Raw genomic sequence first — 72,089 nt, forward strand, 5'->3', positions numbered from 1 at the left:
TATGTAGGTGTGGATAGGTTTAGGAAAATGTGTATTTTGATTCCATGTAAAAATAAAGTTACAACTCAACAAACTACTTAGTTATTCTTTCGAAATGTTTAGGTGCATTTTGGATTGCCCACATCCATTGTTGGTGATCGAGAGTCTCACTTTATTGGGAATTTTTGGTCAATCTTATGAGGATTCATGGACACCAAATTGAAAAAGAGTACAGGTTTTCATCCACAAACGGATGGTCAAAGAGAAGTGGTGAACAAAAAAATGATACATCTTCTTTGTTTATTACAGCAAGCATCCTAACTTGTGGGATGAACATTTTCACTATATTCAACATGCTTACAACCGAGCCAGGCACTCTTCAACTCAAACTTCGCCATTTGAGGCATGCTTGGGATACGCGCCTAAATCCCCTTTGGATTTTATTTTGGCAAAGATGTTGCTATTGAAGGTCATAGCAACATAGACAAAGAAAGAAATTTCATTGAACAAATCCAATTAGTACACCAAAAGGTTCGAGAAAAACTTGCGAAAATCCAAGGCAAGTACAAAGAAAGGCACAATAAGCATCGTCAAGATCACAAGTTCCAAGTTGGTCATGGATTTTGGCTTCACATTAATAAAGAGAGGCTCCAAGAAGAAGTTAAAAATCTGAAACCAATCTGATATGGTCCATTCAAAATTTTGGAAAAGATTGGTAACAATGCCTTCAGGTTGGATTTGCCTTCGTATATTAAAATTTATGTTGTTGTTAATGTTGAGAATTTAAGGTTGTATGAGCCTCCTTTTGTTGAAGATAAAGGAGAGATTATTCAAATTCCATCTATTGAAGTATTTTCTCATGAATTCCTTGATGAGCTTTAGCAAGACACTATACTTGACAGAAGAACAAGGACATCAAAAAGGGGAAGTATCGATTATCTTCGAGTCGGGCTCAAGGGTACAAATACTTTAAAAACCAAATGGATGGAGGTTGGAAAGGTGAGGGAACTGTACCCTCACCTACTGGACAATTGAAAGTGATCCTGTTGGGGTCCAAAAGGCTTCCAGTGGGGAGGAGTGATCAGTGCTCAAAATTAGGCTCAAAACGCAAAGTGTCAAAATTTCCATAAAGTTAGCTTTAGATTGAAGATCTCGTCATCTAATAATTCTAGCAGTCACATCACACTTGTTCATTGAATACTTGATATCATCATGGTCAGTATGTGTTGGGCCTCAAAAATTTCATCCACTTTCACCTTAATTTCCATCATTTTACCTTCATTCCGTAACTCTGTAACTACATAACCCTACATTAAGTAACCACTTTCATGATCATATGGGTTTAGCATTATATTTTCGAAAGTCATTTATTTTAATTATTTTAAGTGAATTTGTGATTAAATATTATAAAATTAACATGTTTTCATATATACATGAAAGTGGGATCTGTTTTGTGATATTGTAAGCCTACTTGGAGCTTCCAGAAGGGTCCTACTTGGCCTCCTAACTACAAATTTAAATTTCAAGTTCCAACTCATGAAGATTTGTGGAGTAATTATAGAATATGAGGATCGCTATATATGCATATTCAAAGGAGAAGAATCATGGATGAGAGGATTTTGAGAGGATATGTATCTCACATTTTTACGAGATTGGTAGTAACCACATGAGATAAATGTAGATTTAGGAGAGATTTGAGCGATCTGCATTTATTGATCAGTCATCCTTAGTTTTTGTATAAATAGGGGTGCATCCTTCGAAAGAAACATATCTCTCTATATATCTATATATCTATGTATTCTATTCTTCCAATCAACAAAATAGTTTAGTCCAAGATTCTCCAGCATATTATTACTTTGAAGATGTGATGGTAGTTTGGTGTGCTTGCTGAGGAATGGAGGGCCCCCACCAACCATAGTTTGCAAATCTTTGTACATTGGTAACATAATATAGTTTTGTTATTTTATTTCTTTTCATGCAAGTGTGCTTTCAATTATGCAAATGTGAGTGTGATTTCCTTTCAATAAGAGTGCTTTCAAATCCATAAGTGGTGTGACTTTCATCTATGAAAGTGTGATTTTAGTTTCTATATGCTTGTTTTGGATTGGATTGGATTAGATTTATTTAATTTCTTAGTTTTAATTGCATTTATATTAATCTAATATGAAATATAACCACCTAGTACATATAGTGCAGGTATACATCGTCGCTTTACGAAATCCCAGGTTGACAAATTAAATGACAGGGATTTAACTAACCATTAAATCACCCAACAATATGCACAAAGTTTTTATAACCATTGATGTAGTGTCTGAATGTATTCAAGGACACTAGGCATAAATCAGTCCAAGGGTTATCTTCAAACTCCTTCACCAGCTCATCAAGAGGCATGGTGTTGGGCGGATGGTTCTAGAGGATTTGTTCAATGAGGCCATGTTCATCAGGTTTCCCCCCTCCTATAATAACATCTAGGGTACAAATTGGATAGGATGTGGTATGACATACTTCATCCTCCTCCTCCTCTTCCAACCACAAGGGTAAGTCATGCTCTAGGGATGGTTGAGGAGGAGGTTACAAGGCCAACTGTTTGGACAAATGCCCATTCTTAATGGTCATGTTCCTAGTTCTACTATTTATGTAAGAATCAACAATGGTTAGCCATGGTCTTCCAAGGATGAGAGGATAACCATGGAATTCGGTCTTAGGTTGGAGAACTAAGAAGTCAGCAAGAAGGAGTTGTTGTGGACCTGTCTGGAAGTTGCAATATTGTTGTGGTCTTTCTTAAGGATCCTTGGAGATTTAGTTTGAGCATGGTCTCCTTAGTCATCACATTGATGGTAGCCCCAAGATCAATCAAGGTGTGAGGGACAATGATGCCATCAATGTGCACATCTACCACACGACTTCCAGGGTTTACATACTTTGGGAAAATCACTCTCCTCGGAATTATGTCAGAAAACTGACCAATGGCATTAATGGTAGGGGTGTCTTTCTTTCTACTCTTGGGATCTTTGAAGCATTTCTCCTTGATTAGCTTGTTGTAGATGGGGACATCCTTGATGGCTTGGAGTAGTGGGATCCTAACAAACAAGTTTTTCAGTTCTCCTAGAAGTTTAGTCTCTTTTGGGGTGTGCTGAGTGGGATAGATCAATATTTCAAGAAAAATAGGTGGATTGGCTTAAGGATCACTGTCTTCATTTTCCTTTTCAATATCCTCATGTGGAGATGGAGGTTAGTTATCTAGGAGCACTATTCCAGACCCGAGGTTGATTTATTGAATTTCCACAGCATATGAAGGGTAAGATGTCTCTCCACTATAAACCTATTGTGCTTGCTTGTTATTCGGGTTCAGATTTGGTTGAGCAGGAATTTGAGGTTGCTTGGGTGTAGCAAGATGAATTAGTTGTTGTTGAGATGAAGGTGGAGGCAGTAAAGCAGCAGGTTGGTTGAATTGAGACCTACAACCTTGTGATGGGGTATTCCACTGAGGATGTGGAGAAGCATATGGCTGAAATGGTTGATTGGAAGGTTGGGGAGGAGACTGAGGTAAAAAAGAAAAAAGAGAAAGTGTGGACCATGAAGGGTGAGTAGGATAACACCAAGGGGGAAGGAGGGCATTCTGATTGCAATTGTAATAGGAATATGATGCACCTTGCATGCCCTACTAGTATGGTCGAGGTCCTTGAGGCCTCCTTTGATTAATATAACCGAGTTGTTCAGCCCCACCTTCAGCCCTTTGCTATATAACCTTTAATCTAGGCAGATAATGACACTTATATGTGGAATGGTTTTCCTCACAGACTGAGCAGACCTTTGTAACATTTAGTAGACATTACTTTATGGGGTGCCTCCTAGTGCATTTACGGCAAAAGATAGCTAAGCATCTCTCTGCTTCCTCTTGTTTCCTCTTGATCTGCATAGTGTCCATTTCCAGAGCAAAGTTATGCAACATTTCACTTTTAAAGTCCTCCAACATGTTTCCAATTTTACTCTTGATAGATGTGTTGGAGGAAGAGGAACTCGCCAAAGCATGACTAACCCTATCCTTCTTTCTAGCAGCCCTGGAATGGTTTTTGAATATTGTCTTGATACCATTATAGGGTATTTGATAAATATCCCCTCTAGACAACATGTTTAGCGTTTCCAATATGTCCTCCTTAATTCCTATAAGAAGGACTAACTTGAGTCATTTAGGATCAAGGGTGCATTTGGCCCTTTTTTAACTGAGTTGGAACCTTTCCTCATAATCCTCCAGGGATTCAACAAGTTCTAGGGTCATTCTAAACATTTCCTCTTTGGTGTGTTTGGACCTACAATAGTTCGTGTACTTGTTATTAAAGGATTGTTTCATTTAAGCCCAGGTAGTGATGTTATCCCCAGGTAGACCCATGAACTAGTGAAAGGATACATCCTTGAGGGTGGATGGGAACAACTTGAACCTTTGGTCATGAGAGGTATAATCATAAGTTCTACAAATGAAAACAAACTCAAAAAAGAAGGTATGAGGGTCCTCTGAGGTTAAGCCATGGAAGTGAGGAAGGGCAAAGGGACTTATATTATTCATCCTAGTATCCCCATTAGTGTCTCTAATGGGAAAAGCACCCCCATTTCTGTTTTCAACTTCATTTTTGTTTTCATCCATGGTGTAAGTGTGTGGAATGGCATCTTCTTCTTCTTCCCTAATAGGCTCTTCAAAGATTTCAGGTTGTTCTCCTAAGGAGTCTTCTAACTCTCCTGCAGTCAGAGAGGGAAGCTGATAGTCACCGAAGAAGAGGGAAGGTTGATTGTTTGATGGTGTGGGGGTATTTGGAAATAATTTCCCTAAAGTGTCTCTACTCCTACGAGGCATGAAAGAAAAATGTTTTTCCTTTTTATGAGTTTTTTTCAAAACCAAATGAAAGACGGAAAGGAAATCAAGAGTAACATCTATTCAGAAAATGAAAAATAGAAACAAAAAGAAGAAATTACATCTACTAGAAACTTACTCGGCAATGACACCAAAAGGTGATGAGCCTCAGTATTGTAGCAAGACTACTACAACTCTTAGGGCTACCAGCTTTACTTTATCAACTTGGGGTTTCGTACAAACTTGGAGGTGATAGTGCTATATACCCAATAGATGCATCATCATCTACTCATGTCACTTCTCAACTGGGGCACTTGACCATTAGGGTTCCAAACCATTCCTCTATTGAACTAAAGGGAGTTTGACTGCTAACAATGGAATGTAAAGCTATTTCTAGTCCAAAGAAGGTAAATTCTTATAAAACCAAGAAATGAAAGTTACGAACTTGTAAATGCTATGAAATGACACCAATCACTTGCAGAAAGGAAATTATGCTAATATTGTACTTGATCACCTAGCTATCAGGGTTTCTTGAAAATGGAATATTATTATATCATTTCATAATTCAAACATGGATGCATTAACTATCTCATTCGCACTTGCAGAATAGATAAAGTTCTAATTACTAAACTTAGAAATAAAAGAGCTAATGCTATTTAATCGTGCAAGAAGGAAAGGAGTGAAAGGACTAGTCTAGGTGGCACTTTTGGTTATGGAGCCCAAGTTGAGGGGTTAAATTACACCTAAACTAGGCTATACTATCATTTTTAGGTCAAAATAGGGTCAAAATAGGTTGCTACAGGATCTCCTGAATTGCTACAGGAAGTTGGCTGAGAGGTTTTGGAGGACAAGAATGGTGGAATGAAGTGTTGGAAAGGTGCATGACAATGTTGGAAGGTGTGGGGAAGGTGAACTTCACCCAAGGCCAAGCCTAACATGCCAAGAAGGTTGGATTTTCCTAAGCCGGTTTGCTCACGGTGGTTGGAAAACAAAGGTTCAGAATATGGGCTGGCATGCCTCAAGAGAAGGTGGAGAAGACCTAGGTGGACTTGGTTGGAGGATTCCCTTCCTCCAGATCAATAATCCCTACAATAAAACCTGTCTCTCTTTGCATTTACAAATTATTTCATGTCAACATGGAAAATATGAGTTGAATTTAGAAAATTTGATCTAATTGTTCTTAAGGACTAGATCTGTGAAATGGACTACCTTCTAAGCTACAACAACCTCAAGAATAAGAATAAAAACTGCAAATATTTCCAAGGAATCATAAACATATATCTAGCTAAGAATGAGACTTAACCTAGCCAATGAATAAAAGACAAACTTTGTTTTTGGGTTGTTAGAGTGGGGTCCCCTAATCATGGTCCCATAAGGAATATGAGATAGAGGTCACTGTAACAATCTTTCCTGGTATATTTTCCTTCACTAGACTACAATAATACTCTACTCTTTAAGATAATGAAAGCATGGATAAGCAACAACTTAATCAACCTTATAAGCTAAACAGAAACATAAATAAATTTAGCAGTTAATCAACATTCTAAGCTAATAATACAGATACAAAAGAGAGGAACTTCTACTGCTAGGGTTGGGCCCTAACCCAAGAGCTTCAGTCCTCCAAGTCAACTTAGTGATGGATCAAAACAGAATTTCTCATTATCATAAAAATTTCAAATACATCATAACAATAGCAGTCAAATCTACTTCAACTTAATGGACTCTTGGATACAATGAAAATTTGAATCCTAATGAGTCCCTTAGCTTTCTTATTTATAAAAAACTGGAGCTACCAAAAACTCCCTAACTCGAGAATAAATTTTCCTTGACTATCACTAACTTGGTTGTCAATGAACTCAGCTTGCTTGGCTGCCAGTGACAACGAGCTGATGAGATAGAAGGGGGCAATCTTCAAATGATTTGAGGAGTTAAGGAGGGAGATCACTTCCTAGAATCTCTCTTGCTTCCCTACTCCGAGTCCTTGCATTCAAGTCATCTCAAAACTACTCCAATTTTCTACATTTAACACACATTAAGCCATATGACATAGTAAGTCACTTTTACTCTTCTCACTAAGCAAAATATAACAAAATATATAAATAAGTGTGAGAAAATACAGTTTAATAAGTTGGAGAGTTGCATTGTGACCCATATAGTTCACCTATTCATGAGCATCATCAACTTTATCTACATTCGTCCATGGTATCAAGGGTAATATAACATATATCTTGTTATCCCCATGTTCGTGAAGATTTTATGTTCAACGTCTTGATACAGAAGACCCCATGGAGATTTTATAGAAAATGTAGGTTATGTGTTTTATTCACTATCACATGAACATGATGCCTCAATTAAAAAATATATATATTTGGATTTCCAAATGGCTTTGGATGGGTTCTCACTCATGGGGATTTTACTTTTGTAGGGCCTTCCCCTCCTCTGAAACCTTTCCATGAAATGATCACCATCAATTTGACTCTTTTGATGTGAACAACTGGACTCATTCAAACCTTTTCCTCTAAAATTTTGTGAAGAGTCACAATACGCACAAGTAGATTGGATAGATGTAGGTATTAGGGCCATGGAACACGATACCCCTCTCTCAATAACCCTACTAAAAAGTTGGTGGAACCCTTATTAAATTGGAACCATACTTTGGATATCTAGAATCACATGATTTGATGTATTGCTTAATTTTAAACACGAGGAAGAATATTATAAAATTTATATGATGTTGCAACATTATAAAATTTAATTGACTTTGTCACATTTCTGGTTTCCCTTAAGGGAAGTTTTAGTTACTCGGTACATGCCTTAAAGTATGGATTTCACTAGTTTCAATCCCATTTCATTTCCTATGTGAGCATCACCCAATGCAATGAGTGCTAATTGAACTATTCAAACAATGAGAAATTAGTTAATTGCAACTAATATTTATGATTACAGGTCATAATGACTTACCCTTTGTAGATAATCTCATAAATGACATTTCATAAAATTAAATTATTGAAATCCCTCGATGTTGAAATAAAAGAGTGAAGTGAACTAACTCAGTAGTTCATAGGGCAAAATACTTGCGAAGATTTTTGAAAATGGGATAGATACATAAGTGGGATTGATTATAGGGAAAGCTACATAGCTAAGCTATGTTGAGCTAGATCAGTGTTGGAATAGGTGACCTCTCAATAAGTTTTAAATATCAACGATAAAGCTTGAGAAGTGTCAATTGATGCTATGTGATTCATTTTCTCATTTAAAGTTATTGGTAATTGTTCAGTATTCTTAGCTAATTTTATTGTCGAAGCTCCCATTGTGATGTATGCCAAATATTAAAAATTGAGATAGGTAATCCTCATGCCTAGACTTAAAAGAACATGCCTTAGTTCCATGTTTGAATAAGCCAAAATTGGACTTCCAAGCACATAAACATGGCCATATTTGTAAATTTTTTGCTACTCACATTCTCCACATGGGGCCAATGAACTTTTCCATATGTAACATTGGATCATATCAAAAACCCCTTAAAACAACTTCTCAACTGTCAAACAAAAAAGAGAGCATTGTCTAGTGTAAATTTATATACAAAACATGTAAAAAAAAAACTAAAAATGTGTGAATCCTTGGTTTCTAATATTCCAATTGTTATATCTCTTGCATATGAAGGATAAATGATGTTCCATAAGAAGTAGTGCATAGAAAACACAAAGGGTTTTTTGAGGACTAGTTGCATGATACTTTTCGATGCCTTTTTTATGTACTCTATAAAGCATAATGTAAAAAATTTCATCTTGGGGAGACCTTTTTAATGTTATGGTTTTGAACATTTGGAGGTCAAAATTAAATTATGTCAACTCCATGATGCTCCATGATCCTTAAAATATATCTAGGCTAACGCCTACCTTCAAATATGTCGTTCTTTTTTCTATTTATTTGCTAGCTTGTTCACGACTTGTGAGACTAACATTTGGCTAAGAAACCATGAGTTGACTCGAACCCACCAACATGCAAAATGATCTTGGGCCGTTGATCTGCCTCGCAAGATCCAATGGTTGAAGAATATATCAGATGGAAAAGAAGCCCTGAGAATACCCGCCCGATGAGGGCGATATTCTCTCTCCTACTAGAGCCACGTATTGCATGTTGAGTGGCATCGGGTTCAAATCTTTGAAACCACTTTCCGGAGTTGAGAGCTTTCGATAAGCCAAAAACCACCATGAGGGCGGTATTGAAACTAAAGGTAGTAATGAGGAAGGTTTCGAGTCCACTGAGGAAGCAAAATCTCTGGCTTGGACCCATCATTCTGCAATTTGAATCTCCACCCTTGACCCTCTTCCGTTTCATACAACGGATGAGAGGAGCGATTCCCACCATTCAAGCATCCAAAAACTTGTAGACCAACCCTGTCGGTTCGCTATATCCATTGCCAACTATTATATACCTATGGTGGGGTGCTGCTGTTCCTTCTGACTGGAGACTCTTCACCCCCTCTTCCCGCTGAGTAAAACTGAGTTGATCTGAGTTAGGAGAAAGTTTTCAAAGAATCCTTAATCTATAGATCATCTCCCACCCAAGAACTCTGTGTCTGAGCTGTTCTGGACTAATAAAGCTAACAAAGGCCTGTGTGCCATTTTCAAAATTACTTCTGGAAAACCCCTTCATGTTGATTGTGTATCTACAAACCCAACCTCTGCTACTGCTAACCTTCTCTATTCTGATGTATCTCTCGATCCTCATTCACCTGGTTAAGACAGTGTTCCCTCAATCTACCCCGAGGAACCTCTTGCCATCTGTACTTATTATTGTTTTTGGTGTAGAGTGCACCTTTGTTGGCAAGTATGTCTGCCAATTTATTGGTCGTCCTACGCACATGTGTGAAGCTTAAGGTTCTCATGTTTTGCAGGAAGAGATGGATTCTTTGATAAACCTACAGAAACCTCCAGTGTCTCGAGACCTCTTCTGGAGCTGAACTAGAATAGATTCTCTTGACCGAATTGATGATCAGCTCATAATCTACTTCAATTATGATATTCTGAAGATTATTGTACTTCAAGATTTCTAACATTGCTGTAATGCCATTAGCTCCACCATATTGTCTGTGGCTCTTCCCAGATTGAAATGAAAATTGTATTGTATGCAACCCTTATCATCCCTTATTACACCACCATGACTAGCCATACCTGGATTTCCTTTTAAGGCCCCATCTATGTTACATTTCATAAATCCCTGAGGGGGAGGATGCCAGAAATCTTTATCAGTGACCAGTTGCTTTACCACCCTGTTCTTGCCCTAAGGAGTAAGCCCCTGCATACCCAACTAAAGAAGTACTACACATCAGCATTTGAAGGGAGAGTTGTAGGGAGTGTTTGCATTAAAGTTCCAACCGTCTCCTTGAGCTGTCTTAAAATTTGTTCCATGATGTTCTGGGAGGAATTTATTTTATTTTTGAAAACTCTATTGTTGCGTTCTTTCCATACGTCCCATATTAGGAAGCTTGGAGTTAAATCCTAAGCTTTGTTTATCGTTTCATAATCAGAGAAGTTCCTCCTCCAGTTGCTTAGGGTATTGGTAATGCTTCCTCTGTCCCTGTCTGTTTGTCTGAATATTAAGGAAATACTATCCCACAACATGGAGTTAGATATGCGAGTGTTGAGAAGGTGCTCCATTGTTCCCTCTTATGATTCACATAGCTAGCATCTGGATGGGCCCACAATGACCCTTTTCCGGATATTCTCCCATGTCATAATTTTCTTATGATGTACCAGCCACATGAACAATTTGGTTTTCATCCATCCTTGGTTCTTTCAGAGATTCTTCCATACCCAATCCGGTTTTGTGGAATCAAGCTCAAGGGCTATGCATTTTGCCTCTTTTAGGTTAAAGGTGCCTTCATTGTTATCTCCCCATCTGAGTTGATTAGGATCAGCTGATATCAGTATCTTTCTTTGATCCAAAATGGCCATTAGAGCATCAGCCTTTGCTTTCAAGGGGTTATCATACCTGTAATCCATTTTCTTCCAGGTTCTCCATTTTCCTTTCCTGTTTGTCTGATCCCAAAAATCATTTACCCAGAGTAACCCTTTGTTATTAGTATCATTTTTGAGATCCATAAAGTCCTCTCTTAACAGCTTTGGTTCCTGTTGCCATTTATCCTCCCAAAACCATGCCATGTCTCCTGCTCTAATCTCCCAGAAGCTATTATTTTGAACTATGTCTCTATTATTCCAAGCTTTATTCCAGATGTGGGAGCCTTTTATGATGCCAGACATTCTTATGTGGTCCTTGTTTTGCCAATTTCTTGCATATTTCTGGTTCCAAATTTGAGCCCAAGGAGCATCTGAATCTTTTATCCATATCCGCTATAATTTTGCCCCCAAAACTTTATTTAGCACTTCAAGATCATCCAGTCCTAAGCCTCCGTGGTTTTTAGGTTTACAAATCTTTTCCCAAGCAACCAAGGCCAATTTCTTCTTTTCTTCTCCTTTACCCCAAAGGAAATCTCTTTGGATATTTCTCCATTGTTGCATAACTCCTTTTGGAGCTCGAAGGGCTGAAAACATGAAGATGGGGATTGTTTGCAGGACAGCTTTTGTAAGCACCAATCGGCCTGCCAAGTTCAAAGATCTATTAGTCCATATTCGCGTCTTGTCCTGCAGCTAATTAAATCACAGACTCCAAAACAGTCTTGTTCAGAGGTTTGTCTGTGAGCGGTACACCTATATATTTGGAAGGTAGCATTTCTCTTTGAAAGCCTAGAATTCTGGAGATATTTTGTTGAATAGCAATATTAGTATTGAAAAAGAAAATCTTTGATTTGGAGAGACTCACCTTTGTGCTTGCCGCCATAGTGAAGTCACTTAGGATTTGTTTGTAAGCAAGTGATTCTTTGACTGTGGGAATGCCCTGTAGTATGGTATCATCTACAACTTGCTGATGGGTAAAAGTCTGCTCGTTCTCGGAAAGTTTGAGACCCTGGATCTTACCTGCTTCTTTAGCGGACTTTATGGCTCAACCTAGTCCTTCCATCATAAGAATAAAGAGAAAGGGGGATAGAGGATCTCCCTACCTGAGGGCTCTTGAAGGTTTAAAGGTCTTAGATGGAGAACCATTTACTAGATTTGAAAAAGTAGAGGAAGTCACCAGGGCCATTACCCATCTTACCCAGTTGTGGTCAAATCCAAAAGCTAGCAAGACCTTCTTGATGTAGGTCCAATTTAACTTATCATACTCCTTTTCTAGGTCCAATCACATAATAATTCCTGCCTACCTTTTACACACCAATGAGTGAACCACCTCATGCACTTGAATGATATTATTGAGAATTTGTCTACCCTCCACATATCCCGTCTGCTCCACCGAAACCAGAGTAGGAAGAATGGGTTTGAGTCTGTTGGCAATAATTTTGGATACTATCTTATACACCACATTGCGTAAAGCTATAGGTCTAAATCTGTCTGGTGTCATAGCATTGTCCTATTTAGGAATCAAGGAGATGAAGGATGCATTGAGCGCTTTCAATACCGTTCTATTCTTCCTGGAGTCCTCCACCACATTTAGAATATCTTGCTTGACAATACTCTAGCATGCTTTAAAGAAATCTACATTGAAGCCATCTGGGCCTGGCACTTTTCCATTCTGCATTTCTTTAATGACCTCACTAACCTCATCTTCATTCACCAGCCTATTAAGACTATAATTATCTTCTCTTGTTACTAGCATAGGGATGTGCTTTGTGAAGTCCCTGATGGATTGTGATCGGTCGAAGAGAGGTTCCTCTACTATGCTTTGAAAATGCCGAACCAGCACAGTTTCTATTTCTTTATGGGTATTGAGATGATGGCCTCTGGAGTCCTTGATCGTGGAGATTCTGTTGTGAGACCTGTGTTCCATTGTAGATCTGTGGAAAAACCTTGTGTTTCTTTCCCCTTCTTTTAGCCATTGTACTCTTGATTTTTGTCTCCAAAATATTTCCTCTTGTTTGCATAAGTCCTCCCAATCTTGTTGATGCTTGTTGGCTTGTTCATTTCTATCCCCATCAAAGCCATCTGTGATAAGGGTTTGATTAATTTCCTGCATTTTTCTTTCAACAACTTTTTTCACTTCAAAAATATTACCAAACTCATTCTTATTCCAATCTTTGAGCCTGAGTTTGATATGCTTCAATATTTTGTGTAATAGAAACATCCTCATTCCCTGGATCTGCAGATCTTCTTTCCACCATTTTCCAATGTTGCTAATAAATTCTGGATGGGTGAGCCAAATGTTTTCAAACCTAAAACATCTGTTCTTTGGGGTTCCAATGCCGGTCGCCTCAAATTGAACAGGCCAATGGTCCGAGCCACCAAAGGGGAGAATTCTCACTGTCATATCAAGGCCTGTGAGCATGAGGTCTTTTGAGATAATGAATCTATCTAACTTTGAGGCTACTTGAGCCTCTCCTCTTTTGTTGATCCAGGTAAAGAGGCCATTATTTGTAACTATGTCAACCAGCTTCATGTTGTCTATAAAATTCTGAAATGCTATAGAGTCTCTGCTTAGTGTTCTGGTCCCACCTTTTTTTTCTGACAGGGATTTGATCATGTTAAAGTCCCTGCCCAGAATCCATGGCATTCCTAAATGTCTAACTCTTAAATCCTCTAGAGAAGTAAGTAGTCTGAGTTTTTCATCAGGTCTCTGAGGGCCATAAACATTTGTGATTAAATAAGTCTCCCTGTCTCCCGCAGGCTGAATAACCACTGATAAATAATTCCTAGATGCTTTAGCATCCACTATGCCAATCTTTTGAGGGTTCCCAAGTGTTAGAATCCCTCCTACTATTTTGTCTGCTTTGACTTCTAGAAAATCATATCTCTTGAGCCATTTACTGTGTATTTCTCTTATTTTCTGAATTGAACATTTAGTTTCCTGGATGAAAATCATATCTGGAGTTTCTTGTTTCATTCTATTGTTAAGATTCCTTTGCTTCCTTTTACTCCCTATACCTCTAATATTCCAAGATGTGAGCTTCATTAAGAAAGATTTGTAAGGGAGTAGCTGGTTAGATCTTTCATCTTACCTGAATCTATTATCAGTTTTCCACATTCTATCAGTAACTCATTTTATTTCTTTCTACCCCTTTTCCTTCCTGGGTTTCTGGGAGTGAGGCCTGAGGTGGTTTTCAAGGTTTTCACCCCTTTGTTGTCTTGTCTTTCGAGGTTTCTTTTCTCTCTCATTCCTTTAGCTTGAGTTCTCCACAGAAACAACTGCTTCACTCTATTAAACTCATCTTGAGGTAATGAATCCATACCTTCCATGGTCCCCTGTTTCAGGAATCTTTCCAGATCTACATGTTCTCTTTCGAGAATATCCTGCAGTTCATGATCCTCCGTTTCCACCTCACTCAGGGTCATTTCTTGGTCCATTTCAAGTTCCATGTTGCTCAACATAGTCTCATTTTGCTGGTTATTGTCCTGTGTCTTCTCCCTATTTTCTTCCTTTTCCTTCTCCCCTGGGTTGTCCTCTATGGCCTGATTTGCCTTTGTTACCTCTTCCTCTTCTTCTAGTATCTTGTACCTGTTCTGACTTGCCTGTTTTTCCTCGGTGTGGTTTTTCTTTTGCAACCTTTTCCCTCCTTTACCTCTATTTCCCACTTTATGAAAGCTTTTAGTTTCTTTCCCTATTGTAACTTTACTTCTGCTCTCTGTATTGTTGAGAGGGCAGTCTCTGAATAGATGCCCATGTTCATGGCATTTGCGACATCTAAAAGGAACATGTTCATAATCCACTGTTTGCACCCATTCTTCATCAAAAACTTCCAGGATCACCTCATCCGGTAGAGCTCCAGAGAGATCCATCTCCACACATATACAGGCAAATGAGTTGTACTTTCCCCTTCTCGTTGCCTCATATATTTTAACAAAACGCCCTAATTTATTTCCTATTGCTGATAAAGATTCTGGTTGCCAGTAATCTAGAGGTAAGGAGTAGAGCCTTACCCAAAGCAGGACCGAGGTGAAGGTCTCATGCTCCGGGACAAAATTCGTCATCCAAGGCCGCATATAGAGGCCTGCAACTACATAGAAGTAGGGCCCTCCTTCAAACACCTTGTCTTTATCCTCGATGTTATTAAAGGCTACAGTAAAGAAAGCCTTTGACCCTAGATGTAGGTCTATATCCCCTTTCAGTTTCCAGTGATATTTAATCCACGCCTATAGTGCCTTCTCTGTGGGCCATAACCCCATGAATTTACAATGATGGCATAAGTACTCATGTGATCCTTATGCACCTGCATTGCTAGATCACTTAACACCACTCTAGGTGTGACAACGGTCTTAGACTTACATGGACCATTTTATTTTTTGTTTTTTGCTTGCTGTTTTTTGTTTCTTCTTCTTTATCTTTTTTTTTCCATCTCCCTCCCTCTTATTATTCTGCTTCTGTGTATCGTCGTTGTCTCATTTCCCTCCTCTTGATAGACCTTTCTCAACCTCCAGCATTTTCTTGCCTCGGCTGGAGATTGCCTGACTGTAGGAGGGAGTTGAGCTCCCCCCTTTACGCCCCTCCATGGTGTTTAATGCTTGATTAATTTTGTAAACTGTAGCTCTTACCAGTAGTCGTTTGTTCCTTTCCTCTGCTTTGATTAATGTCAAATGCTTATAAAATGATTTAAAATCAATGGATTAGGTTATTTTCATTTTAAGGGTCATGTTAGTTGTTTATTATTATAATTTCTTTCTCTTTTTCCAAATAACTATTAATTAAAAAATAATATATTAAAATTAAAATAAGATTTGATTATTCGTTATGAGAAAAAAAAAATCACTGTAAATCACATGATAAATCATTTGTCCACGCGTTTCGAACCAACCATTTTGATTATTCTTATTACATTTAATTTATTGTATAACCAATTTAATTGTTTTTTCTTTTTATAACTAATTCACACAAGTAATTCCTTGTAATTTATATATTTTTCCTTTTGGTTCAATTGTTGTTTTATTACTTCTTCCTTAGGTTAAACTAAGGTCATGTTAGTTAAATATTATCATATAATATGTTTATTATTTAATTCAGTTAAAAATAAATAAATAAATAATAATAATAATAATAATAATAATAAATTAATTAGTATTTTGTTTTTTTTCTCGTCGAGTCAAAATTAGTTGTTTTTAGCCATTTTCCCCTAGGTGGGTGTTTTTAGCCGTTTTCGTGATGACGTTACAATGTCTTGACTCCTTATTTAACCTACTCCTATGATCTGATTTTTTATCTGGTCCTGATAATGAACCACAATGATTGGTTCGAAACACCTCAGCTTAAATCTACAATATGATTTCTTCTGAAATTATTTTCAAATGAAAATATAAATCAAGAAAATTTAAATTTGAAAACAATTGGTCATCATGATATATCTGTTTGTTCGTGCGTTCGAAATATCGAGTTATTTATTTTCATAGAGGGGCAAGAGTGTACATGTAGTTTACACATGACGAAGTTAACTATAATTAGTAATTCCTTTTATAGCCTTGGTAAATTATATTTTAAGAAATATGGAGAAGAGTGGAAATTTGGATTTTTCTTTTTGGTTAATATTTACTAAAATAATTTAAAATAACCTTTTTTTAACATTATGTATTAAGAAATAATTAAGTTATATTTTGAAATAATTTTTCCATAAAAGACCTAGGAATCCTTTCCCCACAACAATGCTATCAAAATTAATTTTAGATTTAAACTTTAATATGCAAAGTCAATGACAATTAAAGATCTATCAACAATGTCATCAACACTATTTTTAAATTTAAAAATATATATGTTAAAGTTAATGACAATTGTGGTCGAGATGTTGTATCAGTTGGTTCCTAAGGATTACTGAATTATTATGGCGTTGTTGGGGGAATTCCCTCGATCGTTAAAAGTAATTGGTAAGTATTTGGTATTGTACAAAATATTTTTACTAAATATTACGTTTTTTTATGATAAATATAGATTCAATACTATTATATTTTTTTAAAACATTTAAAATTTTGAAATTTGACGATTGTAATCTGAATTTACAAAATTCTCTGAATTTTTTTATCAAAATATTACTAAAATTTCTATCATTTTTAAAAAGAAAAATAATATAGTTAAACTATGACAATTATTATTATTTTCAAGCCAGAACGACAAACCCTCAGTGTACATGTAGTTTAAATATGACGGCTTATGCCATTAACAATCCTTTCTATAGCCGACATTATGTTGGATAAATTATATTTTAATAAATATGGAGGCGAAATTTGGATTTTCCTTTTTTATAAGGATTAAAATATACTAAAACTCGGATTTTAAAAATAATATATTAATTCAAATCCTTCCCATTTATTTGTATATTTAATTATTTTTTTAATTCAAAATCAATAAATTATTAATATAACAAATATTTTAAAAATTAAATTAAATATAAATATAAAATTAACACTATAAATTATTTTTGTGGATAAGTAATAAGTTAACAAACTATTATGTATTTAGTTTTATTGTAAATTATTTTTATTAATTTATTATATTACTTATTATTATAATATAAAATATAAAATTATTATTTTTATAAATTTGAACACGGTATAAAGTAGATTTGTAAGTGTAATGTAAGTATGTAAATAATTATAAAAGTCAAAAATAACTATGCATATTCACTTCAATTTTTTCATTGATGTTATGAACTTGTGAATAGGCTTTGTTACAATGGATTTGGGCTAATACCATGGCTTATCAATACCACATCCCAAAAAATCATAACCTATTTCACAATCAAAATATTTTATAAGAATATGACAAGATTCTTAACCAGATTCACCCCCACTTTACCATGGATATTATTAACTTGTAAATAGACTTTGTTAGAATACCATGGGCAAATACCATGACTTATCAATACCACATGCTCAAAAGCCATAACTTATTTGACAATTAAAATATTTTATTTTAATTTAAATTTATAACAAGCTAATAGGAAAAGGGTTAAAAAGACTTATGAGATATATTTAAATTCTCTATCTTCAATACTATTAAAAATATTCCCATAGAAATTAAATTAAGGTTTTAATAAAATAAAAAAATGAGAATATTTTTATATTTAAAGACATGAAATTTATATAATACAAATGGTATTAGTAAGAACCAACATAGATCCATCTTAACTAAATATCCAAACCATGGCAACAAGCAAATGAAGGGAAGAGAGGGGGAGGGAGAGAGAGGAAGGGATATAGTGACAAAGTTGGAGGGCAGAGACAGAGACAGAGGCAAAGTGTGTGTGTGTGTGGTGGGGGGGAGAGAGAGCGGAGGGGAGAAAGAGAAGAAGAGGGGGGAAGAGAGGGAGGAAAGAACAAATACATAGGGAGATAGAGGTGGAGAGAGAGAGGCAGTGAAAGGGAGAGATGGAGAGATAGAGGGAGAGAGGAGAGGAGGGAAGAGAGAGAAGAGGTGGGGAGAGAGATAGGGAGAGAAGGGAAAGAGAGAGAGAGAGGGAGGCACAAATATGGAGAAGAGAGAGAGAGAGAGAGAGAGAGATGGAGGGGTTAGAGAAAGAGCTAGGTGGGAGATAAAGAGAAAGAAAGGACTGAAGAGAGAGAAGGAGAGAGATGGAGTTGGAGGGGGAGAGAGAGGGAAGGAAGAAGAAAGAAATAGAGGGAGAATGTTAGAGAGAGAGGGGGAGTGACAAGAGCCGGATGGAGAAAGAGAGGAAGAGAGGAAGAGGGAGGGGGAGAGTGGGAATAAGAAAAAGACACATAAATACAAGTATAGATATTATATAGTATTATATAACTAGCTTAGATCCATATTAGCCTGGATCTATCAAGCTCCCAGAGAGATGAAATATCTAGAGGTGCATGAAATATCTAGAGGTGCAAACATTTCCTCAAGTTTTGCACTCAAAAAAGAGGTTTCCACCTCGAGAGATTGGATCCCTTTGGGTCAAGATGGATCTAGGCTAGTGTAAAAATAGTCAAAGTTAATTTAACTTACCATATACATATAAAGTAAATTTTACTTTCAAACTATATGGGAACGACACACCCTTTCAACCGGAGCTCCAATGAGCTTTGAAGATTTTTTTTTTGAGTTTCGTCATTCCTTAGGGTTGAGGAATACAAAGCCTGTAGAGAATTATGTTGAACTGCCCACAAAACATGAGCCTATGTTGAAACCTTTGCAGGAATAAAGGCCAAAGACATCCTTAACACGTAAATGCTTAATTGAGAAACTGGAGCACCTCTACCTAAGGGCAATATCTGGGATGTCATGCTGATAAGTATTTCTTTTGTTGTTTATGTATATACATTACAGAAAATTGTTTGTGCATATTGTATGTGGCAATCAATGCTTAAACATTAGAGTTGCTTTGTTTTTCCTCTTAAAAATGAAACTAGAGAAACATATGTAAAATTGTTCCTTTGTATTTTTAAGCCAAATTGTTTCAAAGACTATTCATGTGTAGAAAAGAGAATTAATAATGAACTTCACATTTTATATATATTAAAAAGAAAGATCCAAAAAAAACACCCACCAAATATATTTTTATATAAAAAATATTATATATTTATTTAAATTAATTTGAATATTTAAATATTTTGATTGTTATATAAATAATAATTTTTTATTTTTTATTTTTATTTTAATTTTAATTTTTTTATTTTTTTATATAATATTACTGTTTTGATTAACCAATTTCCCATACATTTTAGAAAATCTCTAACCCTTCCCCACACTCTTATCTAAATTCCCAAAATTCTCACTTGCCAAAAACTCATTCAACATATATATATTTCACTGATCACCGTGCTACTAGCTACTTCTACCTTATCATATTTCCGTCTAGCATGTCTTTGTTTTTGTGTATAACAATATTACTAAGGGGGTCAGAGCTGCTCTTACTTATTCATGTGTAGACTTTGAAGGAGCTGTGGTAGCGATTTTAATCGTTATTCAGACATTAATTTAAAAGGAAAAGCAGAGAAATTGTATTTGAAGTAATTTTTTTACTGAATCCTTCCTTGAAGACTGCAAGTGATATTTGTATTTAATTCGGAACACGTTAATCTCCAGCACGGTCGCCCAGTAAATAAAACAATTCGTTACTTGAATTTCATTATCTTGTTTTTGTTGACTCAGCATCGTGTCTAATAAATCAAGCGCAGGAGACGTATGAGTGGCTGTCAAGAAAACGTTGCAGAGATATCAAGAAGTATTATTAATTGACAAATAATATTAAAAATGGAAGGTTACACATCACAAGTATTAAATGGAAAGTCACACATCACATGTATTTGAAAATCTCGAAAGGATCGTCACGCAATCTCTCTAAGGCTTGACTCGTTCAGTTCAGAGTTAATTGAGATTCGTCCATTATCACAGTGAAGAAGGGTTGACTTGTTCAGTTCAGAGCTAAATGAGATTCGTCCATTATCACAGTGAAGAAATTAGATCTTTCAAGTTTCATATTAAATTTATATTAATCACATATGACATTCAACAATCTCTGGTAGTGTGAATAGAAAAGTAACTGAAATAAAATAAGAGTTTCTTTTGTAAAATAACGGAGGTAAAAGGAGCGTATTTAACAGTGTCTGCAGGTGAGAGTGGAAAGTAACGGAGGTAAAATTGAGAATGTGTGCATCGATCCCACGTACATAGTTGATTCTTGGCTCTGTCACTCAGTCATTAGACTCCTATAAATAGGATATCAATACATCCTGTAAGCTGTCTGAGCTTACTGAGCTTCCCCTGTTGAAGGTATTGTTTATGGTGGAAGGCTTTTCCTGTGGATCTGTTTCTGACTACAATGTTAATGATTTTTAATAACGCATGGTGTGCAGTCTTGAAGGATTCAAGAAATTGGAGTTGCGTGAAAGAATGGCCGGCTCAGATAATGGGGTAGGTAATGGTATCGTGTCTGTGAAATTCACCAAACTTTTCATCGATGGAGAATTTGTGGATGCAATTTCAGGTATTTATATGTTATCATGAAATATTTTGAGTTTTGCTGGGTTATTTTTTCAATACAAACTTGCTAATCTAAACTCTAAGTAGACCAATTTTTTTAAATAATATAAATTTTTGTTTAACTTTAAAAAATTATGGAAAATTTCTTGATAATAATAAATCTATTTCCACTATAAAAATGATTTAAACACTCCCACAGTTAAATTTCTTGAAAAAAATAACAATCCTAACTAAATATTTTGAATTTTTGCTGTTTTTTTTTTTTTTCGATACAGATATAAACTGTGTATCCGAAGGAAACATGATTATTTAACTATGTATAATTTAAAACATGTTTAACAACTGTGTCAAAACTTAAATGCTAAAATATTCGGAGTTTGGCATATCTGTGGATTAATGGGTGCAAGGATGAGGCGACATTTCTGTCGATTAATGCGTGCAAGGTGTTGGTGGTGCAGGGAAGACTTTTGAAACTTTGGATCCTCGAACAGGAGATTTGATAACACGTGTAAGGAGGATGTGGATTTGGCTGTGAAGGCCGCCCGGGAGGCTTTTGATAATGGACCTTGGCCTCGAATGTCTGGCTATGTAATATCAGTTTTTAGACCCTTGTGCATACATAGATTCCCTTGTGATTTGGATCTGATCAAGAATTTCCTTTTGTGTGTAGGAAAGGGGTCGGTTTCTGAACAAGCACGCAGATTTGGTAGAGCAGCATATAGATGAACTAGCTGCTCTTGAAACCCTAGATAATGGAAAACCACTGACCCTTGCTCGTGTAGTCGATTTGCCGGGGTGTATCGAGACTCTCAGATACTATGCAGGTACTGAACAATCAATACTCCATGATACCTGTGCTTAAAATAGCTCCAATTAAGGAATTTTGAGTCTTATGTTGGAATCCAGAGGCACAACAAACAAAATAAACACACAGCAGAATATCAAGCACATAAACACAAGAGTTTAACGTGGTTCACTCAACCAATCTGGGCTACGTCCACCAAACATAGGCATCAGGAATTTATTAATCAAATTGGAGATTACATAATGAAAACCACATAAAACTCTCACCCTCTCAGCAAACCATCCGAATGGTTGCCTGTTATATAGCATAGAAAATCTAACAGGCTCATTAACTCCCTCACATCAAATATAGGAGGCATTAACTCCCTCCCAACAACCTGGAGTTAATCTAGGATCTGAATTCTATTGTTGTCATCAGCTGAGATTTTTCCTATTTTGCTACAAACAGAAAATCTCAACAATCTCCACCTTGACAACAATTCGCCTGATGCCCTGTTATTATTATTTTATCTTTTCTGCAAGCCAAGAGAAGCCAAACACCAGCGTAGCTTCTCCAACAAAACTGGTTTCGTGAACATGTCTGCACAGTTCTCCTTTGTATGCACCTTTTCAAGAGAAACTCCCCTTTCAGTGATAACCTGTCTTACAAAATGATATTTGATTGGAATATGCTTTGATTTGCTATGATAAGCCGGATTCTTAGCCAAATGTATTGCACTTTGACTATCACAAAGTAACCTGATGTTGTCCTGTAACCTACCAAACTCACCAAGCAAACCTTTCAACCAAACTGCCTCTTTGCAAGCATGAGAAGCAGCAATGTATTCTGCTTCAGTAGTGGACAAAGCAACAATATTCTGTAGCTTTGACATCCAGCTGATAGCTCCACCTGCAAGAGTAAAGACGTACCCTGAAGTTGACCTTCTCTTATCCAAATCACCTGCAAAATCGGAATCAACATATCCGCAAACAAATTCACTACTCTTATTGTAAGAAATACAATAACTACTTGTGCCTCTCAAATACCGAAGCACCCATTTCACTGCTTACCAGTGTTCTTTACCCGGATTTGCCATGTACCTGCTGACAACCCCAACTGCATGTGAAATATCTGGTCGAGTACAAACCATCGCATACATTAAACATCCTACTACATTGGCATATGGAATTCGAGACATATAATCCTTTTCTTCATCTGTATTAGGACATAAACTCGAAGAAAGCTTAAAATGGGAAGCTAAAGGGACTGAAACAGGCTTCACATTATTCATACCAAACCTCAAAGGTATTTTCTCAACATACTTCTGTTGTGATAGCCACAACTTACCATTACTCCTGTCTCTGGAAATCTCCATGCCCAAAATCTGTCTTGCCGCTCCTAGATCTTTCATATCAAACGTCCTTGCCATCTGAGTCTTCAACCTGTTGATTTCTTCAATGCTTTTGCTTGCTAAAAGCATATCATCAACATATAACACTAAGATAATGAACATGCCATTATTTAACTGCTTAAAGTAAACACAATGATCATATTCACTTCTTACATATTTTTGACTCAACATGAAAGAATCAAACTTCTTATACCACTGCCGAGGCGACTGCTTCAGGCCATATAATGACTTCTTGAGCCTGCAGACAAATTTCTCATTGCAATGGTGAACAAACCCTTCCGGTTGTTCCATATATATTTCCTCATCTAAGTCACCATGTAGAAATGCAGTCTTAACATCTAACTGCTGCAACTCTAAATCAAACAAAGCCACTAATGCTAACACAATTCTAATTGAAACAATTTTAACCACTGGTGAAAATATCTCATGAAAGTCTAAGCCAGCTTTCTGAGAAAACCCTTTTGCAACTAGTCGTGCTTTGTACCTATATTCCGTATCATTCACACCCCGTTTCAGCTTGAAAACCCATTTACACCCCACAATTTTCCTGCCTTTCGGAAGCTCAACCAGATCCCATGTACCATTCTTACTTAAGGCCATCATTTCGTCCTTCATGGCTGCTTTCCACTTGTCACTATTTGAACCTTTTACAGCTTCCTGATAACACAAAGGTTCATCATCATTAGCGATCAAAGCAACTGAAGTAACATGATCATCATACCTTCTTGGAGGACGTTTGATCCTTGTAGACCTCCTTAAGAATGTTTCTGGTGCTTCCACAATTGGCTGTCTATCATCTGTAGGAACTTCTTCATGATCGCCATCTGAGACCTGTTCATGACCTCCATCTGAACCCTGTTCAAAATCTAATTCTGAAACCTGTTCATGACTAGAATCTGTACTATGGTCGTTATGACTATCATTAGAAATGCTGTCAAACTGAATATGCTGGAAATCAGATACATCATCCTGTTTCAATCTACTATTTACATCTAACTGTACAAGAGAGGATTCATCAAACTTTACATCTCTGTTGATGATGATTTTGCGGGTAGTAGGACCCACAATCTATATCCCTTTGTTCCATCACCATACCCAAGAAAGACATACCTTTTCGATTTCGGATCTAATTTAGTTCGCTGATGTTTAGGCACTAGAGCATATGCATCACAACCAAACACTCTGAGTTTAGAATAGTCACAAGGGTGTCCTTTCCATACCTCTTGCGGAATCTTGCAGCCTATTGCCGTTGATGGAGATCGGTTTATCACATAACAAGCTGTTGCCACTGCTTCCATCCACAACTCCTTTTGCAACCCGGCGTTACTCAGCATACACCTTGCTCTCTCTAGAAGAGTCCTGTTCATGTGTTCAGCAACTCCATTCTGCTGAGGAGTATAAACCGTTGTCTTATGTCTTTCAATCCCTGCATCCTTGCAATAGCTATCAAACTCCTTGGAAGTAAACTCACCACCATTGTCAGTTCTTAAACACTTTATTGTTCTACCAGTGCTGTTTTCTACCAATGCTCTAAACTGCTTGAAAACTGTAAAAACATAAGACTTCTTTTTCAACATGTAGACCCATACTTTCCGAGAAAAGTCATCAATGAATGATACAAAATAAGACGAACCACCATATGACGTTGTAGGGGTTGGACCCCAAACATCTGAATGGATATAATCAAGTATGCCTTTACTAGTATGTTTGCCTGTTTTAAACTTTTGTTTACTTTGTTTACCAAACAGACAATGTTTACAGAAATCCAATTTTCCAGATCTTAGATTAGGAAGTAACTTTCGGTCAGCCAAAATTTTCAATCCTCTTTCACTCATATGCCCCAATCTTTGATGCCATAAGTGAATGGAACTATTGTCATGTTCAGACACAGACACATGATCTGACCCAGTTCTACCTTCTAACTGAAATAGATTTCCTACTTTCTTAGCTTTCATAAGTAGTAAGATGCCTTTGTAAATTTTCATTACTCCACCTTGAATTACAGTTTTATATCCATTTGAATCAAGTGCTCCTAATGAAATCAATTTTTTCCTTAAATCTGGTACATGCCTCACATCAGTTAACATTTTGGTTGTGCCATCAAACATTTGTAGTTGTACACTTCCTATTCCAACAATACTGCACGTGACATCATTACCCATGTACACGACTCCATCATCAACTGATCTATATGTTTTAAACCAATCTCTATGTATACACATGTGGTTAGATGCCCCGGAATCTAACAACCAATGTTGATCATGTTTAGAAACATTAACAGACAATACCTCATCACTCATACTTGAACCAGATACTGAACCTGTATCTATGGTGTTGGCTTCCTTCTTTTCTGTCGAAGAGCCTTCTTTAGCAGCCTGCTTTCGCTTCCAGCAATCCTTTTTAAGATGTCCAGCCTTGCCACAATGCCAGCACTTCACCTTTGGCTTCTTTCCTTTGGATTTTGAGCGAGAGTTGCTATGCTTTCCCCCGGAGTGTCTCTCTCGTGAGCGACCTCTGGTCATCATTACCTCTGATGTAGAGGTGTCTGCATTCGACCTTTTCCTCGTCTCTTCAGCCAACAAGGTTCCAACAACATCGTCAAACTCAAGAATTTCTGATGTACTAAAGCTTATGGAAGTAACAAAGTGATCCCAGGATTCAAGCAAAGAACATAATAGAGTTATTGCCTTATCCTCTGAATCAAATTTCACATCTAGACTGTCTAATTGCACCAGTAAGGTATTAAAAACATTCAGGTGATCAGCAATCGAGGTACCTTCTTTCATCCACAAACCGTAAAGCTGCCGTTTCAGGAGAATCTGATTTGTCAAAGATTTCGTCATATAGAGCTTCTCAAGCTTCGACCACAAGCCTGCGGCAGTTTTCTCTGACACAATGTTGAACAGAACATCGTCCGCCAGACATAACCGAATTGCGCTCAGAGCTCTATCGTCCATCTCATCCCATTCATCCTCCGTCATGGAAGGAGGCCTTTTGTTTTTCCCCAATAGTGCTTTCGCCACACCTTGTTGAACCAGCAGATCGTGCACCTTTACCTTCCAGATCTCAAAATTATTCTTTCCATTAAATTTCTCAATTTCAAATCGGGCACTTTGAGTTTTCGCCATTTTTATCAACAAAAAACACAATAATCTCCAATATCCAACCAGCAATTAAAAAAAAAAATTGCTTATGCCTTTGTTTTTTTGCCTTAAAAAAAACAACTGCCCTTTGCACTTCACACAAAACAAAAAAAAATTATGTTTGCACTTCACAAAAAAAAAGTTCTGCCTATGCACTTCTTTAGAATCCTTTTCGTTCCAATCCTACCCATTTCAGTCATGTTTAACACACGCCTTACAATAAATGATACGTTTGTCACGATGGTGCTGGTTTTAACACTTAGGCTGTCGTTGGGCCACCAAAACTCTAGAACCGACCATTCTCCACACATTTGACAAAACTACAGGGAAAAACTATCAGTCGAGAACTTTGAATGCTGTTAATCACAATTCCAGCATTATAATCCACGTCAGTTGGTACTTTTAACACGCACCAGCCATGTAATAAACCACGCACCAGCGATTTAACAAAACAATTCAGGCTCCACGCAATTAAAACAGCGCACCAGCAATTAAAACAGGGTCCACGCAATTGCTTAACATACCAGGTATCCACGCTCCGTTCATTGCTTAACATACCAGGTACGCACGCTCCACGCACCGTTCAGCTCCACGACAGGTTCCCACACGCCAGCAGACTCGTGGCAGGCAGCAATCAATTAACAGGTTTACGCACCAGCAATACCATATCACCTCCAGCGCCTTGGTCCACCAGCGCTCCGGTCAACACAAGTCCGCGCTCCCAACAGCAAAGGTCTGCTCCCTTGCTACGCTCTCCACGCACCAACAGCAAAACAAAACAGTGCGCACCAGCGATTGCTTCACGCCCGCACCAGCACAGGGTATACACAGCAGTCACGCACGCAGCGCCTCCAGTCAGCTCCTCCAGGCAGCACCTCCAACATGCTCTGATACCAATTGTTGGAATCCAGAGGCACAGCAAACAAAATAAACACACAGCAGAATATCAAGCACATAAACACAAGAGTTTAACGTGGTTCACCCAACCAATCTGGGCTACGTCCACCAAACATAGGCATCAGGAATTTATTAATCAAATTGGAGATTACATAATGAAAACCACATAAAACTCTCACCCTCTCAGCAAACCATCCGAATGGTTGCCTGTTATATAGCATAGAAAATCTAACAGCCTCATTAACTCCCTCACATCAAATATAGGAGTCATTAACTTCCTCCCAACAACCTGGAGTTAATCTAGGACCTGAATTCTATTGTTGTCATCAGCTGAGATTTTTCCTATTTTGCTACAAACAGAAAATCTCAACATCTTATATGTATCTTGTGGTAGGTATAAGATTGAAAATTCCTATTATATTATATGTATCTTGTGGTAGGTGTCAAGGAGGGAAAGCCATGCGGGAGGGATTATGTTGTATTTTTGTTATAGATTTTGAATTTCATGTTATATTTTTGATTATAGAGTTTGAATTTCATGTTATGATGTGTTTGTGGATTGTTTTTTTTTTTATATTTTATTTCTAGTTTTAATATTATGTTATGATATCTTTATATATTAGCATAGATTTATTTTAAATATGGATTTAATATGAGTTTAGAGCCATCCAATTTCTTCACGTGCCAATTTTTTTATGAGTTGATATTATTTAAATGTTTTGAATAATTTTATTTTTGGTTATAGAGTTTGAATTTCATGCTATGATGTGTTTGTGGATTGTTGTTTTTTTTTCTATTTCTAGTTTTAATACGATGTTATGATATGTTTATATACTAGCACAGATCTATCTTAAATATGGATCTGATATGAGTTTAGAGCGATCCAATTTCTTCACGTGCAAATTTTTTTTATGAGTTGATATTATTTAAATGTTTTGTATAGTTTTATTTTTTGTTATAGAGTTTGAATTCATGTTATGAAGTGTTTGTGGATTGCTGTTTTTTTTTTTTTTCTATTTCTAGTTTTAATATCATGTTATGATATGTTTATATACTAGCATAGATCTATCTAAAATATGGATCTAATATGAGTTTAGAGCAATCCAATTTCCTCAAGTGCAAATTTTATTTTATGAGTTGATATTATTTAAATGTTTTGTATAGTTTTATTTTATATTTTTTTATTTTTTTATTTTGGCACACATGAGCAAAATTTCAACTTCAATGACCAATGGACATTACACATCACACTGGCATGTAAAATGAGCCTCTCGACTCAATAATATAATTATCTATCTTAATTTCTCATTTCTTAAAATAAAGATAAATGTTGTTTGGACCAACCAAATTAATACAATAAACTATTTATTTTTTTTTCTCATTAACATATTTAATATCTGTAATACCACCTTAATTCCTTTATCTGATTTCTTAAAGATAAATTTTATTTGTACCAATCAAATTATTACAATAAACTATTTAAGAAAATTTATCTCATATAACCTATTTGTTTGTTTTTGTTTGTAATGCCACCTTGATTCCTTTAAATAACAGTTAAATATTGTCACTAGATTGTTGTCATTTTAAGATATATTTATCTAATACCTTGATTCCCTAGAATAAGAAATAGGTGTTGTTCGTGTAGCTTGTACCAATAAAACAAAATGTGTCGTGTGGTACGTTAACGAGGGTTTTGTCAATATGGTTCATTGTCCAAGGTTGTAACTTCTAAGTTATCACAATTATAAACATCGCAGGACCTCCCTCTGTCCAATAATAAATAAATATTATATTGACTTACGCAGCTTTGGAAATGCAATTAACAATGGTTTCTATGTAATTACAATATATAAATTTCATGACATGTACAGGAGCGGCTGATAAAATACATGGCGAAACATTAAAAATGGGAGGGCAATATCAGGCATATACTTTGCATGAGCCTATTGGAGTGGTCGGTCAGATTATACCATGGAACTTCCCACTTGTCGTGTTTTTCATCAAAATCTCTCCAGCTTTGGCTTGTGGATGCACTATAGTTATCAAACCTGCCGAACAAACTCCTCTAACTGCACTTTATTGTGCACATCTGGCCAGGGAGGTAAGTCAATATGTGTCTGTAATTTCTATTCACCGTTGAACTCAGAAATCATTTCTTATCCCCAAGAAGTTTTCGTGCCAATGTGTCAATGTTTTGCTGTTGTCATAGGCAGGGCTTCCACCTGGTGTTCTTAATGTGATAACTGGTTTTGGAGAAACTTCTGGTGCTGCAATAAGCAGCCATATGGATATTGACAAGGTAATCATGTTTCTTATTTATCTTTCTTAGCATCAAGGTACCATGGAAGCAATATTGGTAAAGAAGTATTTGTTTGTGTGTAGGTTGCCTTTACAGGGTCTACTGATATAGGTCGGGCTATCATGGTGGCCGCTGCCCAGAGCAACTTGAAACCTGTAACTCTCGAACTCGGTGGAAAATCTCCTTTGATTATCATGGATGATGCTGATATTGAGGAGGTCGTGAATCTTGCCCACACTGCCATATTTTATCACATGGTAAGCTCAAAGCAGTCACTGCGATATTTTATAACATGGTAAGCTCAAAGTAGTCATTGCCAATGTTTTTATTATAATTAAGTAAATAGCTAAGTGGGGAGATTTAGTCCTGATCTAAATCCGTAGTAATCTGATCTTGACCAAAACTTTATATACTTAAAAATTACTAAAAAAAAAAATTCTTCCATTATTCAAACCAATTGCTATTTCATTTGGATGGCAGGGACAAGTATGCTTAGCAGGATCCCGGGAATATGTTCAAGAGGGCATCCACGATAAATTTGTGAAGAGAGTAGTGGAAAGAGCGAAGAAGCAGGTGGTAGGCGATCCTTTCAACCCAGAAGTTGAGCATGGTCCTCAGGTAAGTTTATGTTTATCTGTGCAATTATATCCGCAATTTTCTGTAAGGGACTGCCATTTTTAGAACTGTATTCATCTCAATATGGGTTACAATATTGGTTGAAATTCGACATCTTTTCCTTTGAAATTTGAATTTGTAATTCCCCAAATGAATTCCATACTCTCTGAAAGCCTACTGTAGTATAGTTATGCAATGTTGAATTTATGTTAATTGCAAATTCCGGGAATATTTAAGAAACTCATTGCTAGAAGCCTTACTGTAATATAGTTATGTAATGCTGAATTTATGTAGATTGTAGATTTCAGAAATATCTAGGAAATTTATTGTTGAGAGCTAGGTCAATTGTTTAATTCTGACCATTCTGGATCTTCAGATTAGAGAATATTAATTTTATGCAATATTTAAATATTTGAAATTGTTTAATTTTTTTTTAATTTTCAAATTCCAAAATATTCTTCAAATCTACAATCCACATAAAAATACCACTTTACTATTTATCCAATATGTATACATCTCACAACTAACAACAATGCTTAGCTTGTAGTGTTGTCAATATGAGAAGATTTGATCAATTATTAATAATTATGATCGAGTGTGTCTGAGGGAATGGCGACTTAGGGTTTCTGCAGAACCTACAACGATAGACCTGAGCAGCCTTTTGCAATACTGTCATACCATCAGCAATACGAAACGTAGCATACGAAAAGAGGCAGCGCGAGGAACATGAATACCCACCAAGGGGAGGACCCTTCGCCTCCCCCCAACGCAAATGATTCTCCTCAGAGGCGTGAGGAGGGAACTAGTTCATCTGATCAAAATGGAGACAGAGAAGATAGATCCACAAGATGCCAAGAAGAATGACAGGGAGAACCCCCAGGTTACCTCAAACACTTGTAGACTGGTTGCTGCTGAACGCCCGAAAATAGAGCTCCCGAGTCATTGGATCAATGCCCAGATCGAGTACATGAGAGATCATGCATTGATTGGCAAGTTTATCGGTATGTGGCCAACAAAGAAAGTGTTGCATGGCTGGATAGCAACGAAATGGAAGGCGAAAGGACACATAACGCTGCAGCTAGGACCTAAAGGGTTCTTCATGGCCATTGTTAACTGCTTGGAGAACCGAAACAGAGTAGTAGATGGCGGCCCCTATTTTTTCAACGTTGCTGGCCTATACTTGAGGAGATGTGTCATGCCCCCAACATGGCAGTAGTCTTTCAACCATACTTGGCGAGGTGCGGCACCACCGAACACTTTCTTTTCACCAATACTTATGTTCATGGACTACGCCTAACCACTTTCCTACTTAGTTTGTGTTTTGCAACCAAGTATTATTAATGTTTCCTTTATACCAATGAACACCCATACACATTCATTATCATCATCAATTATAAACGAGAACACAATTGCACAGTATGAAGGGAGGGGAAACTCCCTGAACAATGAGTCTGCCCGAATAATATATTATACAATCTTCAATGTTACAAGCTTTACAAGTATACTTGGGAAACACCAAGTTTCATACTTAGCCAATTTTACAACCTTGTCACACCTCCATGCGACAACCAAGATTTCCTTGCCCAAGGCGAGCGGGCGCGCCCTCACACGAGCTGTCCTCCGCACTTCTCAATCGAATCTTGTCTTCACCGTGCACACTTGCACGACGGGCGGGCGCTCACCCGAGTCACCCAAGAACCCGTGCCAAGTCGTTGCACAAATCAACACTCACCCTTCGTTTCACCTTTGGGCGCTCCTTCGCACAACCCGGGCGCCACACACCCATGCACGCCCTACACTCCAACTAGCGGGCGACCCTGCCGCGCCCTTCACCCAAAAGCAAGATATGTGTTTTACCTCCGTGCGGCCTTGCCCAAGAACGAGCGCATCTCCAAACTGTGCCTTCCTTCTTTGCTGCGTCCACACGTTGTATCTGCGCACTTCTTCACATGAGCGAAGTTGTTGAGCGATGAGTGATTGTCCAAATGATCTCCACGCATCATCAATATATACCAATGGTAGGGCGAAGTCTTGGCTTCCTAGCCGACTTGCCCAACGCCCCTACTCCATCGCAAACGCCTCTAACATGTGTTGGCCTTGCTCATGTTCATAGGTCAGCCTCCATAAGTTTTAACCCCTGCCTCCACGCATATAAAACTTGTCGCTCTTCCCTTCTACGCACTTCATTATAACATAATGCCTTTGCGTGCTAAGGTCGAGCTCACACTTCAAGCCAGAGCACGTGCATAAGGACTGCAAGTCCTTACATCCTCCTCCACCTGAAGTCGTTGTCATCCTCGACAACATACCATCCTGGTAGCCATCCACCAAGATCAAGATCATCATATCCGAACAGTCTTATCCATGATATCAACTCCTCCACATACTGCAAACATCCTTGCAACATATGTAGAACCACATCTCCATCATGTGTCGTCCCTCCATGTAGTCTGCTTGCCAAGATACTCCACTGATTTTGCCACACATCTGCACACTGGTACCCCCCATGACTCAAGCTAGTCGGGTATCTAATCCAACCATACGCCCAAACCACAAGAATGCACATCCTTATGTCACCATCAGTCTTTCCCTGACTTTTGCTACATCTCGGACTCATCAAAGTCTGCTCTCAATCCCATGCTCAGGTCCATGGAAACTCCATCCCATCTACAACATATTCAGTCCATCGTCTTATTGTACAAGGAGTGTACAACCTCCCCATCGGATCATAAAACACCTCCATGTCACATCAACATATGCACAATATCCTTTGCTTCGACATTCCCCATAGAATGTCCATGGATGACACCTCTACACATGCTCTTGCATAATGTCCCTGCAAAACTGTCACGCTCCATGTCTCCAACCTGATGTCCATGACTCTAGTTGTCCATGGTGTCCAACCCATGTAGACTCCATCCCAACATCTGGCCATCTGCATCCAAGTCTGCAATCTGTCATAAAGAAGCCTTCTCCCAAGGCCCCTTGCTAAGTTGATGTGGTTCCTCCCTACCAAGGCCTCCACACCAACCCATCTCCAAGGTTGTCTATAGAGAAAGGAGGGCCAGGAAGTTTCCTCCCTGACTCTCATCCACCCATGTATCAGATTGATGTTGTGTCCTCAAGTATCTGTGCACAGCCTCAATCTCCTCACATGTACACCCAAGCTCACCTAGCTTGTCCTTCATCAACTGAAAGTCATATATGCCCATAGCATACCTGCAAAAATCCACTATACCAGCCAGATCTCTACCTTCATAATCTTCTCCAACCACTACTTTTGAAGTAGTACTCGGACTCCCTTCCTCTGCAACTCCATTGTGAAGATCATCAGTAGAAGATGTCTCTGTCAAGTGCTCCATAATTCGTGAGATTGTCCTCTCACTTCCTTCCTTCTTCCTCACTCTTGCAATGAAGTCAATCACCTTCCCTTCCTTCGTTGTTTGAGTCATACTCCCAAGTCCTCTTTGCTCCACAGCCTCATGCTTCACATTTGGATCTTTGGGATACAAAGTCATAGAATTCATCCTCGGTCTATACCCCAAGCAACTCCTTCTATTCATCGGAATCATCATGGTTCTCCCTTCAGCTGTGATCAAGAGAATGTCCCGGTCCACCATCGGTATGGCTTGTGCAAGCCTCATAAAATCTTGCCCCAACACCATAGAATGATCATCCATGTCCACGATCCTCAAGTCCAACTTTCCAAACCACGATCCCACTCTCACCTGAGTGTTCTCCATTACACCAATAACAACTTTCATGGTAGAGTTGACTGCTTTGAAAACACTCCACTCCCTCCCCATTTTAGCTTTCTTCCCAAAAGACTTTGCTGCCTTCTTGCACAAGAAGCTATGAGTAGCCCCCGTATCCACCAAAGCTGCAAATCTCTTGCCTTTCACGGTCACCTGCACAAAACTCAGCTTCAAGGAATCACCTCCTTCTGTCCGCTTTATCTTGCGTCTCACATCAACAACCTTCTTCAAGAATTCGGCCTCAGAAGTGTCAATTGGCTTGTGCTCCAACTTGAAATTCCTCCTAAGGTACTTCACTTCCTTGCTTGGCTCTTCTAAGCAACCCGATCCTAGTCTAGCTTGACTCCCTTCAAGCTTATCCTCCATAGCATTCTGCTCAAGTGCACCAACCAAGTGTCCATTGACTACTTTCATGGAACTAAGCTTCCGAACATCCTCTGGATTGTCTCAGTAGTGAGTTCCCAGCCTATCAATGTAGTCGAGCTCTTCCTGCTCAATTACAACAATCTTCTTACCAAGAAGCCTCTTCTTTATCTCTTCCTCAACTTGCTTGATTTCGACTTCCACCATGGCACTTTTCTTCCTTAACTCGGCTCTTTCATCCAAGAGCTCTTGAAGACCAAGACCACTTCATCGGATCTCTTCATCAAGTTCCTTGAGTTCAACATCTGTCGTACTTCCGCATTGGATCTTGAGTTCTTCAAGTTCCCTCCTTAGTTCCAAACATCTTTCCCGAATCCTCATGTTCTCAGCGTTCATCAAAACCCAGTTAGAACTCCATCGACCCATATGTTCCAACACTTTGTACCGGAAGACTTCACCTGCATTATGGCTAGATTCACCTGCCATAGGTTCATCCACCATCTTTGCCTTTCAGCGTTCTCTAAGTTCCCTGCAAACATGAACCAACTCTTGTTCCACTTGTATGTGAAATAAGCTTCCTTCACCTGCAAGTACCTATCACGAGCAACCCTGCTCAAACACCAATTGTCAAGTGCATATCACTTGCACTTCGTCATGAGCAACCTTGCTCTGATACCACCTGTCACACCCCCAACCTGGCGGTAGTCTTTCAACCACGCTTGGTGAGGTGCGGCACCACCGAACACTTTCTTTTCACTAATACTTATGTTCGTGGACTACGCCTATCCACTTTCCTACTTAGTTTGTGTTTCGCAACCAAGTATTATTAATGTTTCCTTTATACCAATGAACACCCATACACATTCATTATCATCACCAATTATAAATGAGAACACAATTGCAAAGTATAAAGGGAGGGGCAACTCCGTGAACAATGAGTCTGCCCGAATAATATATTATACAATCTTCAATGTTACAAGCTTACAAGTATACTTGGGAAACACCAAGTTTCATACTTATCCAATTTTTCAACCTTGTCACACCTCCGTGCGATAACCAAGATTTCCTTGCCCAAGGCGGGTGGGCGCACCCTCACACGAGCTGTCCTCCGCACTTCTCAACCAAATCTTGTCTTCACCATGCACACTTACATGACGGGCGGATGCTCACCCAAGTCACCCAAGAACCCATGCCAAGTCGTTGCACAAATAGGCACTCACCCTTCGTTTCATCATCGGGCGCTCCTTCGCACAACCTGGGCGCCACACATCCGTGCACGCCCTACACTCCAACCGGCGGGTGACCCTACTGCGCCCTTCACCCAAAACCAAGATATGCGTTTTACCTCCGTGCGGCCTTGCCCAAGAACGGGTGCATCTCCAAACTGCGCCTTCCTTCTTTGCTACGTCCACACCTTGTATCTGCGCACTTCTTCACATGAGCGAAGTTGTTGAGCGATGATTGATTGTCCAAATGATCTCCACGCATCATCAATATATACCAATGTTAGGGCGAAGTCTTGGCTGCCTAGCCGACTTGCCCAACACCCCTACTCCATTGCAAATGCCTCTAACATGTGTCAGCCTTGCTCATGTTCGTAGGTCGGCTTCCATAAGTCTTAACCCATGCCTCCACACATATAAAACTTGTCGCTCTTCCCTTCTACACACTTCATTATAACATAATGCCTTTGCATGCTAAGGTTGAGCTCGCACTTCAAGCCGGAGCACGCGCATAAGGACTGCAGGTCCTTACAGGATGGGTGGAGCGCTTTAATCTAGACAAAGAAGATCTCAGCTGGGCGCCAGTCTGGATTCGTCTCTACTCTCTCCCAATGGAACACTTGGACGAAGAGACGCTACAAACCATAGGAAATGGTCTCAGTCAATTTTTCAAAATGGCAGAGGAAAAAAAACTCTGAAGATACACCTCCTTCGCCCGCATTTGCGTTTACATGCACCTTAGCAAGGCACTTCCGAATGCGGTAAGTATTTTTCACGACGATGTTGAATGGGTTCAATTAATTGATTATGAACATGTGTCGTTCAGATGCAGGAGATGCCATGCACTGGGTCACCTGTTTCAAGACTATCCTCTAAACCAGAAACCCTTGAATACCACTGCCCCTGAGGAGCCGGATCTGACTGGCTTCACTAAAGTTGCCAATTGTAGGAAAAATCATAAGAAACCTACTACAATCCCTAAGAAGCCTCAAGCCAGTTCATCAAAACCCTCTACGAGCAACAATTTTGAAGTGCTAGCCCGACAAGAGGTACACAACCCTAAGTCCCTTGACCCATCTGAGAAGGATCCCATGATGAACAAACAACCTGCACATTCTGACCCCAAAAGAATACCAAAAGAACCATTGCTCACAGATCCTTCCTCTACGGCTACACACACAATCCCAACCTGGCACTCGCAAGGAATGGAGGCAGACAACTCGCAACCCGACGTTTCCAGGGCAACAGAAACAACAGAAGACATAAGTGACACACAACATATGGAAGAAGAACCAGAAAGCATAGACATTGGGGATTTGGACATTCTTGGTTTAGAGCAGGCATGCAGAACAAAAAATTATGATAAAATCCCAGAGCGACAGTTGGAGAATCTGGAAGTAATTCTATCCAGAGCTCAAAGGCAAAAATCCCTAGGTATTCAAACTAGAGGTCTTTGGGATGGGAAAAGCATAATCAAAGATAACAAAAAGAGAGGCAGGAAAACAAATCTTCAACGCACCATCCGCATTAGGGAAATGCTAGTGGAGTCAGGCAGGTACTCCAAGCTTACAAAGTATTACAACTCTCTCTCCAACCTTCCATCATGAAGCTAATCTCATGGAACATTAGGGGGCTCAATAGCCCTGGGAAAAGCAGACTGATTAAGAACATGATAAAGCAAGAGAAGCCCCAAATTCTCTTTCTGCAGGAAACTAAATGCAACTCCATCTCTCTAGACTGAATTGCTGCAAAATTCTGGCCAGGTAGTATAGCAGCAACAGTAGATGCCTCCGGTGCCTTAGGAGGCTTAGCAATCATGTGGGATGCACACACAATCGACCTCAACAACATCCATGCAAACAAGCATTTCCTTCAAGCTACTTTCCACATTACAGGAACTAATATACATGGTCACATAACCAATGTATATTTTCCCTAGGAAGCTATGCATAAGGTAGAACTTCTGAATACCCTTTCCTCAATCAATACTGATCGGTCTCATCTGCTCTGGATTACTAGAGGCAAATTCAACATGATAACCAAGATGGAGGAAAAGCGGGGAGGAAGAAACAAGCTGGACAAGGAAAGTAAAAATCTAAAAGATTACATTCAAAGCAATTGGCTTATTGACATGCCATTCAACAATGGCCTTTTTACCTGGAATAACAAAAGAGTTGGTTCGCACCACATTGAGTCTTACCTGGACAGATTCCTAATCTCTGACAACGCAATCCACATAGGGGGAGACCTTTCAGCTTCAATCCTGCCGTTGATAGGCTTAGACCATTGGCCAATTTCTCTCCAATGGTCTCGACCAGGCAATGCTACCTGTAGGCCGTTTCGATTAGAGGCTTTTTGGATGACACATTCGGACTTTTTCAATCTGGTAAATTCAGAATGGACCAACTTCTCTTCGCCAAATGGTCCAAGCATGTTCAAATTTCAGCATAAACTTAAATACCTCAAGAGTAAAATTAAACAATGGAACCATTCTTCATTTGGAAACATTTTCCAGGCTCAGACTGCTCTAGATCAAGATATGAAACAGTTGCAGCAAAAGATCATCACAGAGGGAAGATCAGAGGAACTTTTGGAACAGGAAAAGTCTCTTGAAACTCAAATCTCAGAGAGGGCCAAACAAGAAGAAATGCTCTGGAGGCAAAAATCGAGAATCAGGTGGCTTAAGGAAGGAGAAAAAAATACCAAATTTTTTCACCTTTCCAATATTCAGCGCCGAATGAATAACAATATTACTCACATCCAAAACGAGTAGGGGGTAAAAGTGGAAAAACATGAAGAAATCGAGCTCGAACTTCTCAACTACCTTAAGCGAGCTCATCAAGAACCACAGGTGGAAAAAATGCAAGCTATAGGAAAAATCACAGAGAACATCCCCAAACTCATCACAGAGAAGCACAACCAGCTCTTACTCAGGCCGGTCGACTTACAATAAGTGGAAAATGCAGTTCCCCAACTGAAAGAAGGCAAGGCGCTGAGGTTGGATGGATTTACCTCCAATTTTTTCCATAATTTCTAGGAGCTAATTAAATTGGAAGTCTGGCAGATTGTTGAAGAATCAAGAACCATGAGATGGATGCTTCCGGCTATGAATGCCACATTTATAGCCCTTATCCCAAAGGAAGCTCAATCTAGCACCTGTGATAAATTTTGGCCCATCGCCCTGTGCAACGTCATCTACAAGATAGTGTCCAAAATCGTAGCATCAAGACTCAAATCGCTGCTACCACTTCTAATTTCGCCGGAGCAGTCAGGATATGTAGAAGGCAGGCAGATTACAGACAGCATAATCCTAATTCATGAAATAATCCACTCCCTGAAGCACTCCAAAAAATCAGGTATGCTACTTAAAATCGACCCCTCAAAAGCCTTTGATAGTTTAAGTTGGATGTACATTCAAAAGACCCTATCTGCCTTTGGTTTCTTCCCAATTTGGATTCGCCGGGTCATGAGTCTCATCTCTTCCTCTTTCTTCTCTATATTGATCAATGGTATCCCCTCATCACCTTTCCAGCCTTCCTGGGGTATTAGACAGGGGGACCCCCTTTCCCCCTTCCTCTTTGTGTTAATGGCAGAAGGTCTTGGCCGCAGCATTAAAGTTGCTCTGTTGTCCCAGAAGCTAAGAGGCCTGTCATTTCCTAACTCTCCTACCTTCACTCATAAGCAATTTGTGGACGACAATATGCTTTTTGGTCACCCTTCAGTCCAGGAAGCTCGACAATTCAATTTACTATTGACGGACTTTTCGGAGGCCTCTGGAGCAAAGATAAACAAGGCCAAATCTCAAATCTTCTTTTCTCATACACCAGCTGTCACCCAAGCTTCTATAGCTCGTATTCTTGGATTCTCAATCGTTGCTCTCCCTTCCAAATATCTTGGTGCTCCTTTGACTGACTCATCTTTGAAACATTCGTCCTGGATAATGCTCTCAGAAAAACTGGAGGCTCGATTATCTTCCTGGACTCATCGGGCTCTCAATATGGCCAGTCGCCTTGTCTTAATCAAGGAGGTTTTGTAATCCATGCCGCTGTATCTCTTCTCGATCCTAACAGCACTCAAATGGGTTCTCAAAGAGATCAAACGCCTTCAAAGATCCTTCCTGTGGAGCAACTCCGATCAAAAACGCAAATGGGCTCTAGTCAATTGGGACACAGTTTGACGGCCAAAGCTTGCTGGTGGAATGGGTCTGCGGGATCCTTACCACAACAATATGGTTATGGGTGCCCGCATTTGGTGGAGATGGCTTTCTATGCCATCCACCCCTTGGGCATCCCTATGGACTGCAAAGTATGCCAACAGTCGACCCACCAAAGAATTAATCCGAATTTCAGAAGTCAACCCAGGTTCTCTAATCTGGAATGCAGCCAAGCAACACAAGCTCTTAATTCAGTAGCACAACTTCTGGGAAGTGAAGGACGGAAATACAGCAAGGTTCTGGGACGACTCTTGGCAGCAGCAACCCAAACTAAAGGATTTGATCTTACCTCATCAAATCCCGGAGGAGGCAATGCAAACCTATAACACTGTCAAGCACTTCTGGCTTCCTTCTACATTGCAAGGGCACAGGCAATGGTGTAGCGTGGACCACATAATAAGACAGGGAACGGACTTAGCTCAACAGATTCTTAGTACTGAATTAGCAAAGAGGAAAATACAATACTCAGAGGAAAAGGATATTCTTAGATGGGGCTATGAAGAAAAAGGAACCTTCACAACTAGGGAGGCCTATCACATCATCATGAAGGAACACACTGTCAAGGACCCCAAGATTTGGCCGAATGTCTCGACCTTTCTTTGGCTCTTATGTCACAATAAAATCCTTACTTGGGACAATCTTAGGAAGAGAAGCTTCCACGGCCCCTCCATCTGTCCCAACTACAAGCAAGAAGAGGAAACCTCTTAGCATCTTATGAACTCTTGTCCATTAGCGTACAAGCTCTGGGAAAAGATCAGATTTAGATGCCAAAAGGATGGAAGGACACAAGGAGATCTAGTTTCCACTGTTCGCAACTGGGCAAAGAACCCATTCAAAAGCAAGCTGTTGAACTCCTTATGGAAGCTTATACCGGGTTTTCTCATGTCGTCATTATGGAAGGAAAGAAACTGACGAATCTTCAAGGACCAATCTATGCCCTTGGAATCTCTATGGAATATAGTATGTCAAAATATCAGGGAACCTCTGATTCTTCAAACATGGTCTGAGGAAGACTTTCCCTCTCTCCCGTTGGAACAAACCATATGGGCAAATTGGAATCTGCAGTGGAACCAAGAAAGGACAATCAAAGGAAAAACTCAAGCAAGAAGTAGGACACTAGATAAGTTGATTCCTCCTCCCTGTAACATGTTCTAGCTTAACTTCGATGGAGCCTCGAAAGGAAATCTAGGAAAGGCTGGATTTGGAGGAATTTTCAGAAATCATAAAGGAACTCCTATTCTAACCTACTTAGGCTCAACTAGATGGGACACCAACAACTCGGCAAAGTTAGAAGGATTATGGCAGGGACTCATTATAGCCCAAAAACAGGGTATATTCCCACTGGTTATAGAGGGAGGTTCGCAAATTCTCATAAATATGGTCACCAAAATGCTGCAGGGAACAACCTCAGGTAAGGTGAGCAACAGCTGGAGAATGGAGAGTAGACTAAAGCTTATCGAAATCTGGCTATCCTCCCACAAAGCGATCAGTCTCAAGCATGTACGACGGGAGGGAAACAAAGTAGCTGACCTATTGGCAAATATAGGAGTGGAAAGCAGAAAAGATCTCCATACAGGTACACTCTCTACTCTAGCCACTGAACAACAGATGATGGATTATCAGGAATTGGTAAAGAATGAAATGGCTCAGGAGGAAGCACCGCACCCGGATGTGGGTGTTCTCCAAGAACATTAATGGCCGCTGGCAATCGGACATGCCAGACGATGGGCAACGCACTGCTCAATGCTCACTGAAGGCGAACGCATGTAAGCCTACGAGCTGCATTAAATGGCACCTCTGGCCGAGACTTGGTCGTTGATGGAAACAATATGGAGCCTCTCAAACCCTCTGCTTTTCCTCCCTCTCTTTGCATCTGTCTGCCTCAAGCCGAGAATTCTTGTTACAGAACCGTCACTGGAAGCCGATGCTGGCTCCTTTGTTGCATTGACCTTGGAGATGGGCACCATTATTCCCACTCCAAGCATTGTCCTATAAATCCGGCACTGGAGCCCTCTATCCATAGCCTGTTCTCCTCCCCTTCCCCATGTCTTGCTGCTCTGCATACAAATCTAGCTGATATGGTTAGGCACCACGTGAGAAGTTGCAGTGGTGGTACCCGCGGTGGTAGCTCTCGGCCTCCTGCTGTGCCGAGCCCTGTTCGGGCCTCTTCTCCTCATTCTCATGAGTTCTCGCCTTTTCCTAGGTCTCTGCCCAGAAACTACCCCCACACGTGCAGTGGTCAGGGTCTAGAGCATGCCTCCATGGACGCGCACAGTGATATCAGGCTCCACACTACTATTTCCCCTCTGCTTTCAGGCTCCGTCCCTCATTCGACCCAGTTCAGGTTCCAGAGTAGCCTGAACAGGTCCATCATTACAACAAATGTAACCATAGTTTTCTCCGAGGATAATGAGCAGAACAGTGCTCAGGCAAGAAATTCGGTTGCGCCCTCTCAGGAGGAGAGAAATCAAGGAGAGGGTCGTGGTCACAGGGGCGTTAGACATGGCAGTCTGCATGGGGAAGGTGTGCAAGCTGGCGACATTCCGCATGGAGGTGGCAAAGCAGCAGAAGCTTCAATCAGGATGGAGTTTGCTGACAGCTCGAGCGGTAGCCCATCATGCTAGTAAGCTTTCAGGTGGCGTGGAGAAGGGCGACATGGAGGAGAAGGAAGAAGATTGGGACCAGTATGCCTGCCCCATCGTCGAGGAGCCACCGGACCAGGTTGACAACAACTGACGCCGCGTGGCATAGGTGGCCACCTAGGCGCCAGCTCAGAAGTCTACTGCTGACGGGTTTGGTCTATTCACGTGTTGTTTTCGCTGTTTATATGATCAATAACTGGTTTTGTCATTTTGATATAGCTACATGTGGTCCTGTGCTGAATCCTCCTCTGGTTTTTGTCTTAAACTTGAACACTGGTGTTATGTACGGTTTTCCCTATCAAACTGGTTTCCCCAAATCTGGGGCAGTTTAGAATTTTATGATGTACTTCAGTGATAACTGTTGAGGCAAGGCCTCGTTGTAAATATTTTTGGTTTTTTTTAATAGAGTTAGCTTTACGGAGAAAAAAAAAAAATATATATATATATATATATAGATCTCACTTTTAAAAAAAAAATTCATTTTTCCAAAATCACAAATATAACTTTTTATTATTTTTGCTAAATAAATTGAAGAAGAGAAATTTGAATGGATAGAAGCACTCTAATTATAAAAATGTGTATACCGAATATTCATGTAAATACTCTTCCCTTTATGAGCAGATTGACAAGACACAATTTGAGAAAATATTGGAATACATAGAGCATGGGAAGCGAGAGGGAGCAAAACTATTGACAGGCGGTAATCGCGTGGGTGAGAAAGGATTTTACATCGAACCAACCATTTTCTCCGTTGTGCAGGTTCTCCCACTGAACACCATACAGCTAGATGCCATAATTTTTTACTTTGACAACACTTTTAAAACCATATATAGAAAAAGCATGTGGGATACTCATGGATAATAAAATTTCCTAATGTTTTATGGTGGATTTCTTTATTGCGTTGATGTATCAGGAGGACATGAAGATTGGGAAAGAAGAAATATTTGGACCAGTCATGTCCATTTTCAAGTTTACGGAAGTTTGAAATCTAAATAAAAAAATTATTAATTATTAAATTACACTATCTATTCTCTGTTATGATTCCTGTCACACTTAATTGTTTTTTACAACTTTACGATAATATTTGCAGGACCATTGAAGAAGCCATAGAACTGGGCAATAAAACAATGTATGGTTTAGCTGCTGGAATTGTGTCGAAGAATATAGATACAGTCAATAGGCTTTCGAGATCTATTCGAGCAGGAGTGATTTGGGTCAACTGCTACTACGCATTTTATCCTGATGCTCCGTTTGGAGGGTACAAGATGAGTGGTATCGGTAGAGATTCACGATGTTCTTAAAAATTATTTGGCGGTCAAGCGTGTCATAACTCCTCTCCATGATTCACCTTGGTTGTAGAACTATGCTTTAACCTCTATCAAATGTGTTTGTCAAATGCTTCAATAAATTTTTGTATGTAATCACTTGAGTCAATGATGTCATTTCCTTCACAAGAATTCCTTATAATATTTATGTATCAAATTAGTCATTACATTTACATCGGTTTTTATTTAAATAATTATACATATAAAATTTGAAATGATATTATTTATAATATTATATTTTTTAATTTTTTGAATGAATTTTGAAATGATATTATTTATAATATTATATTTTTTAATTTTTTGAATGAATTTTGAACTATTTATTATTGATGTGTAAATTTTTAATAAATTATTTGTTTAGTATGAATTTAAAATTAGATAAAGTAATAATGATGGAGAGGATTTTGATTATTTTTAGTGATATAATTTATGTTTATTAAATTTTAAGAAATTATTTAAGATATTAATTTACAAGATTCAATAGGTTTATAAATATTTTGAAATTTCTATGTATAATACTTTGGACATGAAGTATTTTTTATTGTGTAGTTTTTTAATAAATTCTATTATAACACCTGGTCTATCAAGTGTTGAGAGGGATCAAATCTTTTGAGGTGGACTTTTCTTAAAAGAAAAAGAAATCAAGAAAGGTTTTCAAGTCAAGGGATTTGATCCATCTTGATGTTTGATAAATCCAATTCCACCATTAGTGTAGATATATGTTGGTTCCAATTGTTGTGTCTACATAAAATTTAGATGATCATCAATTATGTACATTTAATTTTTTTTTATTGAATATCCTCTATAATCTAAATAGTACTATCAAGAACACCACTTCAAACTTTACATAAGGAATAATGTGAATATGGTAAATAACATTGTTCAATGATGATGATGGGAATGGTAAGATAGATTACAAATAGATTATAGAATAATCTCAATCAATATTCGTCACCATTTTTTATAGCTATACTTGGTAGATGGGAATGGTAAGATAGATCACAAATAGATTATAGAATAATCTCAATCAATATTCTTCACAAATTTTTATAGCTATACTTGGTAGGCTTCTTATATTTTTGTATCAACCATAGGGAGGTTGAATATGAGGGCCATTCAAAATTCCAAGTCAAGACAAGTTGTACCCTACCTCTCCTTTCCAATACTACTAGTTACTTTCTCCAACATTGATTGTTGTTACTTCATGAAGCCCTCAAGAAGCACCCCACTTATGAAGGTGGGTATCATAAGGACTACTCATCCAAATTGATGAAATACCAATGAAAATTTCAACACCTTCGGGTGTACTTGGGATTACAGGAGACTTCCTTAATCTTTGTATTTTGAATTGATCATCTTTGAAATTAGAGTCCATGTGACATTTGCTACCTATTCTTAGGCATCTAGGCTTAATATAAATTATATAAGTGGGTTATATGACCTCTTCATTTAGATTCTTGCCAATTGGTCTCTTATAATTGAAGATGTTGGAATGATTTGGGTCTCATGTAAGCATTTTCCTCTAATTATTTTTCTATGATCGTGATTTGAGATCATCTAAATGACAACTTATATTTTGTTTCAATTTTAAGTTATATTATTGTACCAATTGATTTCCTAATGTTTTTGATCTGTGAATAACTATGGATACTCCATTGGGTAGTTCAACCCAACATATATAATAAATTTTATACTGAAAATACAAAATCTATATTATGAGGATCATTTTCCATAGAATTATGGATCTATTAGGTTTCTATTTTTATGGATATAATATAAAAAATGAAGAAATAGAGAATATACAAAATACAATTACTTATAATCATAATAACGCAAGATATGACTCGAGAAATTGTTTCAGGAGAGAACCCAATTGGAAGGTGATGTTGCTCTACTATCTCTTTCTATAAATGTAAATGGATCCAAATACAAAGAAGTGAGATCTATGGCTCAGAGAATACTATAGTGCACAAACCATCTTTGTTCTCTCTCACTGACCAGGTGCTTAAAATTAGGCTCAAAAATCAAATTGTCAAAATCTCCATAAAATTAGCTTCAGATCGAAGATCTTGTCATCTTGATTCCAATGGTGCGAACAACACTCAAATCTGAGCTCTTATGAAGAAGTTAGAGAAAGTCAAAGTTTAGGTTTGACTTGGACAAATGGCAAGGAAATATGATGTGGTAGGGCTCTTCAGGGAATGGGGAAGCACCAAGTGGCAGGCCGCCATTAGCCCCCGCATTTCACAAATCTCATGTCGCAAGTGGGTCGACGTTAAAAAATGACCCTAGAAATAGCTAGGGTGCGATGCGATATTCGTAATCGCACATCGCAACAGGGCAGGTGGAAAGGCATTAAAGAATTGGCCCTCGAGCAGGGAAGGGTTGCGATGTGATAATCACAATCACAGATCACAATCGCACACCACAGAAAACAAAGTCCTACAGATATAAGACCATTATTACTCCACCGATTGCAAATTGCGAAAATATCCTAGATGCAATAAGTTTATGAGTTCTGGTTAATAGTTCTATCGTGTCCACCATATCACAATCGCACTTCGCCCTGCCGTATAAACAAACCATAAGCCCTTTAGTTCTCGCCAATTGCGATTTGCGATGGGACAGTCGGTGCCAACAGATTATGGATCGTTGCATGGTAAAATTTTCGCTCAGTTAGCACTTTTTGGAGATAATTTATAGGATCATGTTGGATTTGGAGCAATTTGTGGAGCGAATAGTGGGAAAACTAGGGGAGGTCATGAATTCTTTAGTTGTCCACCAAATTGGATGCAAAAGAGGCTAGATAGCCATTTTTGGTTATTTTGAACTGATTGGAGTAGGTTTCAGAAGCATTTGATCATTGTAAACACAAAATTTTACACTTTGGAGCATAATAGAGAGGCCCAAGCCATTAGAAGCTGGACGAAGGAGACGTAGCCCAGAAGGGATGAACTCCTTTATCACATTCCTATTGTAATGTGTTTTTGATGATGCTTTGTATATATTTATGTATTTGTAAATTGCTCATAAAATTAACATAAAAACTCATCATTTAACTTGCAAAAAATCATGAATCCTTGAGCAAAATGAAAGCAATTTGCTTCTAATCTGAGAAGGATCTTAGCAAAACAATCTAATATTCTAAATCAGATCATTTTGGTATCAGAGCTCTAAGTTTTCTTTGTGAAATAAGGATTTAATTGTTTGTAATTTTGTGTCATTCTTACAAGGTTAAAACTCAAAAGAGGAGAAGGGAAGCTGGTTGGAAGCCCTGAAGTTGGGCCAAGGGGAAGGAGAGCAAAGGTTTCCATAATCTCCAACACCAGTTCAGCCTCGAGTTGCAGTAGACACTCTAGAGATCATGTCTCATGATGGAGAACCTACAAACATGACAGAACATGAGAAGACCTTCAGAATGTCTTTCTTTGATATGACAAAGATGACGAAGGTCCTCTATGAAGAGAGGAATACTAAGTTGCAAGGGGAAAGTTCCAAACCTCCCAAAGGAGAAGGCTTTTCAGAAGGAGGTAATGGAAATGGAGACAAACTTCCACCCTCTCCACCATATTCTTCATCTTGTTCTTCAAAAGAATCTTCACCCTCTTCCACTAACACAACCCTTACTCATACTCATCATCTTTCTTCAAAAGGAACTGGTAAATCACCTTTTTTAAAACTTAATGTTAAATTTGAGTTGCAAATGTATAATGATGAAGTGAATGCAGATAAGCTTGATAATTGGATTCATCATTTGGAGGTCTATTGTAGGATTCAAAACCTTCAAGAGGATGACATAAAGATTTAATTAGCTTCCTTGAGGATGGAGGGTGCAACATTGGTATGGTGGGAATCAAAGACTCACGAGGAGATTTAAAAACATGGTAAGATCTCAATTTCTTGGATTTATTTCATTATTGCAATCAAAATACAATTCTACCCTCAAGCATATATGCAGAAAACCATCATGAATTGGCAAAACTTTAGACAGCTCAAAGGTAAAAACGTGCAAGATTACACCCAAGAATTCAGGAAAAGGTCTTTGACGTTAGGTGTAGATTTTCAATCACAGGACACATTGTTTAAGTACATAGGGGGTTTACACAGTTACCTTGGGCATAATATCTTAATGTTTAATCCCAATAATCTAGATGATGTGTGTGTGCAAGCCACTCATCTTGAGGCAAGAGGGAAAAACACCCAAGAAGAAGGTAGTAAAAATCCATTTAAGAGTAAACGAAAGGAGAAGGCTTTGAAAGGGAAGGTAAAGAAAAATGTGTTTATCAAAAAAGAAGGAGAGAAAATTACATGCAAACATTGTTACAGAGAGGGTCACGATGAAGCTCATTGTTGGAAGTTTCATCTTGAAATGAGACCAAAGAAAAACAACAAGGAGGGAAAACAAAAAACAACTGCAACCACTTAACAATATTTGGGATTTGATTCGGGCGATGAAACTAAAATCACAACCATGGGTTAAAGGAAAGGAATTCATTGCTAGCACTAGTTCTTCAAACTCACAAAATGAAACTCCAAATGAAAAGAGGAGAATAGAACTTTTTCACATAAGGGTGATATCAAAACACAACAAGATTGATACATTGTTTGATAACGGCTCTCAAGCCAATCTTGTCTCTGAAAACATTATCAAAAGTTTAAATTTGGAAATCGTTCCACATCATAAATCGTATCCACTGGGATGGGTGTGTGACAATGCGCAATTGGAGGTTACGAGAAAGTGTAAATTGAAATTTGCCATTACTGCAAATTTCATAGATGAAGTGGAGCGTGGCGTTGTGCCGTTAAATATCTGTTGCATAGTTTGGGACATCCCGTACCTTTATGACAGAAAAGCTATCTTCCATAGACATGAAAATGAATATCATTTATTCAAAGGCGGAGTAGAATATATTGTGAGAGCTCATAGCAAGAAAATAAATCTTTCGCTTATTAATGCAGGGAAGACGAAAAGACAAGTGAATTAGAGCAAGAATTTTGTGCTTCTAATGATCAAACCCAAAGATGATGTTGATAATGAAGCTTTTAAAGGTTGTGATTCAAATTTGAAATCTGAATTGGTTGACATAGTTAACCAATATGACGAGATGTTTCAGGAACCAAAGGGATTACCTCCCAAGAGAGGAATCTAACATGAGATACAATTACAGCAAGATTTTCCTCTTCCTAACATTTGCATGTACAAGATGTCAGTGATGGAAAGTGCAGAAATTAAGAAGAAAATTCAAGAGTTGTTGAACAAAGGAATCATCAGACCATCTTCCTCGCCGTGTGGTTCACCTATTGTCTTGGTTCCAAATAAGGATGGAACATTGCGCATGTGTGTGGAATTTCGTGTATTGAACAAAATTATGGTAAAGAACCGTTAACCACTGCCTAGAATAGATGATTTACTTGATCAATTGAAAGATGAAAAATATTTTTACTAAGTTGGACTTAAGAAGTGGCTACCATCAAATTAGAATAGTTGAAGGAGACATATGGAAGACCACATTCAAAACAAAACAGGGTTTGTTTGAATGGCTAGTTATGGAATTTGGTTTATGCAATGCTCCCGCTAAATTCATGCATGTGATGAATGATGTAGTGAGGCAATTTATTGATGAGTTTGCCATAGTCTACTTAGATGGCATCTTAATTTTCAATAAATCTTGTGATGAACATGTCATGCATGTAAGAAAAGTACTTGATGTCTTAAAAGAAGAACAATTGTATCTTAAGATGTCAAAGTGCGAATTTGGAAAAACTTTGTTAGTTTACCTGGGTCATATTGTTGGAGGAGGTGAGTTGAAAATAGATCCCTCCATGGTTGATGTCATTGTGAATTATTCAAGGCCCAAGACAGTTATCGAGGTAAGAATGTTTTTGGGAGAAGCCCAATATTGGAGGAAATTCATTGCTAATTTTTCTCTTATAACAACTCCTTTGCATGTGTTGACAAGCATGAAAAAGGTTTCTTAGTGGGGAGGCAAACATCAAAAGGCCATTGATGCATTGAAGGAAAAGATCAGTGCAGCTCCAGTACTTGTACTTCCAGACTTGAGATAGTCGTTTGAGATTCAAACTGATGCTAGTGACTACGCTATGGGTGTGTTGTGCTCTACAACAACCCCCCATTTCATATCATTTTTATTCACAAAACTATCATATGAAATGGGTCCCTTTAGATTTTGATTGGTATCAATATTGTATTATTTAAAAAGGTCCGAAAATCAAATGAAAACATTATAAAAAACCTTTTGAAAAACCCATTTTGATCATATTTATGCAAATAAATCAATCTTTTATCATTGTGATAAAGCGATCGAAAGATCGCATATCGCAATGACATAAGGAACATAAGTAAATGGCACATTGGTTTCTGCCGATGCGATATCGCTATCGGCTATCGGCAATGTTCCATGCACATTCTTAAAGCGCCCCCAGGCCATTCACCCCGATGCGATGCGATATCGCTATCAGCAATCGGCGATATACTATCCATGTCTCATATAATGTCAATACTCCCGATGCGATGCGATATCGCTATCGGCGATCGGGGTTTCAAAAGGTGTCAATTTAAGAGGTTAAGCTTTCCCCGATGGCCAATCGCGATAAAGCGCAGATTTCAAAAAGTCGTTAAAATGAAGGGATATTACGATCAATTCATATTAAAATCTTGATCTGTCAAACAATGATTCACCTGCGCTCAACCGCCAAAACATCTATAACACGCTTAAACGAATCATTCGGCCGATTAATGGTATAATGGGCATTTAAGGATTGGCAGGTTTTAAATGGCCATTTAATGTAATTGTAAGTCCTAAAATCTTCCTATGGATTGTATCCACGACCATTGTAAAAGTTTTCTCTCATCACGCATTGATCAATATATCTCACCATATTGGAGTTTTCATTGCCAATTCTCTCTGTTACGTTTATTTTCACTTCTGTGCAGAATTCATCCAAAGAAGGAAACTCAAGAAAAATGGGGAAGAAATCTAGGAAAACCACAGTCGCTTCCGTTGCGCCAGCCACAGGACAAGCTGTCGCTGATCCCTCAAACAAAAAGAAAGGATTGATTTCGGATACTACATGTTCTGGTCTCGGCAAAACTACTTGGCAAAGTACCTACAACTTGATTGAAGCCGAAGAACCTGAAGTGACAACAGTACAAGCTACTGCAGATTCAACTCGGAAATCTGATGGTACTCTAAAGGACTTAGCTGACTCCTTCCTTCATCGGATAGCAGCTAGGGAACAAATTCTCCCATATACAGATGTAGTGCGGTGGGCAATTGAGGAAATCCCAATCATGGATAGAACCTTCAGCACCAGAGACGGGAGAATTTTCGGGTCATTCAAGGCTGATGATTTAAGGCAAATGTATCATTTGCCTGAGCCAGAGAAGAAATACAATAAGGCGTTCCTGGAGAAATTCCGAAAGGAGAACGAAGTTGAATCCGAACCCATCCGGGATTGGAGACAAAATTCGGCAAAGCACTAACCCATCCGGGATTGGAGACAAAATCCGGCAAAGCACAAACATGAATCTTCCGGTAAGTACTCAGTTGATTCCCTGGCTTCTCCTTATTGCTACACTGGAATAATGATGTGTAGATTGTGGGGATTGCACGACTCTTCTAATTTCACTATAGAAATGGTTCCTTTAATGGAAGCGGCATGCAACAGTATAATAATGGATTGGGCCACTATTCTCTCAGATAAACTAGCCACAGCTGTTCTTGAGTTTAGGAATAAGACCCGCATTATTGAAAGGCTAATTCCCCCATTCTATTACAGTGCCTATATTTTAGATACCTTGTGTTTTAATTCTGAATTTCCCGTGCTCGGCTGGAGGTGGACGCCACAAGACCCCATGCCTATTCACATATACCATCAGAAATTATGGAAATCCTCTTATAAGCACCATTTGTACCAAGTCTGCAATGGCTTTATGTTGCCTATTTATTATTCTATTTTTGATAAACCTCTTCCCAAGATTTCCTACCAAGCTAGGATTGATTTAACAGCAGTAGGGAGATGGTTCAGGGAGGAGAAGTTCACTTATATAAGAGTTTTTGGTAGCCAAGCCGAACCTCATGTCCTCCCTTTATACATACCTGATAAACTGCTGGCAAGGGAAATCACTTACCAGATCATTGCTGAGAGTGTTACACAGACTCTCAAGAAAAATAAGAAGCAAGGCTGGCCCTCTTTTCCTTTGAGATGCGGTATCTATACCTTGCCTGATCTCAAACATGCAGAAAAAGAAGCTACAAAGATTAAATCATTAACTCTAGCAACTCTCCCTAATAGGCAATTTGATCCAAGCAAAGTTGCCTATAATGCACTAGAACAGGCCAAATTGTCAAAATTTGATCATAAAGAAGATATGTTTGATGACCTGTTCTCTTCAGCTGAGTCAATAATGCAGGTTAAAGAATTTTCCAAAATGAAATATCAAGATGAAGGGTTGATTGAATTTAACAGACTTAGAGAACAGAGGTTGCAAACTCTGCCTCTAGATCTATTAGCAACAACCCTAGCAACATCGTCAAGCGACCCTGAACGGCAACAGTCAAAGGAACCTCCAGTTACAACAAAAGAACAAGAGAAGCCACAGGAGGAAAATCAGAAGAAAGAGCATGAGAATCAGCAGAAGAAAGAGCAGGAAAAAGTGCGGGAGGAGACCCAGACTGAAGAGAAAAAACAAACCAACATTGAAATAAATGTGGATGCTCATATCGATCCTAAATTGCTCCAGGAATGGTAGCAATTTGATTCTATTATCAGTGGTCTGGAGTGTTCCAAGAACACTGAAACCTCAAAAACGGCAGATACACAGGAAACCACTTCACAATAGGTTCAAAGTGGAACCAGCAGCCCACCCATTTCAAAAGAAGTAGAAGTAATACCAAAGGATCCCTCCGATCAAATCATTTTGCAGGTAGAAGAGATTCCTCCCTTGGATGTCTTCTACAGCCCAAGACATAAAGCTATAGTAAAACGACAGAGGAAGAGAAGAAGGACCGATCAACCTTCCCTTTTCCCAGAACAGACGGTCACGGGCAATGTGGTTTGGAAGGAGGAATTTGACCCCTCCGATGACCTGAAAAAACTGTCACAATATGCTGGAGCCTATTCGGCAGGAACAATAGATAAGGCATCGGAGGTGAGTCTTTTATTGAAAACAAAGGATCAGGAAATTTTCTTGTTACAGGCACAGCTGACTGAAGCAAAGCAGAAAGCAGAGCAGGCAGAGCAGCAATTGTTGACGCAACAGCAATTAAATAGTCAACTAACTCAACAATTGCAGGCAGAAAAACAAAGGATTGACCACAGCGCAATCCAAAAGCAGAAAGAATTGTTAGAGGCCTTGGCGCAATTGAAGGCAGCGAATGAGAAAATGCTGAAATCAAAAGATGAGCAAATCGCTCAACTATCAGCACAGATTGAAAAGACAAAGGGCGTTCCACAAGTAGCTGAATTCAGAGTAGAAGCACTATAGATAAATACTGCATTGATAGCCCAAATTAAGCTTCTATGTCAACAAATCGCCCAGGCAGAGCCACTATGTGAATTAACGGCATCCATAAGTAATAAAGTAGACAAGGCTAGGACTGAATTGGATCAAGCTGAAGAAACGATAGCTGCATTTCTCGACTGGCAAGATACTGATCAAGGACAAGCGGCGAATTTACCAAGAATCTTAGAGTCACATAAAGATATACTCTTTACAGAATGGCAGTCCCAGTTAATGAAAGCAGAGAGGGCAGTTTCAAGATGCAAATCAACTTCAAGCAATTTAGTTGAATTAGTCAATAACACTCTCTACTTATCAAACATGATTTCCCAATGCACACCAGGAAAATTGACAACGATGAAAACATTGGAGAAATCATGTTATCCAGATCTAGAGGAAAAGGGGAGATTAATTGCTGGGATTAACAGTTTAACCTGGGACACCTATTGGTTCTTCTTGGTAAAACCACACACACACAGAGCCGCGCTCAAGTGCCTTACGGATGAAATCGGGTATATTATCCCCGATATTCAGGATGCCACCTATGCCGCCCAGCTCAGCTCTCGCCTCAACAGACCACCCGAAGTGGAGCCGATGCTTGCGATAAGTCAGCTCAGATTTAAAGGCAAACAACCTACTTGATGATTCATGCCGCCGACTGCCAGATTGCTGAAGAAAATAGGATCAAAATCAATTGATACCAATTAAGTAGGATTTCAGTTTCATAGATAGTTAGATTAATTAAGTATTTATAGACCCTTTCATTGTTTTGGAAAGGGTCGTAAAGTTTTGTACTTGACTTAAAGACTGAAGTTGCACTATTGTGCTTCAGCCATATTCTTTTATGAAACTGGACCAGTTATTCTAAATTTGACAAGGAAGCTTTTATGCAATTGTGCACTATTGTCTTTGTTTGAAAGTGTTTCTGCGTTGAAGGAAGAATCTCGAGTAGCGATTGATATTGGGAGTGTCTAGCAGCTCATATGGTACTTTTATCTATGTATAAATTCATTCTTTTCATATGAATTGTTATTTGATTATCTTTGCTATTATCGAATATATGTATGTGCTTTAACAGCAGTTCTGTATTCCTTCCACTATTGGATGTTTATGGTGTGCTTTTCTTTTAATCATATATGTGTCGATGATATAAATGACAAGTGTAGTAATATTGCTTTAATCGCTTTGCTTAACTATTTAAGCAAAGTAATCCTTGAATGAATTAATGTCCATGTCTGTTAGATGGAGTCATCTATATGCCTGTCCATAGACACAGATCATCAAGCGCTACACTTCAAAGTACAATAGTTCCCGGGATAAGTAATAGCTCTTTTATTTTGCTGATAGATTTAGCTATTCGCCTATCATTAGATTAGTCAACCAATCATTCATTCCGTTTATCCATTTCTGGGAAACTGGTCCCATTATCCCCAGTCAGAGCCACCATTCCAAATGGAAAAGGAGCTGTACTAAGGTCCGGACCGGGTGGTTATCCCCCAATGTTGATACAACGATTTTCGGGGCTTCAACATTTTTGGCGCTAGAAGGAGGGCATCAACTGTGAATGGCAAGCAAACCCAAATCTGCAGGCCATTCTAAGAGTAATTCTCCCTCCGTGTCCCCCCAAACTTCCCAATTGCATGCTGGTTCTCCAGTATCCAAACAACAAGAAGAGGAATCAACTACCACTGCTCAAACCTATCATACTCGAGAACAATTAAGTCTTGAATCCCCTGAAGTCCAGTCTCTTATCCACAAACTTCAGAGCTTCTCGATTTCACCACAGAAATATGAGGTATCACAAAGCAGTGCGACTTCGCAGTTCAATTTACCTCACCCTCTCACCAGACTTCAGAGTGAAAAGCTCGGTATTGAACCCACTGAGTTCCCTTTACCCAAAAGGAAAAAGGCGAAGAAATATACTGAAGGATCTGACAGTGAAGAGCTTTCATCCACATCCTCCATTTCATCTTCCCCTCTTCAAAGTCAACCATCCACTCCCCCATTACATACTGTTTTTCATCAGGGATTAGGAGCTTTAACATCCCAACCTGCTCACTCCTCAACATTATTTCCTTCCCAGACATTTGGAATTCCAACAGTAGTATCAACCACTACTGCTATTACAATGGAAGATCCATGGACCAGGCCTGGTGCAGTCAACATGCCTGCACCATTGCATGCATTACCAGATGCTCCTGAAAAATGGCTACCCAAGTTTAACCCAGATGATGGGACCCAGGCTGAGGAACATATTAATAATTTCATGTTGGCAATCAACTTGAAAGGAGTAACCGAACAAGATGTTGTTGTTAGACTTTTCCCTTACACCTTGCAAGGATCAGCAGGATCTTGGTATTTTTCTTTACCCTCTGGTTCTATTACGAGTTGGAACACTTGCCAAGAGCAGTTTCTTACTAAATATGGAGATGATAGGTCTTTGGCTATGCTAATAAACGATGTATCCAATCTTAGGATAGAGCATAGGGAACCAATTAAGGAATTTAATGCGCGATTCAATAAACTCCTGAATAAAATCCCGACGGCCTCCAAACCAAGTGAAAAAATTTGAAGCGAATGGTATATAACCGCCCTACCTGCCAATATAGCCATTTTTGTAGATAGGGTTGGGAAATCTACCTTAGCCGAAAACATGAAAGAAGCACTTGCTGTGGAGAAACGTATTAATGCTCTAGAAAAGAAAGCTGCTCTGGAAGACAGAAAAGCCAAAAAAGTCTCTTTTAAAGATGACTCAAGGAAGAAAACCCCAAAAGACCCATATGACATGGAGGGTTTGCAAAAAGTCCTAAAAACTTTGTCAAATGAAATGGTTGAAATAAAAAAACAGGTAGCCGAAACCTCAACCAAAAGACCCTTTAGGACTTATAAGAAAACCGAATCAAAGACACCGAATGTCATATCTAATGAAGATTCAGAGCAAGAAGAAGAGGAAGAGGAAGCAATCTCACCAACTGATGCTGAAGAAGAAGTAGTTGAATGTCATGGAATGTGGGATTTTATACTCCCCAACTCTGATACCGATAATGAAGAAGAAGCGTTCCCGGTCACTACTAGGAGTAAAAGTACTTCCGAACCTGTTCAGACAACGTCAAAGAAAAGGAGTGCAGGTGCTGCTACAACAAAGGAAAAAATACCTACAAAGAAATCACCTGCAGCAGTTCCCCAAGACCAACCTTCAACTTCTAATACCCCTTCAACATCTAAAACGTTAGTGGTATCCAATTCAATGGATTACAATATTGTTGATTACATGAAGAAAACTAAAGCAAACATTACTATGTTTGAACTTAGTAAATTAAAACATCAGCAAAAATTGCTTCTCAAAGAATTGAATGCTGTTCCTTCTTCACCTCTTCCCAGTGCTAAAGCTGCTAATGATTCAGGGCAACCTCCTCTTGGTATGGTTGAAGCTACCGATGCGGTTCTGATTGGAGATAGATCAAACTCTCATACTCCACCTTTCCTTCTAACCTATGAGATCTACAACAGAAACCTGCACAACTGTTTGATTGACTCAGGAGCATCTTCTAACATAATTCCAGCTTCCGTTTGTTCCAAACTGAACATTGAACCCCAGAAGTCAGCTATTCATATTGTACAGTTGGACAGGACCAAAGTACAGGTTGTGGGAGAGATTAATTCCGTAACTATCAGGTTATCTGCTGAGCCCAGAGTAGTACAAAGGATTGATATCCTAATAGCCGATATACCTGAATTTTACGGTTTAATCTTGAGTAGGGATTGGTCTGAAAAACTACATGGGTATATTTCTACTGATTGGTCACATATGTGGCTTCCCTATAAGGGTAAGCCAAATCAAATAAGGATTGATCGAGAAAAACATATGACCCATACAGTTACTGAATTTGAGCAAGAAAACCAACCTGTAGAATTTAATAATAACATTTTGGGGAATTATTCATCTGAGTCATTCTTTGGCAACTTTACTGCCCAGCCATCCCCTTTCTCAGTGAACCATTTTACATCTCAGATTGAGAATTTTTCACAAACAGATAGGTCTAGATGTTTCAATGATACTGAGAAAACTGTAAATAAAATTTTTAATACTTCTTTATTTTGGTCGTTATATTTCGATGGGTCCAAATCTAGTGAAGGCTCAGGAGCAGGATGTATTTTGGTTAATCCACAAGGAGAAAAAACAATGCTATCCTGTAGGCTAGAATTTGAATGCACTAACAATATAGCCGAGTATGAAGCCTTAGTCCAAGGACTGTATAAAGCAATTGGCCTTAAAGTGCAATATTTAAAAGTATTCGGCGATTTTGAAATTATTATCTAACAGGTGAGAAATACAATTCATTGTCTTTCAAATCATCTTAAACATTATCAGTCGCTAGTATAAGAACTCACCTCACACTTTTCAGCATTCAATATTTCCTCCATCCCTAGGTCTCAAAACTCGGCAGCCGACCTGCTAGCCAATGTAGCTTCCAAGCTCCTACCTTCTGAAGACTATAGCCCAGATAGATTTTCAGTAGAATTGCTTTTTAGGCCATCAATTCCTGACAATGTCACTAATTGGAGAGTATTCAACCATGATGAGGATATTTTACAATTCTTAACTTCTGAAAAGTCTTATGATAATCAAATTATTGAGGAAAATGAGCATGACTTTCAAATGAGAGAAACACCTCAGGAAAATTCAATCCCTAAGCTTGTGGTAAAGCTGGAGGATCTTTATGATACTAAAGACAGGTTTAAACCTGTGACTAATACAAAGCTCCAAAGTTCTACCCTAAGGTTTGAATTGATAAATCTTGGCACTGAGCAAACTCCTCAAAACATTAATTTAGGATTAGGACTTTCCTTGGAAGAGAAAGAGGCATTCATTAAACTGTTAAGGAAAAATAAACAGGTTTTTGCTTGGAAATATGATGATTTGAAGACATATGATACATCCATTATCCAACATACCATTCCAGTGCTTCCCGATCAGAAACCAATTCAGCAGAAGTTAAGAAAAATACATCCGAGCTTAGAGAGTCAAATAAAAACTGAACTTAACAAACTCTTGAAAGCCAAGATTATTTTTCCAGTCCGACACTCAAACTGGGTCTCCAATATGGTGCCAGTCAGAAAGAAAAATGGCGACATTCGGATTTGTATTGATTTCAGAAATTTGAACAAAGCGAGCTTAAAAGACAATTTCCCATTACCTACCATGGAGAAAATACTCCAATCAGTAGCAGGCTCTGAATTAATGTCCTTTCTAGACAGTTTCTCAGGATATAACCAAGTTTTGGTCCATCCTGATGACCAGCTTAAAACCACATTCAGAACAAAATGGGGAACATATGCATATCAGAAAATGCCTTTCAGACTTATTAATGCAGGAGCGACATTCCAAAGAGCGATGGATATAGCTTTTAAAGGGTTGATTAATAGAACAGTAGTCATCTATCTAGATGATATTACTGTATTCTCTAAAGAGAGGTCCAATCATTTGCATGATCTAAATCAAATCTTTCAACGCTGCAAAAGATATGGTATTTCTCTTAACCCTAAAAAATCTTTCTTTGCTCTTGACCAAGGAAAGCTCTTAGGCTTTATTGTGTCTAAAGATGGCATTTATATTGATCCTGATCGGATCAAAGAAATCTCTAAAATCCCTTTCCCACATAATAAGAAATCCATGCAGTCATTTTTAGGCCAAATCAATTTTGTTAAAAGATTTGTTCCAGATTTTTCTCAAATTATTTTGCCACTTCAAACTATGATCAAGAAAAATTCAGTCTTTAAGTGGGGATCAACAGAAAAAGAAGCGTTTGATTTAATCAAGCAATCAATAATCAATGCCCCAACCTTAAATACTCCCAAATTTTCTAATCATTTTACATTATACACTATCGCATCCACCTCCTCTTATGCAGCAGTACTCACACAACTCAACGATCACAATTTGGAAGCACCCATTTCATTTTTTATTTCAAATCTTCAGGGTGCTGAATTGAATTACTTCGAAGTAGAAAAACAAGCCTTTGCTGTATTTAAAGCGGTCAAACATTATAGACCCTTCCTTTTGAAAACCCACACAAAAGTTATAGTTCCTTTCCCTGCAGTTAGGCAACTATTAATCCAAAGAGAACTGGGTGAAAAAAGGGCAAACTGGGTCACAGCGCTTCAAGAATATGACTTAGAAATTAAGCCAGCAAAGATTGTTAGGGGCCAAGGTTTTTGCAGGTTATTGGCAGGAGCATCCAATATTCCAGAACCAGGAGATACAGATCAAACCGAAGAAATCAACCAGATAAGTATTACTGATTCCGAATCACAGTATACAGATTTAATCTTTTATTTGAAAAATGGTTATGCACCTCCTAACCTGTCTTACAAAAACAAAAGGGCCATTAGGTTAAAAGCGAAAAATTTTACGATTATTGATGATGTGCTTTTTAGGCAGAATTATGATTCAATCTTATTAAGATGCCTTGAGAAACCTGAAGCACAAAAGGTTTTGCAGGAGTTACATGATGGACCAGCAGGAGGACATTTTGGAGCTGACACAACAGCTCACAAAATTATTCATGCTGGATACTATTGGCCCACTCTGTTTAGAGATGCCCATGAGTATGTAAGGAAATGTCGCAATTGTCAAACTTCTAGTGGAAGACAACGAAAACCAGCTTTCCCTCTGCAACCAGTCAACATTGAACAACCATTTGAGCAATGGGGATTGGACATCATTGGGGAAATTACTCCACCTTCTTCCAAACAGCATAAGTATATCCTTACTGCTACCGATTATTTTACTAGGTGGGTTGAGGCAATTCCTTTGAAGACAGCAAATTCTGAAGCAATCCTTGAATTCATAGATCAATTCATCATTACCAGGTTTGGTGTCCCAAATGCTCTTGTTTTTGATAATGCATCTTACTTCTCAAGCAATGCTATGTTTGATTTCGCTATTAAAAGAGGATTTAAATTGAAATATTCTGCTAATTACTATCCCCAGGGTAATGGTTTAGCAGAGTCTACCAATAAAAATCTGATCAAAATCATTAAGCGAACTATCGAACAGAATCATAAAAACTGGCACAAATCCTTAATGTTTGCATTATGGGCTGATAGGATAACACAGAAAGCTTCTATAGGATCTTCTCCGTTCAACCTTGTGTATTAAAAAGAAGCAGTACTACCCACAAATCTTGTTCTTCCTTCTCTAGCCCTAGTTCAGTTCATTGAGGAAAGTCCCTCTTCTTCTATTCAGCTTAGACATGATCAAATTCTAAAACTAGAAGAGGAAAGAGAAAAAGCCAGGGTTATTCATGTCAAACATCAGCAAATCATCAAGGCATCTTTTGATTCAGTCTCATCCGGCTCAAAACAATTTCAAGTCGGTGATTTAGTTCTGAAATGGGACAAAGCCCACGAGGACAAGTGAAAACACACCAAGTTCCAGAAGATGTGGCTTGGACCATTTCAGATCTGTGAGAAGATAGGCCATTCGACCTTCATATTGCAAGATTTATCAGGTTTGAGAGATTCTCTCCTTGTTAATGGCCTTATCTTGAAGAAATTCTTTAATTGAGGAGGTAACCCCTTCTCCTTTTTAGTTTAATAGAGTTTTGTAGTTTGTAGGATCTTTAGAAAATAAAGTTGTAAGGTATCCTCCATTGACCTTTGCTGTGTTTGAAAATTTGATCCACAGAAGTAGTATGATATTTTCTTTTAAAATAATAGAACTCTTAACCAAAAGGGATAATTTCTAGGAAACTAGGTATCATTGTATTCTGAAACCACACTTCAAGTTTTGTGAACTCCTCTCAAAGTTTAGAAGTATTGTAAATCATTTTCTGTTTTCAAATTGGTCACAAAAGGTTATCAATATCAAGATAGAAGCTAATCCAACTTCAGCATCTTCAACTCTTACCCTGTCATCCATCTACTCTTAAGGAGAAAATTGTCCATCCCATTCACCAAAGTTTATGATTACTCAGAGTGTAATTCTAAAAAAATTGATATAAAAGATAAGAGGTCTTATTACAAGCCTGCTTACCATGATCATAGGGAAATAGTTTAACCGACATTACCAATACTGCATACCATAACAGGGTAATGGCTTAAGAATTATAAGACAAGGGGTCTCATCACGAGCCAGCTTGTTCGGCTAGATTACTACCAGTGAATGGCATTGTCAATAGCCGGCTACCAAACCAGGACAATGGCTTTTTATCTTATCAATAACAGAAAAAGGAAAAGAAATACAAAATATGAAAACATGTTTTGAATTCATTCTATTAATCACACTCTTAATTGGATGGGAAAATGGACAATAACATGGTTAAAAGGTATCCTTGTCGAAACTATGAATGTTTGCTAGCAGTAGAGGCTCTACCTATGACAGACGAGTTCACTATAAAAGCTGATTTGGAAAGGTTTTCTGTTTTATCATTATAAACCAATAGAGGCCTATTTAAAACTTAGAATGTATCTATTTTCTTAAAAAGAGAGGAAATTAGCAAAAATAGTTTCATTTTACTCGGAATGCATATATACCTAGTTATATTAGAATTTTCCCCTTTGATTAGAACTCTATTTTGAAAAAGTTTAAGTATTTCTATACTTTTCAGAGATAACTGTTTCTTCTAGCGAATCGCCAATTGTTGTGCTCTACAACAACCCCCCATTTCATATCATTTTTATTCACAAAACTATCATATGAAATGGGTCCCTTTAGATTTTGATTGGTATCAATATTGTATTATTTAAAAAGGTCCGAAAATCAAATGAAAACATTATAAAAAACCTTTTGAAAAACCCATTTTGATCATATTTATGCAAATAAATCAATCTTTTATCATTGCGATAAAGCGATCGCAAGATCGCATATCGCAATGACATAAGGAACATAAGTAAATGGCACATTGGTTTCCTCCGATGCGATATCGCTATCGGCTATCGACAATGTTCCATGCACATTCTTAAAGCGCCCCCAGGCCATTCACCCCGATGCGATGCGATATCGCTATCGGCAATCGGCGATATACTATCCATGTCTCATATAATGTCAATACTCCCGATGCGATGCGATATCGCTATCGGCGATCGGGGTTTCAAAAGGTGTCAATATAAGAGGTTAAGCTTTCCCCGATGGCCGATTGCGATAAAGCGCAGATTTCAAAAAAGCCGTTAAAATGAAGGGATATTACGATCAATTCATATTAAAAGCTTGATCTGTCGAACAATGATTCACCTGCGCTCAACCGCCAAAACATCTATAACACGCTTAAACGAATCATTCGGCCGATTAATGGTATAATGGGCATTTAAGGATTGGCAGGTTTTAAACGGCCATTTAATGTAATTGTAAGTCCTAAAATCTTCCTATGGATTGTATCCACGGCCATTGTAAAAGTTTTCTCTCATCACGCATTGATCAATATATCTCACCATATTGGAGTTTTCATTGCCAATTCTCTGTGTTACGTTTATTTTCACTTCTGTGCAGAATTCATCCAAAGAAGGAAACTCAAGCAAAATGGGGAAGAAATCTAGGAAAACCACAGTCGCTTCCGTTGCGCCAGCCACAGGACAAGCTGTCGATGATCCCTCAAACAAAAAGAAAGGATTGATTTCGGATACTACATGTTCTGGTCTCGGCAAAACTACTTGGCAAAGTACCTACAACTTGATTGAAGCCGAAGAACTTGAAGTGGCAACAGTACAAGCTACTGCGGATTCAACTCGGAAATCCGATGGTACTCTAAAGGACTTAGCTGACTCCTTCCTTCATCGGATAGCAGTTAGGGAACAAATTCTCCCATATACAGATGTAGTGTGGTGGGCAATTGAGGAAATCCCAATCATGGATAGAACCTTCAGCACCAGAGATGGGAGAATTTTCGGGTCATTCAAGGCTGATGATTTAAGGCAAATGTATCATTTGCCTGAGCGAGAGAAGAAATACAATAAGGCGTTCCTGGAGAAATTCAGAAAGGAGAACGAAGTTGAATCCGAACCCATCCGGGATTGGAGACAAAATCCGGCAAAGCACAAACACGAATCTTCCGGTAAGTACTCGGTTGATTCCCTGGCTTCTCCTTATTGCTACGCTGGAATAATGATGTGTAGATTGTGGGGATTGCACGACTCTTCTAATTTCACTATAGAAATGGTTCCCTTAATGGAAGCGGCATGCAACAGTATAATAATGGATTGGGCCACTATTCTCTCAGATAAACTAGCCACAGCTGTTCTTGAGTTTAGGAATAAGACCCGCATTACTGAAAGGCTAATTCCCCCATTCTATTATAGTGCCTATATTTTAGATACCTTGTGTTTTAATTCTGAATTTCCCGTGCTCGGCTGGAGGTGGACGCCACAAGACCCCATGCCTATTCACATATACCATCAGAAATTATGGAAATCCTCTTATAAGCACCATTTGTACCAAGTCTGCAATGGCTTTATGTTGCCTATTTATTATTCTATTTTTGATAAACCTGTTCCCAAGATTTCCTACCAAGCTGGGATTGATTTAACATCAGTAGGGAGATGGTTCGGGGAGGAGAAGTTCACTTATATAAGAGTTTTCGGTAGCCAAGCCGAACCTCATGTCCTCCCTTTATACATACCTGATAAACTGCTGGCAAGGGAAATCGATTACCAGATCATTGTTGAGAGTGTTACACAGACTCTCAAGAAAAATAAGAAGCAGGGCTGGCCCTCTTTTCCTTTGAGATGCGATGTCTATACCTTGCATGATCTCAAACATGCAGAAAAAGAAGCTACAAAGATTAAATCATTAACTCTAGCAACTCTCCCTAATAGGCAATTTGATCCAAGCAAAGTTGCCTATAATGCACTAGAACAGGCCAAATTGTCAACATTTGATCATAAAGAAGATATGTTTGATGACCTGTTCTCTTCAGCTGAGTCAATAATGCAGGTTAAAGCATTTGCCAGAATGAAATATCAATATGAAGGGTTGATTGAATTTAACAGACTTAGAGAACAGAGGTTGCAAACTCTGCCTCTAGATCTATTAGCAACAACCCCAGCAACATCGTCAAGTGAGCCTGAATGGCAACAATCAAAGGAACCTCCAGTTACAACAAAAGAACAAGAGAAGCCACAGGAGGAAAATCAGAAGAAAGAGCATGAGAATCAGCAGAAGAAAGAGCAGGAAAAAGTGCGGGAGGAGACCCAGACTGAAGAGAAAAAACAGACCAACATTGAAATAAATGTGGATACTCATATCGATCCTAAATTTCTCCAGGAATGGCAGCAATTTGATTCTATTATCAGTGGTCTGGAGTGTTCCAAGAACACTGAAACTTCAAAAATGGCAGATACACAGGAAACCACTTCACAACAGGTTCAAAGTGGAACCAGCGGCCCACCCATTTCAAAAGAAGTAGAAGTAATACCAAAGGATCCCTCCGATCAAATCATTTTGCAGGTAGAAGAGATTCCTCCCTTGGATGTCTTCTACAGCCCAAGACATAAAGCTGTAGTAAAACGACAGAGGAAGAGAAGAAGGACCGATCAACCTTCCCTTTTCCCAGAATAGACGGTCACGGGCAATGTGGTTTGGAAGGAGGAATTTGACCCCTCCGATGACCTGACAAAACTGTCACAATATGCTGGAGCCTATTCGGTAGCAACAATAGATAAGGCATCGGAGGTGAGTCTTTTACTGAAAACAAAGGATCAGGAAATTTTCTTGTTACAGGCACAGCTGACTGAAGCAAAGCAGAAAGCGGAGCAGGCAGAGCAGCAATTGTTGACGCAACAGCAATTAAACAGTCAACTAACTCAACAATTGCAGGCAGAAAAACAAAGGATTGACCACAGCACAATCCAAAAGCAGAAATAATTGTCAGAGGCCTTGGCGCAATTGAAGGTAGTGAATGAGAAAATGCTGAAATCAAAAGATGAGAAAATCACTCAACTATCAGCACAGATTGAAAAGACAAAGGGCATTCCACAAGTAGCTGAATTCAGAGTAGAAGCACTACAGATAAATACTCCATTGATAGCCCAAATTAAGCTTCTATGTCAACAAATCACCCAGGCAGAGCCACTATGTGAATTAACGGCATCCATAAGTAATAAAGTAGACAAGGCTAGGATTGAATTGGATCAAGCTAAAGAAACGATAGCTGCATTTCTCGACTGGCAAGATATTGATCAAGGACAAGCTGCAAATTTACCAAGAATCTTAGAGTCACATAAAGATATACTCTTTACAGAATGGCAGTCCCAGTTAATGAAAGCAGAGAGGGCAGTTTCAAGATGCAAATCAACTTCAAGCAATTTAGTTGAATTAGTCAATAACACTCTCTACTTATCAAACATGATTTCCCAATGCACACCAGGAGAATTGACAACGATGAAAACATTGGAGCAATCATGTTATCCAGATCTAGAGGAAAAGGGGAGATTAATTGCTGGGATTAACAGTTTAACCTGGGACACCTATTGGTTCTTCTTGGTAAAACCACACACACAAAGAGCCGCCCTCAAGTGCCTTACGGATGCAATCGGGTATATTATCCCCGATATTCAGGATGCCACCTATGCTGCCCAGCTCAGCTCTCGCCTCAACAGACCACCCGAAGTGGAGCCGATGCTTGCGATAAGTCAGCTCAGATTTAAAGGAAAACAACCTACTTGATGATTCATGCCGCCGACTGCCAGATTGCTGAAGAAAATAGGATCAAAATCAATTGATACCAATTAAGTAGGATTTCAGTTTCGTAGATAGTTAGATTAATTAAGTATTTATAGACCCTTTCATTGTTTTGGAAAGGGTCATAAAGTTTTGTACTTGACTTAAAGACTGAAGTTGCACTATTGTGCTTCAGCCATATTCTTTTATGAAACTAGACAAGTTATTCTAAATTTGACAAGGAAGCTTTTATGCAATTGTGCACTATTGTCTTTGTTTGAAAGTGTTTCTGCGTTGAAGGAAGAATCTCAAGTAGCGATTGATATTGGGAGTGTCTAGCAGCTCATATGGTACTTTTATCTATGTCTAAATTCATTCTTTTCATAGGAATTGTTATTTGATTATCTTTGCTATTATCGAATATATGTATGTGCTTTAACAACAGTTCTGTATTCCTTCCACTATTGGATGTTTATGGTGTGCTTTTCTTTTAATCATATATGTGTCGATGATATAAATGACAAGTGTAGTAATATTTCTTTAATCACTTTGCTTAACTATTTAAGCAAAGTAATCCTTGAATGAATTAATGTCCATGTCTGTCAGATGGAGTCATCTATATGCCTGTCCATAGACAGAGATCATCAAGCGCTACACTTCAAAGTACAATAGTTCCCGGGATAAGTAATAGCTCTTTTATTTTGCTGATAGATTTAGCTATTCGCCTATCAGTAGATTAGTCAACCAATCATTCATTCCGTTTATCCATTTCTGGGAAACTGGTCCCATTATCCCCAGTCGGAGCCACCATTCCAAATGGAAAAGGAGCTGTACTAAGGTCCGGACCGGGTGGTTATCCCCCAATGTTGATACAGCGATTTTCGGGGCTTCAACATTTTTGGCGCTAGAAGGAGGGCATCAACTGTGAATGGCAAGCAAACCCAAATCTGCAGGCCATTCTAAGAGTAATTCTCCCTCCGTGTCCCCCCGAACTTCCCAATTGCATGCTGGTTCTCCAGTATCCAAACAAGAAGAAGAGGAATCAACTACCACTGCTCAAACCCATCATACTCGAGAACAATTAAGTCTTGAATCCCCTGAAGTCCAGTCTCTTATCCACAAACTTCAGAGCTTCTCGATTTCACCACAGAAATCTGAGGTATCACAAAGCAGTGCGACTTCGCAGTTCAATTTACCTCACCCTCTCACCAGACTTCAGAGCGAAAAGCTCGGTATTGAACCCACTGAGTTCCCTTTACCCAAAAGGAAAAAGGCGAAGAAATATACTGAAGGATCTGACAGTGAAGAGATTTCATCCACATCCTCCATTTCATCTTCCCCTCTGCAAAGTCAACCATCCACTCCCCCATTACATATTGTTGTTCATCAGGGATTAGGAGCTTTAACATCCCAACCTGCTCACTCCTCAACATTATTTCCTTCCCAGACATTTGGAATTCCAACAGTAGTATCAACCACTACTGCTATTACAATGGCAGATCCATGGACCAGGCCTGGTGCAGTCAACATGCCTGCACCATTGCATGCATTACCAGATGCTCCTGAAAAATGGCTACCCAAGTTTAACCCAGATGATGGGACCCAGGCTGAGGAACATATTAATAATTTCATGTTGGCAGTCAACTTGAAAGGAGTAACCGAACAAGATGTTGTTGTTAGACTTTTCCCTTACACCTTGCAAGGATCAGCAGGATCCTGGTATTTTTCTTTACCCTCTGGTTCTATTACCAGTTGGAACACTTGCCAAGAGTAGTTTCTTACCAAATATGGAGATGATAGGTCTTTGGCTACGCTAATAAACGATGTCTCCAATCTTAGGATAGAGCATAGGGAACCAATTAAGGAATTTAATTCTCGATTCAATAAACTCCTGAATAAAATCCCGACGGCCTCCAAACCAAGTGAAAAAATTCGAAGCGAATGGTATATAACCGCCCTACCTGCCAATATAGCCATTTTTGTAGATAGAGCTGGGAAACCTACCTTAGCCGAAAACATGAAAGAAGCACTTGCTGTGGAGAAACGTATTAATGCTCTAGAAAAGAAAGCTGCTCTGGAAGAAAGAAAAGCCAAAAAAGTATCTTTTAAAGATGACTCAAGGAAGAAAACCCCAAAAGACCCATATGACATGGAGGGTTTGAAAAAAGTCCTAAAAACTTTGTCAAATGAAATGGTTGAAATAAAAAAACAGGTAGCTGAAACCTCAACCAAAAGACCCTTTAGGACTTACAAGAAAACCGAATCAAAGCCACCGAATGTCATATCTAATGCAGATTCAGAGCAAGAAGAAGAGGAAGAGGAAACAATCTCACCAACTGATGCTGATGAAGAAGTAGTTGAATGTCATGGAATGTGGGATTTTATACTCCCCAACTCCGATACCGATAATGAAGAAGAAGCGTTCCCGATCACTACTAGGAGTAAAAGTACTTCCGAACCTGTTCAGGCAACGTCAAAGAAAAGGAGTGCAGGTGCTGCTACAACAAAGGAAAAAATACCTGCAAAGAAATCACCTACAGCAGTTCCCCAAGACCAACCTTCAACTTCTAATACTCCTTCAACATCTAAAACGTTAGTGGTATCCGATTCAATGGATTACAATATTGTTGATGACATGAAGAAAACTAAAGCAAACATTACTATGTTTGAACTTAGTAAATTAAAACATCAGCAGAAATTGCTTCTCAAAGAATTGAATGTTGTTCCTTCTTCACCTCTTCCCAGTGCTAAAGCTGCTAATGATTCAGGGCAACCTCCTCCTGGTATGGTTGAAGCTACCGATGCGGTTCTGATTGGAGATAGATCAAACTCTCATACTCCACCTTTCCTTCTAACCTATGAGATCTACAACAGAAACCTGCACAACTGTTTGATTGACTCAGGAGCATCTTCTAACATAATGCCAGCTTCAGTTTGTTCCAAACTAAACATTGAACCCCAGAAGTCTGCTATTCATATTGTACAGTTGGACAGGACCAAAGTACAGGTTGTGGGAGAGATTAATTCTGTAACTATCAGGTTATCTGCTGATCCCAGAGTAGTACAAAGGATTGATATCATAATAGCCAATATACCTGAATTTTACAGTTTAATCTTGAGTAGGGATTGGTCTTAAAAACTACATGGGTATATTTCTACTGATTGGTCACATATGTGGCTTCCCTATAAGGGTAAGCCAAATCAAATAAGGATTGATCGAGAAAAACATATGACCCATACAGTTACTAAATTTGAGCAAGAAAACCAACCTGTAGCATTTAATAATAACATTTTGGGGAATTATTCATCTGAGTCATTCTTTGGCAACTTTATTGCCCAGCCATCCCCTTTCTCAGTGAACCATTTTACATCTCAGATTGAGAAATTTTCACAAACAGATAGGCCTAGATGTTTCAATGATACTGAGAAAACTGTAAATAAAATTGTTAATACTTCTTTATTTTGGTCGTTATATTTCGATGGGTCCAAATCTAGTGAGGGCTCAGGAGCAGGATGTATTTTGGTTAATCCACAAGGAGAAAAAACAATGCTATCCTGTAGGCTAGAATTCGAATGCACTAACAATACAGCCGAGTATGAAGCCTTAGTCCAAGGACTGTATAAAGCAATTGGCCTTAAAGTGAAATTTTTAAAAGTATTCGGCGATTCTGAAATTATTATCAAACAGGTGAGAAATACAATTCATTTTCTTTCAAATCATCTTAAACATTATCAGTCGCTAGTACAAGAACTCACCTCACACTTTTCGGCATTCAATATTTCCTCCATCCCTAGGTCTCAAAACTCGGCAGCCGACCTGCTAGCCAATGTAGCTTCCAAGCTCCTACCTTCTGAAGACTATAGCCCAGATAGATTTTCAGTAGAATTGCTTTTTAGGCCATCAATTCCTGACAATGTCACTAATTGGAGAGTATTCAACCATGATGAGGATATTTTACAATTCTTAACTTCTGAAAAGTCCTATGATAATCAAATTATTGAGGAAAATGAGCATGACTTTCAAATGAGAGAAACACCTCAGGAAAATTCAATCCCTAAGCCTGTGGTAAAGCTGGAGGATCTTTATGATATTAAAGACAGGTTTAAACCTGTGACTAATACAAAGCTCCAAAGTTCTACCCTAAGGTTTGAATTGATAAATCTTGGCACTGAGCAATGTCTAATAGATAAGAGAGAGACAATGGAACCAACCTGGAACTTTCACTTAATCCCTTGCTTGATCTCTCTCCCCCTTGACAGAGCTTGCAACTCCCCCCCATACTTATCTTGCTTGGAGAGTTCCTGTAGAAACACAGTAACAAAGAACCGTCAAAGCATCTTTATCTATTACAGCATAAGCATTACAGAATCAGATATGTAATGAACATACAATAGCATTAAAAAATGATAACATTCACAAATTGCACAATCATATGGAAGAAAAACTTGAAGAAATTTATTAAATAGAAGGGAGAATTACAATCTAGTTGTCTGATCCAAGATCATCATCCCATCATCAATCCCTCTTCACCTCATGCAATAGCAACATCACACCAACAATACAATGCTCTTTCCTCAAATACAAACTATCAACACTTCCTTGCAATTCACAATATTCTAGCCTCTAGATGTCTTAGATGAGGGATCCATTTATAGATGTGTGCAAGGGTGTGAGTCATCTCTGGGGTTTTGATTAATGTCATTCCACTTGTTACAATTGGTTCCCCTTGGATATTTCTTCGATCTCTTACTCATCCCTGGGCGAATTCAGAGAGGCAATTGTCATAGGAGAAGTTTCTTGAAGATTCCATGAGCAACCACTTAAGAAACTGTCTCATACATTTGTTCATCCTCGCCTATCGCACCCTATAAAAGGCCTAATCAGTATGCATCACACCTGAGCAATGTATCTCTCAGTATGCATCGCACCTGGCTAGTGTAGCAGTCAGTATGGTTCAGTTTAGGCCATTTCTGGATGGTTTCTCAGGTGGAACTTTTGGGGAATGATGTAATCAGATGACCATGTTCTATTAGGGTATGAAACAACTCTTTTAGGGTTTGATGAGCCCTATTTTATCAACATATAAGCTTGGGATTGAAGTGCCCAAATATGTCTATAACAGTTGCCCCTAAAGCATGAAGTCGTAAATCTTGATGTCGGGTGAAATGCTTTATCATGAGGATCTGAGGTTTCGAACTGGAAGGTGACCTGCATAAGTTACAATACAATACATCATCATAATATAATTTTCTTGATCTAGCTGAGGCAGGAATTCCCATGCTCAGCTTTATAAATTCATTTCATGTACATAGACCAGATAGTCGTCGACAGATGCAGACTGATGATTCTTCAGATGTAGAGTCATCATCCCTGGTTCGGATGACCATTTGTGTAGCGTCTTTATACATTTGATGTTTTTATATCCCCGAATATATCATAGCCCGGATGGATGAAACTAGATCTGGGGTCTTCAAACTCGTTCAATCTTCGCCCGATGTACAAGTCAATCCATGTGAAGAGATGTTCTGAAGTTGAACATGGAAAGACATCGCCTGATTACCAGCCAATAATGTGAGTTGTTAACAGACGCGAGAGGAATCACCGATAATGATAATGACCCTCAAGGTACTATAGTACAATTCACGTGGTGTGAATATATGATCTGATGTCAAACACCATGCAAAATCTTTCGGTCGAAGGCCATTGATGTCAACCTGTTGCCGAAAGTGAGAAACTTGCCATTGAGGCATGCAAGCTTCAAAGCACTGAAAGGGGTGTTTCTAAGTCAACTTCTTGGATAATGAGCTGATGTCGACAAGAAGTGACTCATCGTAGGAGGGCCTTGATGTATCCCACATCTATGACATGAAACGAAGCAAATTATTTTTTGGAGGTGAAAACGATCTGACGACACAAGGTTCAGGAATGGCGGTCATGAAAAATGAAGGTTGAAGGTATTGTAGTGGATGAGGCATTAACTGGATTGTGGTTTCTCAACTGAATGACTTCTCTTGAACATGTCGGTGACACTGAGATGGATTGGTAGCGTTAACCCCAAAAAAGGATGGTATGCAAGACCAATGGTGAGATGACTGATGAACGGAATAACCCAACTCGACTCAATAATGGTGATGGAGTGAAAGTGTCATGTTCAAGAGCGACCTGCTACCATAAGTTCTTCAAGTTTTTTCCCCTTTTCCCCAGTCATTGCTGACTAGTACCTCTTTATTTGTGTCAAGCTTGAGGAGGATAACATATGCGTTTTCTATAATTTTTCCTTCAAGCAAACCTATTGCTATGTTTTAACGAGTCTAGCAACAGTGAAACTCGGTCTTGTATAGAATGGACAAGTTTGTCACTATTGTTTTACCGAGTTTAACGAGAAGGATAACTCGGTCCTTTTCATGTTTAGAGAGTTTGAAAAGGGACAAAAAGAAAACTCCAGCAGT

General features: G+C 38.6%; 1 pseudogene; it reads left to right on the forward strand.

Annotated features, from left to right (window-relative positions):
- Positions 1 to 20,665: 20,665 nt before the first annotated feature.
- On the forward strand, positions 20,666 to 43,495 carry LOC149205742 (aldehyde dehydrogenase family 2 member C4-like; annotated as a pseudogene).
- The last annotated feature ends 28,594 nt before the right edge of the window (positions 43,496 to 72,089 follow it).

This window comes from Pinus tabuliformis, chromosome 1_2 (assembly GCF_031772625.1).
Source record: "Pinus tabuliformis cultivar Carrire ecotype Pingquan chromosome 1_2, CPIR1, whole genome shotgun sequence".
Lineage (NCBI taxonomy): Eukaryota > Viridiplantae > Streptophyta > Pinopsida > Pinales > Pinaceae > Pinus > Pinus tabuliformis.